The following is a 72,089-nucleotide window of genomic DNA, read 5'->3' as shown; positions in this document are numbered from 1 at the left end:
TCCGGTTCAACTTGCTTCGTTCTCTTCTATATTTTATTATTTTAAATAAAAACAGGTAAATGTCCATTCGACCTTTCTTTCTAATATTTTCCTTGTTTTGGCCTTTTTTTTGTATTATTTTGGCTTTAAAACCTTTTTATAGTCTGGCAACTCTGTTTCAAATAGCAACATGAAAGTCATAGTGGCTGGGCTACCAAAGACTGGTACAAAAAGTGCAAATGCCGCTCTGAAACGACTTGGCTACAATGTGTATGACCTCATTGAAAGTTACACGTTTTTGAAAAAGGACTGGGAGAATATATGTTTGGAAGGTGGAAACACTGAAGATTTTTGTCGAATGTTTGAAAATGTTGATGCTGTCACCGATCTTCCATCGTGTAATTTCTGGGAAGAAATTCATGAAGCGTTTCCCGATGCAAAGGTTAACAATAGCCTAAAGTTATTATGCTTATAGTAGCAGATCACAAGCTGACTTGTCCAAAAAATGTAGATATATTTTAGCGCAAACCAGAGCTTGTGCAATGAAATCTAGCTTACCACTAAAAAATTCACAAACTCTCATTTAACAAACTCACTGCCGTTTGCAACCAAAGAATTCTTGGCGATGAAAACTAAGATTACAGTAGAATTCGCCTTTATTGACTGGACACACTCTTACGGTCTTACCATATCAGTAACCAGAGCTGGTGTAGGCTACAAGTCTTCGCCCTGGCAAAAATACCATGACGCTATAGACAGGAATCGACCAAACACAAAGGGTGAAACTACTTTACCTTTGCTTTACTGTTCACACACTTCAATCCATGTGTTTTGGTCGATTCCTGTCTATGACGTCATGGTATTTTTTACCAGCACAGGTGAAGACTTATATACCAGCTTCCAGTAGGCTACTTTTATTTATTTTATTTAAGACACAGTACTTTTATTGCAAATTTTGTCATTTAAATACATATAGCCTACGTATAATAAATAAAAGCAACATAACGAAATACCAGGGATTTAAGATGTAAGCCCCCGCGATGCAAAACCACCTGCTGAAAGAAGAGTAGGCTACGACTACGGTACCTAAAGTATGAGTGTTGCCAGATGTCTTTAAAGTTCCAATTCAAATCATTATCGGCACGAGAAAGCATTAAAGGATGTAGGCCTATATTTTTTCTCAAATACCGTCTTTTTTTCTCACAAACTAAACTGACGTTTCAGCTTCCTAACGTAATGCTTTCAGATAATACTCACAGTAAGAAGGAGCGAGGAAGAATGGATTCGTAGTAAGGAAAAGCAAGTGGTTGCAGGAAATTTGCTTTCACTTAAAATAATGCAACTAATTTCTCCAACTTATCGATCGCTAATTCGGTTTACTTCTATGATAGGTAAGATAGGAATTCTACTTAACTTATACTAAGTAAGTGTTCTCTAGATTAGAAGATAGTGACTGATGAGAGGTTAAAAAGCAACTTGCATCCATGGGTTTTCATAGCGCTAGTTTTTTTAGTTTTTTTTGACGGTTTCGTTCAGGGAGTTTAGGTATCCCTGATTTCGTTTTTAAACTTTTATCCTCGGACTGACAAAGCCTTGATAGGTTATTCCTGGTAGTTTCGCATACTTGTAGAGGCTCTTGACGCATGGCCGCGAGATCGACAGAGTGAAGTTTTCGATTGTTGAAGTGTTCTTGTCTATGAAGTGTTCCATTTACAAAATGAACGGAGACTAGTCCTGAAATGCGTTGCTCAAGCGCACATCTCGAGTGCCGGATCAGCGCTGCTTGATCTTGAGTCGGGTGGTAAACCGGGTGTATGACGACAACTAATTTGCAATGTATAGCCTACGATAATTGTTTTACTTTTTGAGTAGCACAGCAGCAATTTTGAAAACTGCATTCAGTTTTACCAAAAGTTGCATTAAATATCTAACCACAATACCTTAGTCACGCTTGACCCAGTGACGTAGCTGGAAAGGAAATTTTACGAAGGAGAAAAGCAAATGTTGAGGGGTCAAACGTCATTCAATATGAATTATAATGATACTAAAACTTTTTTTTGGAGGGGGCAAGATAAACATTTAAAATGTGCGATACCCCCGTGGCTACGTTCTTGGCATAGGCTAACCTTATATTATTTCCACACAATGTGAAATAATAAAACGCAACCGACAGGTTGAAAACCAGGCAAATGCAGACGTCTGCAGCACCGCTTGTGTTGACATCAACTCAGCAGTGGTCATGGGGAAACACTTGACTTGGTCACGTGCCTAACCCAAAATCGAGAGACAACATGTAAATTTTCTATATTGCCATTACGTGACCATTTTATCTTACAAACTTTGTTTTGTTGAAGACTCTGGTATTTCAAAACCCTTTTTTTTCTAGATTTGCTGCTGCATGAGTTTATTATAAATAAATAGCCGATAAAGTTGCATTACAGTAATACTTCATCAAGATTACAAATCCCACCTATTGTGAAATGATTATCGCATGTCGTTACAGTAACAACCACATTTGGAACCGACGTAGTGTTCCCCTGGTTTGGTGAGCCTCGTCTCAACAAACTATTAATGCTCATGGCTTACAGGAGACACAACACTTATGTCATGCAGGTAATGATTAGCAATAATCGAAATCAGAAATAACAAAAAAAGTTAAAAACGGATGTGGTTCTGTTTTAGTCTATTGCTAAAATGTTGAAAAATCCAAACCATTATTTGGTCTAAGGGAAATTTTATATTTTGTTTAAATTTGGCTTGGAGTGTTAATCATTTCTTGTACCAAGGCGAATTTTCAATCATAGAGGGGGAAAATTATTCAGAGGAAGTTTACTTCACCCATCTTACTTTTCAGAGCGCACCAAAAGAAAAACTTCTTGTTTACAACGTAAAGGAAGGATGGGAGCCATTGTGTAAATTCTTGGAAGTTGAAATTCCAGATGAACCATTTCCAAGAAAAGATATTCGTGACAGTTTTGTGGCTGAATGGATGGCAAAACAACCAACTTTAATCCGAGTAAAAAGAGAAATTTATTTTTTTAGTTTTGTTTCAGTTAGTGCGTTGGCGTTTGGGGTTTACAAACTGATGAAAATTACTGTCTGGCAGTAAGTTAGATGTCTTTTTTTCTTCTGTTCAAAACAGCCAACCAAAGTTTGGCTCTGTTTTTTGCTTTGGTAATTTTCGCATGTGATTTTTGCTGTCTGCATTGTAGACATGCCAATGAAACTTTTAAATCATCATCATTCGTTCAGTCGCTTTCGACTCGCGGTCACTATCTCGACTCGCGATCTGACCGCGAGTCGCTTTCGACTCGCGGTCAGATCTTCCTCCACAGCTCTCGAATCCTCACAACCTCCTTCGGCTCTTCCATGCCCGTGTCTTCCAAAGGCTATGTAGAGTATGGCCGCTCCACTCTGCTTTACATAAGACTACCCTTTTTTGTCTCAATTGATGCCGCATCAGCTTTACTTGCAGTTAAAGAGAAACACAACTTAAGAAACAACCTTAAGACCTTGAGGTCGGTAGTATAAAAATAGAGAAATTTTTAACAACATTAAGCACCATACCAGAACTTCAAGTCTTAAATCCTCAATCTTATACAAATGGAAAAAACAACGCAGATTTTGGCTAAAAAATAACTGCACGTTACATCTCAAAAGTAGGGCTTTTGGAATGTTCTGTTACGTAGCATCTGGACTGCTGACACGACACTTTGCTATGACGTCATAACACGATGCGGTAGAAATAGAAAAGGAAAAAATTGGAAATATTGAACACAACATAGCCGCACCAAAAGTAGCTAATCATCTGGGTATTTGTATGAAGTGATGAAATTGTAAATTTGCTTTCATCATGAGACGCGATAACCAAAACACGAGCTCAACAAAGCAGCCTACTGTGAAATCAGACGTTTCCACAAGCGGCAGAAGTTTCCATCCTGCAGTAGATGTTTCACCGCACAGATAGGCCTCATCAGCCATCTCCGCACTCATGTAGCCTACACTGACCAAAGCCCACACTAAAAAAAGTTTGATCTCAGTCTCATTGGCCATCTTCGGAAACGAAGGGCGAACATCAGTATGCACTTGAACAACACAAATCCAACAGTATTTTTTGAAAAATCAGGAGCTACGAAAAAATACAATCATTGATAAACTCAAAAGTAATAAAAACCCAGTTATAAGCTTTTAAAGCAGTGGTTCTCAACGGGGAGTCCGTGGACCCCCAAGTGGCCTGCGAAGCGATTTCAGCTGATCCGTAAAAGTTTCCGAGTGTGCAGCATGATTGATATACGACGAAGTTTAATAAAAATCTGTGCTGTAGCCTATATTATTAACAGTTATTCTTAAACTGTAGGTCGCAACGAACTGGTGCGTCGTTTGAAATTTCAAAGGACATCGCACAATTAAGCTTTGGTTTTTCCCAAAACACGGATTTTTTGACATTATGTTGTCTAAAAATGTTAGATAGGCCTACGGTTTGGGTTTTCATAGTAGGCTAGGCCTAACGACTATGAATTGTGATGGCTTAAAATGTCTGCTTGCTCTGTAACATTGTTTGTCAACATTGATTTATTTAGAGACGACAAAGCAAAGCATGAACTCATAACCATCGGAATTGTTTGCTTGGGTGGTAAGAAAATATTAACTTATCCATTTAAACTTTAGGAACATAGTCTTTGTTAGGGAAAGCGTTTATGTTCAAGGCAAAGTGCTCAAAATTCTAAATAAGACAAAGAGGTAAAAATTTGATTAAAATTTAAAGAAAGCTAAATGAAACTCAGTGTTAAAACTACAGGCAGTTGGTATTAGCAAAGTAGGTAGTAGGACGAAAATAAAGAAAGTAAACTAGTTATCTATATAAACGATAGCACTCTAGCTTCCCCAAATAATTTTCCATATAAGCTTAATCGTAGTAAATTATTGCATACTGATCAGTTGTTGCAGCCAGGAAGGAGGCGGTCGACCCCCCTAAAACACAAAAATGAAATTTTAATGCCCTTGCAAGTTCAGGTCAATGTACACTTCATTGTATTTTGTTGAAAGCGCCCCTCTCTCCCCTAAGGTTACTTGCTAAATCCGCCCCTGGTTGTAGCAATCTGTAGGCTACACCAGAAACTTGAGTTGAGCTAAACGCAGTGATATACAAGCAATCTACATACAGCTCTATTAGGCTATAGAGCCGCAACTAGATGTAAGATGACGTAGTCGAAATAGCTCAGCCAATTTTTGTCAAAAAAAACGTTTGTTCGTTCCGCAGTTTTTAACAGGAAAAAGCCAGTTATTCTCACAAGGACATTTTCTTTGTATAAGGCAACGTCGTTTCTCCTTGAACCACTGATCAAAGAAAAAGACATTGTAAACATTATAGATTCACATATTTTTAATCCATACTTCGCTTTTATTTTCGGTCTGGCAACTTGATCGCACCCGTTCATTTTATTGTTGAAAAGTTAGATAGGGAGACAGAAGGTAAACACTAGAACATGACCATAGAATCGACAAGGAAGAAACTATGCCTAAACCATGAGCGGTAAGGGAAAAAATGTGGGTTTTGAAAAGGTAAATTAAAATTTCTTTTTTATCGATTCTATGGTCATGTTCTAGTGTTGACCACGGCGGAAAGACAAGGATGCCAATGGTTGTGTCCACCTTCAGACATTTCATCAAGTGTTTTGCCAAACACAGCCGTATGCTCTTGAGCGATGTTAAACTAACGTCATTTCGAGAGTTTTGCTAGGACTCCCAGACAGGAAATCAACCTATTTTTACATTGATTGAACATCTGCCGACGTAAATTGAAAAAAAGCGGTTGATATGTAGTCTGGACTTTCACAACTTGACAACTGATCCAACAATTGACATTTCACCGTTGCTTACAATTCCAGAAGCTTCTCATCTATTACAATAAACACCAAACAACAACATGAAAGTCATAGTGGCTGGGTTACCAAAGACTGGTACAAAAAGCATTAATGCCGCTCTGCAACGACTTGGCTACAATGTGTATGATTTTATGGAAAGTTACACGTTTTTGAAAAAGGACTGGGAGAAGATATGTTTGGAAGGTGGAAACACTGAAGATTTTCGTCGAATGTATGAAGATGTTGATGCTGTCACTGACCTTCCATCGTGTAATTTCTGGGAAGAAATTCATGAGGCATTTCCCGATGCAAAGGTGACCAAAGGCTTATAATAATTATGATATGGAGCAGGCTGAATGGTTCCGGTAATGTTCTAGTTCAGACCAAACACAAATTTGCCCATCTGTTTTGCACTCGAATTCTGTTCTCAATTTCTTCGTTTGCAATGTGTTTTTTCGGAGCTTTCAAATTTTTTAAATCGTTTTAACCATTTGCTTTGGAAAGCCCAGAAGGATTCACATTTTCTTTATTATCATTGCGGTCATTATTTTTTCTTTTACTTACAAACCAACAGAGCTGACGTCATAACTTTCTATTGCAACATTTCCAGATAATTCTCACCGTGAGAAGTAGCGAGGAGGAATGGACTCGCAGCACAGAGAAACAATTTAATGCCGGAAACAAATTTTCTCTGAAAGTCATGGGACTGGTTTCTCCGACGTTACGTTCTTTATCGCGATTTACTAAAATGATCGGTGAGAAATGAATTTTGTTTAGTTTGCAGAAAAAGTCCTTAGAATAGAAATGAAAGAGATAAAGCCAAATCAATGAATTTTAAACATGCAAGCTTGCTTTTACTTTTTTGCCAGTGCAAATTTGCTTTTGATGTGATAAATTAATTGTTCTTGCAACAGTTTGGCGCAGTAAAAAGTGCACAAAATGCGTTTTAAGTTTCGCAAAGCTTGCAGTAAAAATGTATTTTTCACGCAAAAGCAATTGGAATATTTCTTTACATTTGTTAATTGTTCACACACAAACAGTTGAAAGTAAAAATACATTTTTGAGAAGAACATTTCTTCTGCCCAAAAAAAAAATAAGCTAGGCCATGGGCTACCGAGAGATGAGGTAGCCTACAGCAGAATAGCTTATATTGGTGCGAAAACATTATTTCAACGGTGTAAGATCACTTGCCTCCTGGTCATTTAGCTAGACCTGGGCTAGAATTCAGGTAGGCCTTTGGGGTTTCATTGTGATACAACCAATAATTTGTGCCACGGAGAGGTGAAGTTGACCTTAGTTGCATTTTCAATGCAACTGCAGAAATTTAAAAAGAGAAGTTTAGGCATTTATCTTATTGTCCCGCTATTTCGTCAAGGGCGTCATTTCTCTTTCAGTAAGTTAATTATACAAAAAGGTGCAGTTGGCAGGGCACACCTAGGCTACTGTACGGAGTCTACAACACTGTCAGCCATAATCGCATCACAAAAAAAAAACATTTAAAGCAACTGTTTTGTTACAATTCACCATGTTGTTTTCTATCGTATCGTTACAGTAAGAGCCACGTTTGGAACAGACACAGTCATAGTCGCACCATGGTTTGGTAAGCCACACCTCAACAAGCTTTTGATGCTGATGACCTACCGACGTCATAATACTTACGTCATGCAGGTAATTACAAAACGTCAATATATAATTTTTGCGTTGTTTAAGCGCATGAAAATATTCATTTACATCAGTGAAGTGACTTAGTTTAGAGAGAAAGAAGTTTAGAGAGGAAAATTTTTTAGCAATTGTTGAGAGGGGCAACATTCTAAATATTAAAATAAAGAGTTTGTTTCAAAATATTGATACTGAATGCAGCTAAACATTTTTTTGTTTGTCGTATCCAGGCTATCACTGGTGGTTGAAGATTAAGATTAGTGGACGGGAAGGAAGCCAATCTTCGTGTCCACCTTCAGGCATGCCTTTAAGTGTCCTGCCAAAGACACAGCTGCATGCTCATGAGCGGTGTCGAACCGGCGCCCTTTCGATTGCCGTTCCAGCGCTCTCACCACTCGGCTATGCAGCCGACAGCTAAACATTCATGAAACGTGATTCTGCATACGTCACAATGTCAATAAAATGTAGCCTAATATCATTAAAACCTATTTCAGAGAGGTAAAAGATTAAATTTTGCAGGATAATTGCTCCATCCACCTCTTTCCGTAGCTAGTCGTCGATTGGTAACGAGCGTACAAAATCAATTTTAATCATGAAAGACTCATGAACTAGTAAAAAATAAAACTGCGACCCATTTTACCTTATAAGTTAGGCTATATGTTACATTTCAGCGCGCACCAAAAGACAAACTCCTTGTTTACAACGCAAAAGAAGGATGGGGACCTTTGTGTAAATTCTTGGAAGTTGAAATTCCAGATGAACCCTTTCCAAGAAAGAATGTTGGTGGAAGTATTGTGGCTGAGTATATGGCAAAACAGCCGGCCTTCATCCGAGCAAAAAGAGAAATGAAACTTTTTGGTTTTGTCTTAGTTGGTGCGTTGGCGTTTGGGACTTATAAACTGATAAAAACGATGTTCTAGAAGTGAATCAATTTTCGTTTCTGTTCAATGCAATTAATAAAAACGATTATTGTTTGTTTGGCAATTTTCAAAAGTGGTTTAGTGAGCATTTTTGGAAGGCTGCAAGGTAATTCTAATGTGAACCACAGAGAGTAGTCTACAAGTGGACTAGCTAGATAGCCTACTGTGAAAAAAACGGATAAAATGGAAGACCTATAGCCTAAGCCTATAAGGCTTAAGCATTGCAAAAAAACATCCAGCTAAATCCTACAATCTAAACTGACAATATTCCCTAAGTCTAAAAGTTAGAAATTTACTTGCAGTCGTCTTGGTTGTAGATAGAAGCTCGTAAGCTATGAAAACAAAATTTTTTTCAGTTCAGTTTGTTTTTGTTTCTGACAATCACAAAGACAAAACAAACGTAGCAGAAATCCACAAAAGGGTAGAAACGACGAAATGCGGACGTCACAATAAAGTGCACAAGGGCGGCTCGCTAGTGGGTGCTGCAGCACTCCCACAAAAGTTTTCACAAAAAGTTTCTCAAATGAACTGTGAATTCTAATTTGTTGAATTGTTTACTTTTATGCGCACGATATGTTGTTTATCGATGCAAATATGCCGAAGCTAACCCGACAATTTCCCAGTTTATTCAAACGGTTAAAGAAACTCAGCAATCAGAGCGAGTAATCGCCGTAAAGTCTAAGAATTTGAAAAAACACCAATTGAAATGGAACTACATGACATAGATAGATTGTGAACTAGAACTTGCATGCATCTTGCTGATGAGTACAATATCTTTGTGTTTGTTATCTGTGTTGTTATTGTTGTGTAATAAAAAAATAAAAAAAAAGTTTCTCAAATATCTTAGCGTTTCTTCTGCCGAAAATGTAAGTTATTTTAGCCTATGTTTTCTATTCGCAAAATTGCTGACTGTTATCAGTGTAAATTATATTTGGAAGCCCTGCGTGTGCAAAAACATTTTGCACAAGGTTACAATAAAAGAAACACTCGATTGTGACGTCTAAGAGCCGCAAGTTTTCTTGAATTGCCAATACGAACGAATATAGCACAACGTTGTGCTGTGTTCAGTCAGCACAATTGAACCGGATGTAGTGTTGGGCGATATTGAAAAAATCAAAACGATACGATATTTGAAAAAATACTCGATATTTCGATACTTTTCGATATTTTTGTACTAATTAAGAAAAGAGTTTCTCAGTCTTCGAAATTAGTGTCGGCAATTGCCGACGCAGATACATGAATGGCGCATTAGCGTCGGCAATAAAAATGCCGAGGCCACAAGAGCGCTTGTAAGGTTAGGGTTAGTCATTCCTCCTAGTCGTTATGCCACAGCCATAGATTTGCTCCTTAGTCAACACCCTGATGGAGCTCTGCGAAAGAGGCGTGTGGATGGGTATCAATGCACGAAAGCGGCAAAACGTGGACGCTTCATTGCGAACGGCGAAGACAGTGTAGATTTACAGCCAAGCGATGAGCCTCTTGATGTGTGCGATTCCAGTGATAACACGACAACCTCATCCTCCGATACAGCATCTGATGATTCCGATTCTGACATCTAGTTCTTCATCAAACAGACTTTGTGTTGCTCGCAGTATCCCAACTATGCCGAAATTATGTTAGTGCATACCTAAATCGAGGCAATCTTCTCGCAGGGAGCGATTAATAGGTTACCGGGTACTTGGTTGAGCAATTAACGTTATTTTATGATAATTCAACGTCGCTAGATGTCGAATTAATGTAAAACATACATAAATTTCTTTTTGGGCATTGTTCGCAATATAACCCGCCGGGAAAATTAAATCGATTTGTGCTGACTCGAACGTTGAATCAACGCAAATTTAGCGTACTTTTCCTCCCCGTGAGTTATTCAACGTGAATCACCGCAACAGCGTGCGTATCGCGTTGCTCGCTTTATCGCTACTTTTGGTATTATTACATCACAACAAATCAAACAGTGCGGTCGTGATAGACTACTCTAGCATATTCTTCGCTTCTCGTTTTCCATGTTTGGTGCAATTTTTTTCGTAATAAACGTTCACAGCAATTGCGGAGGCAATTTCAACTTTTGCCGTTTGGCTTCGGCAACGTTTTTGTTGGGGTTTGCAGTTACGAATTATCGAACGATATTGAAATAAATATCGATATTGAAAAGATATCGTATCGTAAATTCGATATATCGCCCAACACTAACCGGATGATATCACAAGTGGAACGCGAGCGGCGAGTGTTACGTTGTGAAATTTAAGTGTTACGAAATAAACCAATTAGTAGTTTACATTTTCGCTGATTTGTATTACGGTAGTCTGGGTAACAGAAGAATGCAAATAAAGAGGCACAAGAAAAACTGATAGGCTACTTTCTAGGATAAGTCTGCTTCCCATCTTTGAGGAAATCTTCTTGAATTTAGTAGGCCTATGTCATGCAATAAGCAACGTATCTACATTCAACATGTAAAGTGACATAGACCACAACATTTTTTTGTGGAGTGGCTAATGAAGAAAAACAATCGTTTTTTTTTTACCATTTAGAATTTTTTACCATCACATTTGTTTGTTGATTGTCCCTTTCAAAATATTAAACGTTTGAAAAATTCTCTAAATTAACCAACTTTATCACAATTTAGAGCTAAAAATACGCTCAGAATGCACCAAATCAAATATGATTTTTTAAAAATTTTTGGGGGATTTTCAATTTTAAAAAGAACTGCATATTTAACCAGGGGCGCCGGAAAGATTTTTGACTGGGGGAGCAAGATTACGAAAAAAGGGCACTTTTGTTTACTAAAAGGCCAGTTTTTTTTCAAGTTTTAAGATTAGATAGGTATACAGCGATAATGCTAACCTATCAGCTCACTATGTATTGAGTAATGATAGCCTACAAGCGTCCGGTATACAAAGAAGGGCATCATGCTATGTTATAAATTTATAATGATGTAAATTGTAAACTACTGTCAAGCCTTAAAGCAGCCGGCGGCCATGGCCGCTAAGTAGTGCTTGAATGACCGCCGGTGCTACCTCCTCAATCGGCCACGTTTGGCCGCCGGTCTCTTCTAGCCAATTATTTAATTTCGCAATAGAATGATCGTGGATTAACTGTCGAAAATATGTACAGTAGAATTCGCCTATAGTGACTTTGGCTATAGTGACACTTCGCCTATAGTGACACCTGTTACAAAGTCCCGTTTGCATACGCAACAGTTGAGGAGAATTCGGCTATAGTGACACTTCGGTTATGGTGAGACTTTTTCCGCGGTCCCTTCAAGTGCGGAATGGCCCGTTTCGGTGAGTCCGATTCGGTGAGTCCGATTCGGTTAGTCCGATTCGGTGAGTCCGATCCCTTAACGGGGGATTTTTTCAATTTTTTTTTTAAATTATCGGGTACCATAGCCTAACTATCATTGCCGTTTTAGGGTTAGGGGTTAGGGGTTTGGGTTAGGGTTAAGAAGTTAGTAACTCACCGAATCAGACTCACCGAATCGGACTCACCGAATCGGACTCACCGAATAGTAGCAGACCCCTTCAAGTGTCACTATAGGCGAATTCTACTGTAGTATCAAAGAGTGATGCAAAATTAGGTCAACGCGTCATAATCGCCACTGTTGCATTCTGCGGGAATGTTTGTTATTGATGAAATATATCCATCTGCGATCACCAGCTCTGTAAGTCTTGTTTGTAATTCCCGAAGTTTATTTTAACAAAGTCTTAATCCGAAGTGCTAATTTACATCGGCTGGCAATATTGTCGTTTTTATGTCGATTTGATGTTGTCGGATATTGAATCGTTGTTAAAAAGGAGAACTAGGTTAGACTGGTTAGTTGACATCCGAGGGGAAAACATTTTTGATCATTGCAAAAATCATGCTACTTTTAGTAATGTCCTTCACATCGTTGAAATACTTATTTTATTACCTTGCCTTCATCGTCAACACATGTCGAAAGTTGTTTTTCGTTGCTAAAAAGAATTCTAGGTGAGTGGCGAACTTCTTTAAAATCAGCCACATTGAAGACACTCGTGCGAGTGTCCTCAGATGGTCCCGCAGTACTGAATTACATTCCGATAAAACAGTTATTGCGTGGTGCAACGATTCTATTGCAGGACGTCGCCCAGGTCCAGACTTCAACAACGCTAAGTGATCATTTTAGCATTGTTGCAAGTTTAATTCTATTTACTTGTGCTATCGTTACTTTTATTTTGTATTTTGTCCTCCAACCACGCAGATTTGGCCGCCGAGAAGGAGCTCCCTGTAGGCCACGATGGCCGCCGAAAAAAAAAACGAGTTTTAAGGCCTGTACTGTGTTGCAAAATTTTGTGCCATAAATATTATTTTGAGGCAAAAATGAAAGATTATAATTAGGCTAAAAGCGAATAGCAGAAATTGTTATATTGCAGAATGTGCAGTAGCTCACATGGCTTTAAAAGGGCACCATTGCCCCCCTGCCCCTCCATCTGCAGCATAATTGAGGGCAGGGGGAATTCGCCCCCCTGCCCCCCGCTTCCGGCGCCCCTGTATTTAACGTTCTACAAACTATACCGCCCTGATAGTGTCGTAAGAATAGGCAATCGCTGAGAGGTGAGAGCCTTCGTATATCCCCTTCTTTACATATTTCTGGCTTTCAAGAAGACATGCAAGTAGCCTAGGTAGTCTAATATCCAAATTAGCAAACGTGTAGACCCAAGTTCGGTTGTTAAAATCGCGTTAATCCAAATCCGCTAACATTAAAGTAGGCAGAATTTAACTCCAAATCCTGGTAGGCTATATCCCTTGCCAATTTCACGTTCGAGAAGGAATTTTAGCAGTTGCGAGTGTGATATGGTTGATTCGTTTGGTTTAGTTTTATTTTGAACCAAATTTTATAAATGAATTTGATATGGATCACGGATATATCAGGGATATCTAGAGAAGGGGATACGAAGGCTTTTATTACGTCTGACAATAGAAGGGCTTCTATTTATATTAAATAATCTCTGTTTATGGTAAAATGACAATTGGCACATATAGGCCTAGCATGGCCACCTAAAGATACGGCCTGATTTGTCACATTTTGTAGAAATTTCCAGGTTTTTCTAACTTTGGGCGAACGTTTAAATGAATTTTTCTAAAAATTAGATTTTTACGCTTTCTTTATTCTTTTCCCCAGATGACACAATAGGTTTTAACATTCTCACATGTTGAAAAACAAAGAAAATTCGATTTCGAAGATTTTAGTCAGACTGTTAATTTTCAATAACAGTCTGATTTTGCGTTTTTCAACTTACATTTTCTCATTTGCTACTGCTTCCCCAAGGCAACAAAAATGTTTTATGTCATTAGGAAATCGCAAAAAGTAAAGACATCTCAAAAAATGTCAGTTAAGCACTAGCAGTAGCTATAATCAAAATCTGCGAAATGTGACAAATCAGGCCGCATCTCCAGGTGGCCATGGGCCTAGTAATTTAATAAACTTTGTTATGACAACCTGCATTGCACTATTACAACCAGATATGGATATTCAATGAATGCTCATAATCACTTGTTAATTCAACTACCCGTATACTTGCTTTACACCTAGCCAACTGCAAAGGTTTTGTCAAAAAAACAGCTAAACTGGTAACCTTTCAACTGTCTTTTCAAACAAGTATTCTTTAAATATGTTCTACAGTACATAACACTTGCTAACTGTCTTGTGTAGCTGAGTGTACCAGCTGAACTACAAAACTTTCTGCAATTTAAAAAAGGATCGCATGTTTAACGCGGTCCCAACTATCGCCCTTCTAGTGTCATGAGAATCAGCAATCCCTTTGAGCCTTCGTATATCCTTCTTTAGATATCCTTGGGTTAGCCTACATTTACTCAGAGTGTTGAGTAGGCCTACCATATTTTCATCGCTTAAAAAGAGGACACGTTTCGCCAGCAAGTAGAATTTTACTCCTGAAGAATCTTTTACATGTTTTTAGATCATTACAGTAGGCTATAGGCCTACGCAGCAAAAGTTACCAAAATGAAAAAAAAAAAGAAAACAGATTGACTGAACGCTTAACTTATTCTTTTTTCATTTCTAGTGCTTCCTAAAGACAACAAATGACTTTAAATTTTAAGAGTCAACAAAAAGTGAAAAAAAGACAAAAAGACCTAATTTTTAGACAGTTTTAGTCAGACAGCCATGTAGAACCCTGTGTTCTACGTAGCAAGCGATTTCACCTATTGAGATCTCTCGCCAAACCCGAACAGCTAAGATAAGACGATGCGGCTTTCTTAGGCAATTGGGTCGCTAATCTCCTCGTCTGCAGGTGCCAAACGAAATGCTCTCAAGTGATTTCTATTAAAATATCCAACGTCTCCACTCAAATAGACAATGCACTTCCAATAGACAAATTCGAGACAAACAACGTATCAAATTATGATTGAAAGATAATTAAAAAGAAATATAAAGAGATTTCGAATAGTTGTGGCAAACACCTACAACGAGCTTGAATCTGAAAGATAGTACAAAGCTATTACTGTTTATATTCATGCCATAAATGAAACTGCACTAAAAGTACGAATACACGCTAGACTCACATCAAGCTACTAATCTGGTCAAAGTAAATTGGACGATGGATGGACAGCGTTCGACTGGACAATTGTGCGCTTCGAAAGCAATGACCCATATCTGTACTAAATACATAGAATCTACGTTGAACAACAAAACACCTACATCATTATAGCGAGCGAGAAAGAAAGCCGCTGTCGAATGATTCCACGATGATTCGTATCGAGAGAGTTTGAAACGCCGCCACACTGGCGACAAATGTAGAAGACCTACACGTGACGTTGCCAAGACGAATATTTACGCAATATCTATGTAACGTCAAAAATCAGAGAGAAAGCATTGCAACCGGCTCGAAACGACGATGTGTTTGTAACATACTGGCCCCAAAATGATGATGAGAATTCTCATTTTCTTATAACAATACAAACATACACAGTTTATACAAATACACACATACACAAAATAAATTGCAACTTTGATCTCAAGAGTTGCCAGGAAAGTTCACATAATTATGATGTAACGTGATGTCACGATTGCAGTTCGGAGTTTGCACTTGACGCGCCTTCCAAAAGACACAATTTGCGAATGTCCCGCATTAAAGTCGAATCAATCGTGCGCACACGGGCTGGTCGAACGAAACCGTCCTTGTCAAGAAATACCTTTTCAATTATGCCTTTGGGCGAAAGGCCACGTTGATAACTGCTGTCGACCACAAGGATCAAGTCTTCTACCGAGATATTCCTGATTGGTTGAATCCATTTCTGCCGCTTTGTATTGCTGCTTGGAGACGTTTGCTATGAACTTCTCAATGAAGTCACAAGCCATGCTGGCTTGTTCCTGGACAAAGTATGTTAAATCTCCAAACGTTACCTCTTGATTCGTCACCAGTTTGGCTCTAGATGCCCGGTAGAAGCTGTGTTGCATTCGCTTGGGCAAATGCGTCAAGACCGTTAGGATAAGATCTTGTGGATTCAAGCTGGAGTGATAATTCCAAGTCTGCAAAGTCAGTTGGAAACTCAGCATAGCGTTTGCGAGAGAGCGCAAGCTAGCTCGGTCCTCTTTGACTTCCGGCCTTTTTAATTTCCTCAAATTAGCATCAACAATGACATGCCTCTGGCCATACCTTTCACATAAAAGACGCTTGGCATTATTCAAACCTTTCTGGCCGGACATAGCAGTACATGGAAGAATTAAATCGTGGGGCTCTCCTTTACAATAACCAAGCAAAAATCCTAATTGTTGGGATGGATCAGGAATCCGCTGGCCAACTACCTCTTCAAATGCATTTACAAACTCTAAAAAATGCAAAGCATCTCCATGAAAGGATGGCATGCTTCTCTTGGGTGCATCAAAACCATCGCGAATGGTAGTTGCCACGAGATGCATGGCTTGCATCAAACAATTCTCAGTGTTCTGCCCTCGAGGTTGATACTCTGTCGCCGGCCCCATGACGTCACACGGACTTGATTGTAGTACCTCAGCAACTGGAGCACTCTGACTTGACCTTTCCAACATAGGAGGTACAAAACACTTAGCCAAAAATTGCTCGCAATCTAGCGAAAACTGAGAAGGGTGCGAAAACCCCGGGGGTGGTACAGTAGATACTTCGCACTCAGCCGGGCTGATAGGCATCGACAGGTTGAGTGCACTACCATTATCCTTCAACTCAGCAAGGCGGATGGAAGGAGTTGGCTGAGGTTGTGGACGTTTTTCCAGTCCCGAATTCAGGGATACCTAAACATTCAGGGATGCGAAACTACAAATACGAGGCGCCAACTGAAGGTACGACGTTGTCGCAATAAAAGCCATTGCTTTTCTAAGCTATTTGCAAAGCCTGCAGTTACCATATAAGCACAATGATGATTAACGTTTTGCAATATACAAGTGACTGACATCTTCTCTGTTTTATTTCCAACGTTTCGCATGTGTAAACGACTTGCATCTTCAGTTACGTTGTTAAAAAACAATTGTAAAATCAAGAAATATGTAAAGTTCTATGATAAAATAACGCCAGCACATTAAATACAACGCATATCGACCAAATAAATTAGTTATTTCTAACGTTATGCAAATTCAAACGATTTCTATCTTTTCAAGTACTTTGTCAAAATTAATTGCAAACAACAAGGAATAAGTAGGAGCTTGCTAGTGTAATGTTACACAGACTTCGACAACTACAACATGACTCCGACACTAAGTCGATTGAACTTATAATTATAATAACGTAATAAATGTCAGAATGTAAAAAGAATGATGCAACACTGTCAAGGAAGCCTAAAGGCGACCAATTATGACGTCATGAAAAGCGCGCAAAGTAAAATGCGAGACACTGGTAAGGGCGAATTCCCACACACAATTATGAGTGCAACGGTGCGGTTCCAATACATTACATTCCCCTTTGTCTGAAGAAACAAAGGAACTATCTATCGATACACAAACAGATTAAAATTATGGAGTGGAGTACACTATTAACTGCAGATGCAATAACGATGTCACGTTTACTACACAATTTTCCAGTGACTCAAAGTGAACAGCAAGCATTAAACTTATAGTTCGTATACTCTCGTTGTGCAAACTCCGATAACAGCACAAGTCTACATTGTATGCATGATGCACAACACGAAATCTCCACGTATCACTATACATACAAAACGATTCAAGTTACACAAGCACCATATCTATCAGGCGGCTTCACTATCCGGCCAGAACGGGTAGTACACGGTGCTGGCATATTATTTTTACATGGCACATTGGGCTCGTCGTTAAAATCATCTACAGCAACGTTTTCATCAGCATTCAGCAATAACGTTTTCATCAGCAGCAACGCTTTTATCAGCAATAACATTTTTATCAGCAGCAACGCTTTCATCAGCAATAGCGTTTTCATCAGCAGCAACAAGTAGCTGCATTCTTCTAGATTTGACTGCGGGTATAATGGCCTAGACGTTCGGTGATTAGTTTTCCTACTATCACAAAAATTCGCAAATTTGAACGTTAACTCGACCATCTGCCTCCACTTTTTAAAATTATCTGCAACATTTCCTTGTTGGAAATTCATCTCTGACTTTGTTGCTTGCATCGAATCCATCTCTGACACCATGTAATGTTGCACAGACTTCGACAACTACAACATGACTCCGACACTAAGTCGATTGAACTTATAATTGTAATAATGTAATAAATGTCAGAATGTAAGAAGAAATAGCACAACACTGTCAAGAAAGCCTAAAGGCGACCAATTATGACGTCATGAAAAGGGGTCCACGTCTTTTAGGCGCAGACAGTTAGGCGTCTGGATATTTAGGTGCGGAGCACTGTGGCGCCCGTTCATTTAGGTGCTATTTCTAGTAAAGTTTGCAGATTGTATCAGCTTGGCATGTAGGGCAATGCTTTTCACATATAATGTTACATTGGTTAGAAACATATGTTGTTTTGTTAATGCGCGTGTGGAGATGAGGTGCCAGACAACGCTCTACTACTCTTGGTGTTAGCACATCTCCACAGGACATTTGCAATGCATCCTGAACACAGGTTGCAGCCAGATGGAACTTTACTTAATCTGTTATCTTTCGCAATTACTTTTACTCGGGATGGATTGGTCGACTGGTCGTATTGCGAGTAGGCTACGTATGAGACAACGCTTTACAACATGAATAATAATACATTTCCATAGAGCATTATGAACCCTGCCTACAAGTTGCAAGCATAATGGTGCGACTTTGCTCGTTATTAAACCTAGTCGGGGTTTTGATGGAAAACTAAGTTAGGCTACTCTTCACTCAAGCCTACCACCCGCTTGAATATAGACTACGGTATATTTTTTACTGATGTTTAGTGTACCGGTAGTTATTATTTGACTCACTAAAAGTGAACTCAGTTATGTTCGCAAACTTGAATAATTTATTGATAAAGCTTTCGCCGCCGCAAACCTGGACTAACAACAAATAAGTGCCGAACACGCGCATTAAAAAACATTATGTTTTTCTGTTCAATACAACATTTTGTGTGAAAAGCATTGCCCTACATGCCAAGCTGATACAATCTGCAGACTTTACTAGGAATAGCACCTAAATGAACGGGCGCCACAGTGCTCCGCACCTAAATATCCAGACGCCACAGACCACAGTGTGCGCGCCTATTTGACTGGCGCCTAACTGTCTGCGCCTAAAAGACTTGCTCTCATGAAAAGCGCGTAAAGCAAAACGCGGGACACTGGCAAGGGCGAATTCCCACACAAAATTAAGAGTGCAACGGTGCGGTTCCAATACATTACAACTAGTACCGGTAAAATAACCATAGACGTAGCAGGGGGGCTAAAGGGTCCGTGGCTTTCCTAAATTTCTAATTAATGTAAGTCATGATGCAGTTTTTGTACCACTGCCACTGGTAAGTTTTCGTACTTTCCGGGCCGTTTTCTCTGGTTCCTCACGTCCAGGTGCATTAAAACGTTTCAACTCATTTTTAGCAAAACAATTAAATGCTGTTTGAAGAATAAGTTCGAAATTTGAGTGGCCTGCAGAACACATCTGTTTGAATGCACCTCTGTAAACGTTCGACGCCTCCACTATATTTTTCAGGGCTCGTATAAACACGGAGCGCTGGTTTGGTGCAGTCCACAACTTCTCTTTTGCATTATAATCAGATATCACTGCACTGTAATAGTGAACAGCCAATGTTGTTGCAGAAAAACAAAATTCTGTTGGGACAGACAGACCACCTCGATTGGCAATTTCAAACAATTTCACATGCTCTTCAGATTCACATGTTGGGGCTGGGCAGTCATCACTTTTTACCAACAGAACTTTACAGGGCGAACACCGTCGTCTTCGGGATATATTTCTTGCAATGTAGCCACTCACAAAATATGCCACATTTGCATCTGTCTCCGACAAATCATCAAGTGTTACCTCTGAGAAAAACCTTTCGAGCCAAGAAACAATGGAGCTGTCTGCATTAATAAGCTTTCCGCTTCCCAGAGAAATAGAGTCAAGCGAACATAATTTGGATGCAGCCAGTATGCCATGTTGTTGAAGCAAACTCAACTTGCGTATTTTCTTTTCTGCCTCAAGCAGTTGCTTTATGGACATAAAAAAGTTTCCTCCACTAACCTGGCGGTACCACCCGAAACGGCCTTCGATTGGATCAGAGGTAAATTTTCCCGGTAACACATACTTCAATCCAATCTTGTCGTGCAAGTATTGAGCAAGTTCAGGCATTGCAGACATGGTTTGAATGCATGCTAGGAATGTTTGGTCTGTAAGCCCAGAAGTGCCGGATTGCTGCCATTTCACTAAAATATCCTTTGCTGACTTAAGAAAGCGTAAATTTGCAGGTTTTTCTTCTTCCGTTGAAGTGAACTTCATTGGCATGCACATCTCATCATTTTTTGCCATGCCTGAAATATCGGAATGGCCCGTTTCGGTGAGTCCGATTCGGTGAGTCCGATTCGGTTAGTCCGATTCGGTGAGTCCGATCCCTTAACGGAGAATTTTTTCAATTTTTTTTTTAAATTATTGGGTACCGTAGCCTAATTATCATTGCCGTTTTAGGGTTAGGGGTTAGGAGTTAAGGTTAGGGGTTAGAAGTTAGGAACTCACCGAATCAGACTCACCGAATCGGACTCACCGAATCGGACTCACCGAATAGTAGCAGAGCCCTGAAATATATATATAAAAGTTGTTAAAAATAGTGAAGGCTGGTTAGAGTTCTAAAGTAAAGGTTACCTGTATACCAAGTGCAAGGCCGTGTGCATTTTTGCATCTTTTAGTCTCAAAATTCAAAACATAATCAGATTGATTTTTCAATGAGCTTCTAAACTTACTCTGTAAGTAACAACTAGGTCATTTGTACAAAAAAGTAATAAAATTCTAGGAAAAAATCCAAATGTTTTACTTCAATTGCAAAAAATCTTTGTGCAGCTTTCTAAAAAGTTGTGCATAAACTGTACAGAAAATATGCCCAGAGAAAACTAGTAACCTGTGCCGACGTGCCGTAACGACTGGCTATATTTAAAAATATTAATCACACTTGGAAAATACACCTTTGAATGGTGTTTTGACAGACATCACCTTCCAAACATTGCAGATGAATTGGAGAAATTTGGCAGTTTCCTTAAAGCCCGGATTGGTGTCAGCATACATAAGAAGTCCATTTACGGTGGATTCACTAAACACACCTGCAAGTGAAAAACCAAAATTATATATATATATGAATTGCAACTGCTGCAATCAATTTCTGGATTATATATATATGATACAATAAATCAAATATAGTTATTATTATTTGAAGCCTTTACAAATTGTTTCACCTATCGGATCATCAGAAGGTCTTATTCAAATAGAATCTATTTGAATAAGACCTTCTGATGATCCGATAGGTGAAACAATTTGTAAAGGCTTCAAATAATAATAACTATATTTGATTTAATTCGCTCTGCTTTGCCTTTTTGCTTGGCATTGAGCACTTTTTGTAGTATTAATAGTTTTCATTGTTTTATGATACAATAAATATATAATGTAATTTTCTTATACAAACTAAAACAAGTTAGATGACTAAATAATGTGAAAATGTAGCCTGCATAGGGTTGAAGGATCAACTGAAGATCTCGTGACCATTTTCTGGGGGAGAGGGAAGTTAAGTTTGAGTCAACCTTTGTAGGGGCGATCATCATCACTCCAAAGGACCGGGGAGGATCTTCATTTGAGCCCTGCTTACAAAAGCTACTGTACTTACTTAAAGCGTGTAGAGGTGAGGTGCGGGCAATATTGCTTGGGTTAAGTGATGCCTTCTTCAGTGCAAATGCTACTTTCAGAGGTTTATGCTCTTCAAGAGTGTACAAGCGCTTTATATGTGCAAATTCAGCTGTGCATTGCTCTCCCAAAATATGTTCAGCACCAGAAATATGAGGAATGTGGAATCGCTTCTTATTCACAAAATTGTTAAAAATGTTTTTAAAGTTGTGGGTGAAGTCAAACAAGAGAAATAAACGCTCTCCATTCCTTGAAGGGTGTGCAATGCTGTTTGAGAGCTTATTGCTTCCACATAAATCCATGAACAACTTCCTGAAAATGCATAACCCATTATAAATCACACATAAATTTTAGCATGTAATATTAAACCAGTTTCATTCAATAGACAAGATGTTTCAAAAAACGTGACACCACTTCTTTCAATCGAGGTTGTTTCAGTTTTGTCAGCCAAAAAAAAAAACTGGCGAAAAACAGTTTGCAATAAACTTGTAACTTTTCTCCATATTGGGACTTTAGTGCAGAAATTGTTTGTATAAAAACTATTACATTTTAACCATTTGCAGTCCAATTTTTTTGCAAAAAATTTTCAGATATCATAAAACCGGTTGGACTTTGATTGAATGTGAAAACAATAGCCTAATGCTTTAGCATGTTATTATAAAATGATAATCAAGGTTTAACAACAATTCTGAACAGCATTTCTTCTATTTTCACATTTTTAAAAATTCTGTTTTATGGACGGGTTGTGAAAAACAATATTGAAATAGGATTAAAATATAATACGTGACAGGGTGTTTAAAAAAATCTGACACCATTTACCTTTGAAATGTATTGAAATCATTGTTGTAAAAAAACCCATAAACATAGGATTTTTCACAACCTTGATTTTAATACATATTAAAGGTTAATGGTGTTAAATTTTTGAAACACCCTGTAATCCTATTAAATTTGCTATAGATAGTTGTCATCAAGCATATTATAAGCTTACCTATTGCACACATGATTGTCAACAGATATAGCAACAACAAAGAAAATTTCATCTAGAGATTGCATCACTTTGTTAAAGAAGGTTCGAAGCAGCTGTGTACTTATCTTTTCAATTGGCACCAGGCACACAACATCTTTATATTTTTTACATACTGATTGCACCATAAATGTCAACACGGTTTTCGCTCGTTGGCCTTCCTCTGTTAATCCAATGAAAGCGCCATTGCAATATTCAACCCTTTGTGCAGTGTATACCTCATCAATAAGCAAGGTTACCATTTTTTCTCCTTCAGATAAGTCGACAGTTCGTTGCTTCAGGTATTGCAAATCTATAGATTTAGTCTCTACATTACAATCACTCGAAACTTGCTGAAGTCTTCTGACTGATGGCAGTATAAAAAACTCACTAAGCTTTTTGTATAGTGAGTTGCTAGTGAGCTGCCACAGAAACGACATGGTTAGTAACCTGGGTGAATACCGTCGGCCATTTTTATCTATGTACAACAACTGAAGTTGCTCGGACACAAATTGAATTAGGGGTAAACCTTCATCTTGGCTTTCGTTTTCTTCCAGGTTTGCTTTGCATTGCTCAAGGGCTGCAACAGCCGACTTGGCAAAAGTCTTACTATTGTTACCACTTGGTGATTCTATAAGGTTTTTGCAGAATGCCAGAATATTGCAAAGCTCTGATACTTTGCTTAATGAATCGGAGCTCATCAGATGCTGAAATGTTTCTTGTGGCACAGAAATAGAACATACAAATGCATGCACATCTAAAGTTTCCCCTACCACCAAAGATGCCATTAACTGAGGAGAAATGTGGCTGCCATTGTTATATGTTATAAAGTGGAATTCCAAAGAAGATTCTTTTAACAATTTGATATATCCAGAAGGAATAACCACTTCATTGAGTTTATCTTTTAAAGAACCCAAATCACAACAAGAGTCTTGCAACAGAAATTCTTCATTTTGATCTTGAAGTTTAGCTTTGTCTTTTTTCAGTCTTTCTGTGGCAGTTGCAGCAGAAGTTGAGCGCTTTACTGGAGCCGGTTTTGTCAGATAGTGAGGCAGGCCAGCAAAAATGCGAGGCACAGCTGATGGCTTCAACCGTGGCTGATTAAGTTTCGCAGACTCTCTGCGTTGTTGGCGATCTAAGTGGCTACCGGTATCGATTGATGTTGTTTCAAAATCATCTCCGTAGAAATGCTTACCACAAATTCTTGTGTGTGGTGTCACAGTTAAATTTTCCCTGGATATAGCTCTAATCCAAGCCTTACGCAATTCAGGATCTGCTGGAAATCGAAACATTGAAACTTTTTCCCCAGTTCTTTTAAACGCACGATTACCAACTTTGCACCCTGGAGCACAACAATAGTATCCCATATTGCATAAAAAATCTTATAATACTGGAGCAGAATTTCACCTTGAACTGTAATATTGTACAAGTAGAAAAGCTATAAATAAACAGAATTACTGTTTTAGGGAGTTACCGTACCGTACAATAGGGTAAGCAAAATTGTAATGTTGCAAAATTGTATGTTTTGGTTAATAAATAGCATTAATAATTTCTATTCTACAGCACATAATATAAATGTGTTTTGCAAAGAATGCAACCTATTTCGTCCCTGAACAATTCGTACTCTGATTTCGTCCTCTGAAATCGGGGTACGAAGTGTTCAAGGGACGAAATAGGTTGCACCCTTTTGCAAAGCTCTATATTTGGTTAGTTAGGCTATAGTATATAGGCCTACAGTATTACATAATGATTAAAATACAGTAGGCAATCATTTTTTAATACCAGATTAACCTCAATGTCTCTTTGCAAAATTGGACAGTTAGGCCTGACACCACTACACATCTGTTTTCATGTGCCACTTATCAGTAACTTTTAGAAAGGGTTAGGCTTCATGCATAAAATAGTCAGTTAGAGTCAGGTAATCTACTCCTTCTTGAATAATACTGATTTTAACACTAACCACACAGTGAACACCCTTAGTTATAAACCAATTGTAACATTAAAATATATTTCTACTCACGGGCTGCAATGTCTCTGTAAATTGGCCTTACAATTTAACTAAAATATACAGTAGCCCACAGATCAGGTTAATCACCGATAACCGTAGACTATTGATTTCCTGTGGTCACTGACTGCTAGTGCTGAGTGCTGAGTACTGTGCAAATGTGCCATCACTGATCACTCATCACTGCCATGTGTGAGTGTACCGTCAGTTGGCGTCAAAAATGATCACTAGGGGCGTAGTTGCGCATCCCGTACTGTTTTGGTATCCCTGCCCGAATTTCCATAAGAAACAGACTGAGTTGAGTCTGGATGGAAAACATCCTCAAAAACTGGGTCATCAGATTGTTCTTCAACATTAATGGGAGAATTTGATTTCAGAGACTTCAGTTCCTCTTCGATCTTGCTTGTCTCGATGTCATACTCTAAGGCTTCTTTCTTGGCGGCAAGCCTTTGTTCTTCTTCTTCTATTGCTCGCAACGCTTTCTTTCTTTGCATGAGCAGTTCTAGAGCCTTTTTCTTCTGGAGAAGTTCGACCTCTTTGGCGGCTTTTCTGCTGCTGCTTGCATTGGACGAGCTCGATGATGTTCTGGACATCATAAATTTTTAAAGGAATATCACGACGTCTTATTCAAATAGAATGTGAACGAACTTGAGTCCTGCACTCACGTTGTTGAAATAATGTGATAGACTCTTGAAAACAATTCAACCTCTATTCGAAATAATGTAGAACCCTGTGTTCTACGTAGCAAGCGATTTCACCTATTGAGATCTCTCGCCAAACCCGAACAGCTAAGATAAGACGATGCGGCTTTCTTAGGCAATTGGGTCGCTAATCTCCTCGTCTGCAGGTGCCAAACGAAATGCTCTCAAGTGATTTCTATTAAAATATCCAACGTCTCCACTCAAATAGACAATGCACTTCCAATAGACAAATTCGAGACAAACAACGTATCAAATTATGATTGAAAGATAATTAAAAAGAAATATAAAGAGATTTCGAATAGTTGTGGCAAACACCTACAACGAGCTTGAATCTGAAAGATAGTACAAAGCTATTACTGTTTATATTCATGCCATAAATGAAACTGCACTAAAAGTACGAATACACGCTAGACCAGGGGTAGGGAACCTTTTTAGTATTGCGGGCCACATAAAATGAGAAATAACAAAGGCGGGCCACTAAAAATTTCGAAATTTTAGCTAGTAGCTTGACAACGGTGACAATGCATTCTTTCACGAATTCTCCATCTGCATGTGGTTTCAGCTTATTTGTTATCAGTTCAGTATGGTAACTTCATAACTCGTTCTGACAATATCTTCACCCTGTTTGCAGTAGCCTACCTTGACAAAGTGCTTTGCTGCGCTTGTAACTCTCTTCTAAGGACACTAATCTTATCCTGCCTCGCCTGCCCTGTTAGCTGTTTCAAATAGCAGGAGTCATAATGACGCTCTAAATGTGATTTTTTCTTTGCTGCTACAGATTTACCACAAACAATGCACACAGGTTTGCCACTTAGGCTACTTCAACAAAGTACAAGTTTGTCCAATCTTTCTGGAACATTCTGCCTTCATCACTAATCTTTCTTTTCTTTGCAGAAGCCATTATACAACGTAAAATTTTGCTAATTTGAGAAGTAGGCTACTCTGCAAAACACTTTTCACGAATGGCATAACTGACCGATTAACAATAACTGGTCACATTGTTGTTACAAATTGCCTTCTATGATGGATTAACTAGTCATAGAAAGCCATTCGCAATATACCGAGAATGCAGAGCCTAGCCTACTCTTTTTTGAGCTGTTGTTTCAATATATTTTGGGTAAAGAAATATTGACGCGGGCCACATGGAACAGTCACGCTGGCCGCATTTGGCCCGCGGGTTCCCCACCCCTGCGCTAGACTCACATCAAGCTACTAATCTGGTCAAAGTAAATTGGACGATGGATGGACAGCGTTCGACTGGACAATTGTGCGCTTCGAAAGCAATGACCCATATCTGTACTAAATACATAGAATCTACGTTGAACAACAAAACACCTACATCATTATAGCGAGCGAGAAAGAAAGCCGCTGTCGAATGATTCCACGATGATTCGTATCGAGAGAGTTTGAAACGCCGCCACACTGGCGACAAATGTAGAAGACCTACACGTGACGTTGCCAAGACGAATATTTACGCAATATCTATGTAACGTCAAAAATCAGAGAGAAAGCATTGCAACCGGCTCGAAACGACGATGTGTTTGTAACAGCCATGATCGCAAAAGTCTGCAAAATGTGACAAATCAGGTCACATTTTGCTGATTTCCAGGTCAAGCCTTAACTTTTTTCAACAAGGAATGGTCAGCCTTAACGAAATTGATAAATTATTTACAAGAAACATGACTAAAACAGTAGCCTAGGCTGCACAAAGTGCACGTTACAGCTAAGATGCTAAAAACGGTGTGAACTAAAAAGCTGTTCAGCTGTAGGCCTAGCCTACAGCTGTAGGCCTGTAAGTTTGTACAGCTGTAGGCCTATCCATGCCACGATTTCTTTTGCTGTAGGTTAGGTGTTATACACATTGCACTTTTAGACATTCGTTTCGATTTGTTTCGAGTAGCCTAACAAACGAACCAAACTGAGTTGGTAATCAACAACGTCTGCAAGCGTTGTATCAACATGAACATAAAACGTATGAAGGTAAAAATAGTTTTTTTGTTAAAGTGTGAGCATGGCCTTTAAAATGTCGTTTATTATCTTACAGTGAACCAAGCAATGAACGTTCAACACCAGCTCCATAAAATTCGCCAATTTCTTGTTAATCAGCATGTTTCGTTGGTACCGTATACAAAATGTTTAGAAAACAAATAGCCTGCAAGCCGTCGCTGAAACGCCATCAAGCAATATAATCCCATTGAAAAATATATAAGCATGAAAACCCAAACTGTCAAAAAAGAGGACATTTGAGCATTTTTTAGTGTCCTTGGAGGACAATTCATTTTTCTTGAAAAAAGAGGACAAATTCTCTTAAAAGAGGACGTAGGCCTATGGTAGCCCTAGTGTTGAGATATTTTTTGAACTTTGTGAAGAAAACTGTGTTGTGTTTTCAGCGCAAAAGATTGCTTCGCCCTTTATGCTCGCAGTTAACAGTTGTTGTTTTTGCGTAGGCCTAGGAGTTTTTTTTCTTCTTTTCTTTGTTTTGTTTTTCTCATACGACTTTTGCAGGGCATGACATTTTTTGATACCGTATTTGAATAAAACCACAGGACTTCACTTGAATATCGCAGCAGTAAACAACGTTTTGCTTTAATTTTTACTGAACAAGCCTATCTTGTTTCAACGTAATGCCTTTGCTTGACATTTGTCACATTAAAATCACGGGAAGCATCTGACTTGATGACTAATATAGTAGGCTAGGTCTATAGTCTTTCCTTGCTTCCTGTCTCTGTGGAATCTAGATTGTTATGGTGCCATATTATTCGGATTGTTTATAATTGTATCGTATACTATTCTCGCAACAGACGAAGTCATAGGTTTCTCCCTCTCTAACTTCCTTATCTTCCTTCCTCTCCCTCTCTCTCTAGCAGAGAAGAACAAGATTTACTGCCGGAAGCCAGAGTTAAACTTAGAGTTTTCCAGACGTTTTTAATCATTAAAATTTTACTTCACACGTGTTTATAAAGGTTAAAGTAAAAAGTAAAAATGGAGTTAGTGGAAGTTTGTTTTCTTCAATTCAAGATTTGATTTTGATGACTTTTCTTGGTTCAAACTTTCCGTTTTTTGGCTTGTTTTTTTTGTAGCAGTTATTTTTCCTATAATAACTGGCAACGCTAAATATGATTAATGCAGCAACCGAACCAGCAAGCAGCAACTGCAAGAAAAACCAGGGTGGCCAATTTGGCTTTTTTGAAGCCAGATTTTGAGAATCTGGCTGTTTTTCAACTCCCTTGGCTTATTTTTTTTAAATAAAAAAAGCCAGAAAAATTAGGCTTTTTCTGGCTTTTTTTCATGTTTCATCGATTTTTTGTCAACTTAATAAAAAGCCAACATAATTTTGGCTTTTTTTTGGCTTAATTTTACCTTTCCCGTTTTTTTTAGAAAAAAATTCAGTCCGCGTCAATCGGAGCAGTGATTTCTAACTTATATTTGGTTGCAGTGTCCGACCGAATGTCGTTTTGAAGCCGAAACTAGAAAATTTTCTAGTTGCTTGTCTTTTCATTAACTATGTTTCTGCGTTGTCGCTGAAATCAAAGTTCGGTGGGACACTATTTGGTTGTGCACTTTTTATATGTGTATGTTTAATGAATACTAATTGGCTTTTTCTTGGTTGTTTCAGCTATTTTATACTGGCTTTTTCAGCTATTTTCTTCTGGCTTTTTTTAGGCTTTTTTTGTGACTAGGTCTGGCTTTTTTTGGTGAAGACAGGTTGGCAACCCTGAGAAAAACTCTGAAAACTGAGCGTCTGGACTAGACTGGATAAGTAAGGGTAACGGTAATATAGCCTTAGATCAGGAGTTTTGTCCCGTTGTACACCAGTGTGAATATTTTGAAAAGTCTGTTTGGTCATTTTCAGTAACAACTTTTGCTTTTTTATTTTGGTAGCCTACAACGCTTTAGTTGCACCAACTGTCTATTGTGGGATACCATGTGCTTTTAGAATGTCAAACATTTTTTCACTCTTAACTGAATCAAATGCTCTTTTTAAAATCTGCAAATTTGAGAACAGCACCCAGTTCCTGGCTTTGATTTCTTCAATGATTCTTCTTATTGTTAGAAGTTGGCTTACAGTTGATCTAGTAGCCTAGATTGTGAGTGTTTAGTGATTTTCATCTATTTTAGGTAAAGGTGCAAGAAATGGTTGCTGATTTTAAAGTGGTGCTAACATGGGAAGATGTTAAAAACCACTGGTCTATTTAAGCATCAAAAACAATTTTAAAACATATGATGCTATAGCCTACAAGCTCCTGAAAATCTAGTAACTTACTGTACCGTAACATAAAACCTGATAAATTAGACAAATTTGTTAAAAGTGCCACAACGGCACAAAACAGTTCGCTCCTACTCTTGCACAGTTGTTTAGTGGGATAGTTGCTGATATTGGCAGCAAGCCTGATTCTTGAAATACAATGGTCACAACATCTAATTGCTGATCTGTGTTTCAGTTGATTGTAGATAGTCTGCATCATGTCTGTTGATTGGAACTCCATTGGACTTGGCTGTGCGATGACTGCATTGGCACATCCATTTACTTACACTAAAGTTTTGATTCAAGTGAGTGCTTTCTTATCACAGTCACCCAAGTAATCAGTATTGGTAACCTGCAATTTTGCTAGTAGAGAAAATTTTTCCTTAAGTAATGAAAGGTATAAATCACTTTCGCATTGTATATATTTGGTGTTCTTAATTACGCTTTGAGTGAGATTGCTAGATACACAACACACGGAGCTGGTATACAAGTCCCCCCCCCTGGTAACTCATTACAAAGAGGAATTGACCAAAACATGTGGATTGAAGTGTGTGAGCAGTAAAGCAAAGGTAAAGTAGTTTCACCCTATATGTTTGGTGGAGTCCTGTCTTTGTCATGAGTTACCAAGGGGGGGGACTTGTATACCAGCTCCCAACACACCTATAGTCCTATATAGACATAATTTATAAATATATTAATTCCAGATGAACCTATTTTAAGCTGTAACTGTTTTCATTCAGAGCCAAAAATGTAAACCAATACACTTTACATACACAATTATTGCCATCTAACAATGTAGAATTTGGTTAAAGTTATTTTTTGTTGGCCACTATTTGTAAGGTTAGCCTATTATCAACTCAAATATTTTTGAAATAAAAAACTCATTATATACAAGCAATTCCTTTGATTGTTTGTTAGCTTATAAGTTCATCTGCAAAGCATGAAGTGGTGAGAAGAATAGTATTATAACAATAACTTTTTGTTGCATGAGTGACACTAGCAATATCCTGACCATGTGGCCTTGTCAAATTTGTGTTTAGTCATCCAGTCTCATGATTTTTCTTTTATACTTTTTATAAATGCAAGTTCAGAAAATTACCTAATGCTATATTTTTGTCTTGATCTAATTCTCTAGCTTGGCCATGAACCTTTAGCACCTGTACTTGGACGAAACTTGTTCTTTCGCAAGCAGTACCAGTATCCAAGCGTATTTCAATATAGTAAGTTGTTGAAGATGGTATCTTTAAATTTAATACATTATTGTGCTATGTACGTATGCATTGTTCTATTTATTGGTGCCATGTTCATTTCACAGTTATATGAGATGTTTTAGCATAGTGTGCAAAGGTAGTATAACTAAGCTAACCCAACTAAGCTAACCAGGCTTCTTCCCAACAACCTTTTATTGATATCGTTTTTTTGCATTCACTGAGGTAAGAACAACTCAAACAAGGCCCTGAAACATATTTGCAGTTGTATTTACTGTAAATACACTGCTTCCCAAATGGGTGTAGTTAGAGGGGTTTTGCAAAACTTTTATCAGCAATATTGCTTGTCGGCATGTGAGAGACATTGTCTTGTTTGTGAAAAAAGTTACAATTGCAAGTGAAGAAAAAAAGATTCAAGTATCAATGGTTGGCTATGGAAGGCGATGACCAAACATGGCCTAGTGGCATGGTAATTTCAGAGGCCATTTGACAACTTCTCGGCAGCCATGACCGTCAGAAGCTTTCTATTTTATTAAAGCCTTTGCAAGGTTGTTGTACAAGTGAATTAAGTTTACTTCAATTTAATAAAATAGTAGCTATGCATAAGTTCATGCAACCCCAAGTGTTTGGGGTCGACACAAACTCCCCGGAAGCCTCAAGAAAGTGGCAACATTGGAAGCGGACATTTCGAAACTACATCGCAAGGATTGAGGGTGCAGATGCGCAAGTGAAGCTCGATATCCTAGTAAATTTACTAGAGTCACATGTGTATGCGCACATCAGTGAAAGTGACACTTACGATAACGCCATTGCTCAGTTAGACATCCTCTACAATAAACCAATCAACGAAATTTTTGCGCGACACTGACTTAACACATGCAGGCAAAAGTGGACGAACCCCTGGAAAGTTTTCTTCAAAGACTAAAACAGCTCAGTGCTGACTGCAACTTTAGTGCAGTTTCTGCAGCTCAAAACAAAAAGCAACTACATCTTGACTACAAATAGTTGAACCAGATCCTGAAAGAATAAAACCAGTTATCGAAATGCCTGTTCTTAACACTGCTAAAGAACTTCAGCGCGTGGTAGGCATGTTTGCTTACTATGCGCAGTGGATCCCTCAGTACTCGGAAAAAATTAAACCTCTGGTTTTGTCAAAAACTTTTCCACTTGATAAGCAAGCAATACAAGCTCTCTCCACGTTGAAAAAAGATTTGAGCATTGCTACTCTTGGGACAGTAAATGAACAACTCCCGTTTGTGCTTGAAACCGACGCATCCGACAATGCAGTATCAGCAACGCTGAATCAGCAAGGACGCCCTGTATCTTTGTTTTCGAGGATGCTAAACAAGAGTGAAATTCGATATTCCAGCATAGAAAAGGAAGCTTTAGCGATCGTCGAAGCAATACGAAAATGGAAGCATTTTCTAAGTGGTCGTCATTTCACGGTTGTGACGGATCAAAGGTCAGTTTCATTTATGTACTCAAGCACAAATCATAACAAAATTAAAAACAATAAAGTGCAACGATGGTGTATGGAACTAAGTGAGTTCAATTTTGACATTGTTTACCGCTCTGGGAAATATAACTCCGCTCCCGATGCACTGTCCAGAGCATACATTGCTACGATGCATAATAATGTGCTACACGATATTCATGTATCTTTATGCCATCCTGGTATAACTCGTTTGCTTCATTTTGTTCGAACTAAAAATCTACCTTATTCTGTCGACGACGTTCGGAAAACGGTGCAAAACTGCAGCGTATGTGCAGAAATCAAACCTAACTTTTATAAACCACCTAATGCGCATCTTGTTAAAGCTACCCAGCCGTTTGAGCGACTGAGTTTAGATTTCAAAGGCCCTATGCCGTCTGTGTCCAAGAACAAATACATGTTAACAGTTGTGGACGAATTTTCTCGTTTTCCTTTCGCGTTTCCTTGTGCAAGTACTGATGCGCGAACTGTTATTTCTTGTTTAAACCAATTGTTTGCGTTATTTGGTATGCCTGCGTATGTACACTCCGATAGGGGCTCGGCTTTCATGTCCAAAGAACTATCATCGTATCTTAATAGTCATGGTGTTGCATGCAGTAGGACGTCTGTCTATAATGCTCCTGGAAACGGACAATGTAAAAGGTATAATGGAATAATTTGGTCTGCAGTGAAATCAGCATTAAAGTCTCGTAAACTTGACATGTCGCGCTGGGAAAGCGTGCTATCCGACGCTTTGCATTCTATCCGCTCTTTGCTTTGCACCGCTACAAATGAAACGCCTCACGAAAGGTTATTTGTGTATAAACGTCGATCGTCATTTGGAGTTTCTATGCCGACATGGTTATCAACACCAAATAAAGTGTTTTTACGGCGTCATGTTCGTTTATCAAAGTATGATCCTGTTGTTGACGAAGTAGAGCTCATGCATGCCACCCCTAACTATGCTCGTGTTCGTTTTCCTTCTGGCAGAGAAACAACGGTTTCTCTCAAAGATATTGCACCATTGGGACAATCGGATGAACCTGTTTTACCGGTTGACCAGGATGTTCCAGTCGAAGCAAACTTGATACGTTTGCCTCCTCCAGTGGCGAATGGTGAGGCTATTGCTCTACCCAATGGATTTGTAAATAATGACGTGACTTCAACATCCCCGGATGTAAATTTAAGTGTGCGTAGTGACGATGGCAACATTGTACAACGTGAAACTACTGATCACTCTATGTCATCGTCTTCGCCCACCACTGATACAACACACTTACGCAGATCTACTCGTATTCGTCGTTCGGTTGATCGTTATGGTGCTGTGCCATATGTTTAGCAGTCTGCTTTGATTTCATGTAAAATCACGCCTGCTGTCCAAGTTACGCTTATGAACTATTTTGCGTGGTTGTGCTATATATAATGCAATTTTGAGAGGGGGAGAATGTCGTGTGTTTCTGAGCACGGCGCTCTGTCCCTCAAGCTTATTACTCAGTTAATTATTGCCTTGTTTTCTACACGCCTTGGTTCTACGTTTTCTTTATTCGTTTATTCATTCAGTTCTGTTGTTGTAGCATTATGTACGTTCGGAAGCAGTTATTTATGTATTCTTTTATTTGCAGATGTAGTTGCTTTCTATTTTATTAAAGCCTTTGCAAGGTTGTTGTACAAGTGAATTAAGTTTACTTCATGTTCTCATTTACTATTGTGTCCCATTATTTTTTGATTTGATTGACCAGGCGTCCCAAATGGTTTCAACCATTTTGCTCCTAACCTGGTTCTGTTTTTCAAATGTTGAACATAAATTTGATTCTATTAAGTGATATAGAATCATAGTTTTATATATATATATAGTTTTTCTACTATATTTTGCTTAAATAAAAGTGTCAGTTATTTGTGGTTGTGTTGTCCAAATAGAGTTACCAAACCAATTTAAGTTTGTTGGTTGCTTTCAGATTGTTACATAACTAATTACAAGTATTGATACTAAATTGTTCTTTTTAAAAACAGTTTGTGATGCTATGTATGCATGTTGTTTATTTAAGAATTTTATTTCAGTTAAACACATACAACAAACAGATGGATACCTAGGCCTGTATCGTGGGTTAATTCCAAGAATATGCGCTAACGCTGCCTCATCAATAACGTATTCAGTAGTTTCAACTGTAAGTTACAAACTTTTTATTGATATGTGTATATAGGTTGTTTAGCTGCTGCCTTCACAACAAGATAGGTTTTTTAATCTTCCTGAATTCAATGGCTGGGATTTGATTTCTTTTAAAATACTTTGAGATTCTTATAGCTACTAAAAGAAGCACAATGTTGTGATTAACTCTTTAAAAATCATTTTACATGGCAACTATCTTCTCTTATTAATAGCCTGTGCTTGTTAAGTTTTTCTGGTTTTATAATTATCATTGTTTTGTCTTTTTTAGAATATTGGAATCAATAAAGAAAAAGTAAGTGTGCCAGAGGAAAACAAAATAACTTATGTGAACAGTTGTAGCGTACAAGTACATTTTTATTTAATGACTTCGTATCATGCTTCATATGTATATTGTGCTTAATTCTTTGGTAGTAGAGAAATACTTTGATATCGTCAGTTTGTCACATCTGTGGTATTCATTATGGCATAAGACCATCTTGGGTGTTGGTTCATTTTGTCACATGGCCATTTTGGTGTCCGACATAGACTGAATGTTAGAGTAAAAGTGCATTTTATAGAAGGGATAGTTGATTCTGGCAACGTTGTATAATTTTTTAATGAACAAGTAGCCATCACATGTGATATTGATAGCTAGGTTCAATAACCAATCATGCAATAAGGTAAAAATATTAAAAAATTACTGAAGAAGCGAGCTTATTTTATTTGATTGTATCATTTGGGAATGTATGATTTTGGACTATCACATTGCCACAGAAACATTTCTCAAGCACATTTTAAGCCAACTAGGTTTTTCCACATTCCTGGCACATGGGCTTGTTATTACAATAATGTGCTTGGGTCTGCTACTATTCGGTGAGTCCGATTCGGTGAGTCCGATTCGATGAGTCCGATTCGGTGAGTTCCTAACCTCTAACCCCTAACTCCTAACCCCTAACCCTAAAACGGCAATGATAATTAGACTACGGTACCCGATAACTTAAAAAAAAATTGAAAAAATCCCCGTTAAGGGATCGGACTCACCGAATCGGGCCATTCCGAATGTGCTTGGTGCGTTCTTTTCGTCTCACTATTGAAAAAATATAATTTACTTTAAGATAACACATTAGTAAGTAATATGTATTGCTGGTTTGTACGTGCAGGATGAAAGCACCGTTAATGCTGAAGGTCATACAGAGTTATCAGTGGCATGTAGACAGGTGCGTGCATTGGTTGCTGTATTGTATACTTTTGTTTTATTGTTTTTGTAAATATCATCTGTTTTATGTTGCGAAATGGGTGCGACGCATGTTGAGTGGGGCAAAAACTTTTGATTGATGCATTTTTTAAAAGGTTTGATTCTAAAATTTGGTGACACAGTGTCACGATTTCTTTCTATCTCTTACCAGGAAAAAGACTTGGAAAGATTCAATGACGTAGTTTAATGGGTCAAACCGAAAAGCAGTCAATTAAATTCACGGATAGTTCTACTGGTGAAATGATATATAAAAACGCTTGAAGGACTCCAACGAATGGTTCACCACTTCCAACAATTAATCAAAGTAATAGTAAACAGCAATAGATTCCAATGCTTGCGACTATTGATCGAGTTTAACGTGATCCACTCACAGCTTCTCATACGATTCTAATTTCAATCAGAAATTATATTAGCATCAACTTTGCTTTACAGTACTCGTATTCAATACTTCCACTCTCGATCAACAATAATCTTTGCGTCTATTAACAACTGCTACTACTACAATAATGAACTCTCATCACCAACTCATCATAATACAACTCCCATAATAATAATCTCAGAATCTCAGAATAAACATTACACAAACTACACCACTATTTATAGTTGGCTGTTCAGTCCAATAACTTCGAGAAGGTTACATCATAAAGAACCATCGTTCGGTCACGTAGCATTTAAATGTAAACAACCGAAGTCTATAGAAGGTCACGTAGGGAAAATGATTCCAGAAAACACGTTACATAATACAGATTTCGTCATCAGAGGTTACTTCAGGTCATAACCGACAATAACACAACGCACCAGAATTCCATAATGAAAACAACACGCTTGTTGAAGATACAAAGCAAGCCATCGCGAGGCATTTGCACCTTGATTGTGACATACGCCCCCCCTTAGAATATTGTTGCAAACAATATAACAACACAATCAATACAAAACACACCATAAAACAATTAATTACTCAATAATCAGTTCTCATAAGTCTATCGTTGCATGATCTACCAACGATAGCTTTTCTTAAAACAATAGTCACGTTTTCTGCGAAAGTCTCCAACGTCCTCAACATCTTCAGTGCATCGGCGAGCGAGATGACCCATCTTCCTACATCGGAAACATCTCCTCTCCGGACAGTCCTTGGCGAGATGACCTTCTTTACGACAATTGTAGCAAGCCTTTTCATCAAAAGGGCAGCTCCTGGCTATGTGTCCAATCTCCCCACATCGGTAGCAGTGGTTGTCACGGCAACGTCTATTTTCCGAATGTCCGCCGTCAGCAACGCACTCCCTGGCGAAGTGTCCGCGTCTACCGCATCTATAGCAAACTCCAAATGGTCGCCGCCTGCCTCTTCTCCTCGGTTCTTCGCGCTCGTAATATCCGTCATCGTGAGATCGTTGCTGATTATCTGCAGAACAATCTCGAGCAAAGTGACCATTCTTGCCACAAGAATAACAAGTAACTTCAGAATTTCCCTCAAAAACATTTCCGATTATCAGATCAACTAAAGAGTTTTGTAAACATAACGCTTTCACAGTCCCACTACAATACGGAGTTTCGATAGATATCATCGCTAACGGTCCTTGGATTGAAGTGGTATCTATTTTTGTCACATGGCCAGTTTTTCCCGTTAATTGACTGTCTTTAACCAAATCTCTCCTCACTATTATACCAGTAGAACCAGAATCACGTAAAACTTTTACCTTTTTGTCTCCGACTTTTCCATCCACTACTGGCAGGTGATCTTCAGGTATTATTTTTCCGCAAACATCTTCATCCGGATTCTCCTCGTCAAGCGTGGGTTCAGGAATCATTAACGCACAACCGCATCGATAAACGTCCGTGTCTTTATCTTTTCCAGACTGATTAGGTAAGGAAAACGACTTGTCCTTGCATTCCTTCGCTTCGTGTCCTTGCCTATTGCAACGATTGCACCACTTCCTCGATTCCTGATGATTTCTGTTAGTCTTCCTCCGGCAGTTAACAGATTTATGACCTAAGCCATTACAATTAAAACAACGTACTTCTCTTGGAACAGCACCTCCTTTAAAATTATTTGTTTGCTCTTCGTCATTATCGCATGACAACGTTTCTTCAGTCGACAACTTCTCATCATGAGCAACTAAGTACTGTTCTGCCACACTGGCTATTTCTTCTAGATTCTTCGGACTTCTCTTCATTAAATAAACAGACAGATCTTTTGAACATGAATCTGTGAATTGTTCCTGAACTATAAGGTTTGCCAATCCGTCCAATGATTGATCGGCCCCCGAAAGCTCAAACCACTTTAACAAAAGGTTTCTTAAACGTTCAATAAATTGACCTGGGCTTTCGTGTTTTTCAGGCTTTGCCTCACGGAATCTTTGACGGTATCCATGCTCGGTAAAATTGTATCGCTTTAACAGAGCTAACTTCAATCTGTCGTAGTTCATGGCTTCTTCTTGCGAAAGTCTTGAATATACATCAAGAGCTTGTCCCGATAATAACATGCTTAGCTGGGTAGCCCACGTCGACTTCTCCAATTTGGCTATTGTAGCATATCTTTCAAATCTTAACAAATAACTATCCAACTCATCTTTTTCTTCAACAAATGATGGCAAATCTGGACGTCTAACTTGCGCCACAATAACATCTCGAGCATTATCATTAGTAGAATTAGATCGCTTACCAATGTCCAGCTTTTGTCTTTCTAATTCAAGTTTTAACTTTTCCAATTCATATTGCGCTCTTCTTTCTTCTGCTTCGCGCTGCGCTTGTTTCTCTTCAGCTTCTCGTTGAGCTTGTTTTTCTTCAGCTTCAGCTTCTCGTTGAGCTTGTTTTTCTTCAGCTTCGCGCTGCGCCCGCTTCTCCTCTGCTTCAGCTTCAAATTGTGCTCGCTTTTCTTCAGCTTCAACTTCTGCTTTCCTTATTTCACGAGCAGCTCTTCTATCTTCTCTTTCGTCAGCTTCTCGCTGAGCTTTTTGGTCCATTATCTTGTGATACTCTTCCATCACAAACTGAGACTTTTCATTACCAGTCAGCCCCATTCGTTCAGCCATGCTCCCTAAGTCTTCAATCATCTCATGTTTGACAGTATCCGCCATCTTGACATTAATTTATTATTCTTTCAATAAATCTTTGGTATTCTTCGGTTTTTCGGTTAAATCTTTTCGGTAAATTCCCGGACGAGCCCCCAGAATGTCACGATTTCTTTCTATCTCTTACCAGGAAAAAGACTTGGAAAGATTCAATGACGTAGTTTAATGGGTCAAACCGAAAAGCAGTCAATTAAATTCACGGATAGTTCTACTGGTGAAATGATATATAAAAACGCTTGAAGGACTCCAACGAATGGTTCACCACTTCCAACAATTAATCAAAGTAATAGTAAACAGCAATAGATTCCAATGCTTGCGACTATTGATCGAGTTTAACGTGATCCACTCACAGCTTCTCATACGATTCTAATTTCAATCAGAAATTATATTAGCATCAACTTTGCTTTACAGTACTCGTATTCAATACTTCCACTCTCGATCAACAATAATCTTTGCGTCTATTAACAACTGCTACTACTACAATAATGAACTCTCATCACCAACTCATCATAATACAACTCCCATAATAATAATCTCAGAATCTCAGAATAAACATTACACAAACTACACCACTATTTATAGTTGGCTGTTCAGTCCAATAACTTCGAGAAGGTTACATCATAAAGAACCATCGTTCGGTCACGTAGCATTTAAATGTAAACAACCGAAGTCTATAGAAGGTCACGTAGGGAAAATGATTCCAGAAAACACGTTACATAATACAGATTTCGTCATCAGAGGTTACTTCAGGTCATAACCGACAATAACACAACGCACCAGAATTCCATAATGAAAACAACACGCTTGTTGAAGATACAAAGCAAGCCATCGCGAGGCATTTGCACCTTGATTGTGACACACAGTGACTAGAATATTTAACCATTTCCCCGAAATTTTAAACGATTTAGGACAAACAACAAATGAACGACGTAATTAATGCCGAATTTTTTTTAAGTCCAATGAACGTTTAATTTGAAAAGGTGATCGATATGACATCCGAGTTTGCGACAAACTGCTCGCAAACGTCTTCGTGTTTTGATCGTCAACTGAGCTGTTTTCATCTTCTGTCTGATTGTGTCTTTTCGTTCTCCTTTGAAAGCAGTAATCCTTCCTCTGTTATCTTTCTCTGAAAGTGGATCAATAATCCCATCGGATTGCAATCCAAAGATTGAAGTGATCAATTTTGTATTTTGGTGAAACTTGTGGTAGTCCCCCGAGATGCAGTCCAAGTCTGAGGAACAACAGACGTGTCATAACTAACCTTCATGTGACACAGATACTAGTTTCCATGACAGAGGCATGATTGTCACGTGATCGTTTTGTCTTGGGCCACTACATGCAAATCGTTTTCTACACTGCATTTTTTAATATAAATTTTATCAGTAATGGGCTAATGGCATGTGTATATTTTACCACTTACCATGAGTTGTTGAAATGTTGAGACGAAGTGTTAAATTGCCAAGTTCTGATTTGAATCAGAGTTTAAATCTGACCAGCAGCTGTGTCGTACTTTTCAGACTTGCCTTGACGTATCCGCAAGATTTGCTGCTGCTGTTGTTTCACAACCTTTTCATGGTATGTCGGAATGCTTGTTAGTGACGAAATGACTTGATAGTTTACAAGTTGACATATTCTTCTGCAACGGAGTTGTAGCTTACACTGGAAGGTCCTACTTTACTACAGATTTGTTTGGTAGTAAAGTGGGTTCCCATAAAAACCAGGTCCATTGTTTTGAGCTCACCACCTCTGGACTCTCAGGAGCATATCATTATTCCCTGTAAGCTCCACCTGACCATTGTTAAGTTGGTATGACAACCGGTTGGAAATGGTCAATTGTGTTTTGTTGCAGTGATCGCGATCCGCACAATGGCTCAGTTTGTCGGCCACGAGACCGTCTACAACAACATCTACACCTCGGTCGTCGAGATCTACAACGAGGAAGGTTTTCTAGGATTCTATGCGTGAGTTTCTTCCTAGTGTCTATCTCGTTGTAAGTTTTTCCACCCGTGATTGCTCAATTAGACCGATGGCTGACTTTGCAAACAAAGAAACGCCTCGATCAAGGAAGGGTGAGTTCGACTCTCGGTGTGTTCGCTTGCGCAACAAATTCCAAGGGCTGCTCTCCGTTCAGCGGTATTTAATTGAAAGAATAATTTGCAAGCAACAACACTTCAGCAACAAACGAAAACTTCACTCTATCAATCTTGGTGACCAGGTCTGCAATTCATCGCTACAACAACAAAAAATGATATTTTGGGTTTTGTCGCGTTATCAACAACATACTTGTACGTGTACCTTACTACGTTTCCAAGCCTGTACCACGTTTTGGCGTGCTGGTGTTGCATGTTGTAGCAATGTAGCTGTTATGTCGAAACTATTGTCAATACTTTTTTTCGATTTGTTTTATTGACACGAATATTTTTATTATTCAAACTCAAACATTACATCCACTTACCTGTTGAAGATTTAATGGAGTGACCGGGAAGGCAATATTTGTATCCTTCTTCCAATGTGTACGTGTTGTTTAAGGCTAGGGTTGAAGGTGTTTATTCAAGTTCTAAGTTGATAGTTCATGGGTGTAACATATTCCTTTGTTTTCGCTCTCGACGTTGCCATACCGATAGCGTTTCTACCGCACACTTACTATTAACTTACACTTACTTACACTGCTTACACACTTATATTGCTTTTTTTTCAAAATCTTCTAATTTATTAAACTCGATCCTGAACGATGTTTTCGAGTTTGTCGGAAAACGAATTCGCAGTGTTGCCAGTCTCAAATTACAACTTTTCAACATTACATTTCAGAGGCTTCATACCACGTGTCACAGTAGAAGTACTAAGCATCGTTCTATGCAATGCACTCGCCTATGCAGTCAACACATACCTGCTGCAACATTCGGTAGGTAATAATAATCATGCTTTTATTTTCGCCCATTGCGATAACATGCAGCACACTGCGATCACAGATGCGATACAACAGGCGACAGGAAGCAGCGAAGTGACATATAGTCTTCGAGTCAGCTGCTTCAGCTCCCCTTATTTTGACATGCCATTAAGTAACTTTGCCGAGACACAGCCGCGTGCTCTGGAGCGGTGTCGAACCCACGTCCTTTCGAATGTCGCGCAGACGTTCTCATCACTAGGCTACGCAGCCGACAAGGAGGTTGCAATATGGTGGCCCACTGACTTAATTACCGTTCGCAAAATGCTCTTATTGGTTCTACCAATAGTGTTTTTGTATTTTCAACTTTTTCCTAGGCTTGTAGCAGTTTTAGCAAAAGTTTAAAATATGGGCAAATGGGCATATATAATAAAACTGCACTAACTAAAAATTTTCAAAATTTGCTCTAATCTTGCCTGGAATTTGTTTAAATAACTTTTTACCTTCTGACAAATAAAACTTAACAACCACTCGGCATTTAACATAATCACATAAAAATAACTCAAAAATTACTAAAAATTAATTAAAAATGATTACTTTTGATTACTTGAAAAGGGCTAACTTGAGTATGGCCGAAAACGTTTGTAATTTTTAGTTTATTTTCATGTTATTTTGTTAAATGCCGTCTGGTTGTTATGTTTTATTTGTCTATGGTTAAAAAAAATCACCTCTCTACCAAATTTTTTATCCTTTGTTCTGCAGACGGAGCTCAAGGACTTACGGCAGTATACCCACATGGTGATGCGGTATGTCGTGCAAACGTTAACGTACCCACTTTCCCTCACTGGTACTATCATGGCTGCTAACGGGTCCGACATTAGAGCAAGCAGACCACCTGTTTGCCCCAAATACGACAATTGGATTGCTTGCCTTCAAGATCTTCACTCAAAGGTTGTTGACTGTTTGGAAGTTTGTTGAAAGGAGTTTTCTTCCTGGCAGCCAGCATAAGGCTGTACTCGCTAGAACAGCGAGTAAGGAAGAACACTCCTTTCTACATTGTTTACCCTTGGCACATGCTGGTTTGGTTGTTTTCTTTCATCACCGGTAACTTAACGATTGAAGAGGTAATAGAGCCTATTTTTCCTACCAGCTAATTTTCTTGCAGTCCGTCACAAGTTTTATTCTAAAAAGTTTACCGCCCTGTCTGTAAATTTACCGCTCAGTCAGATAGCGCGTGACTTCGTGAACGAAGAAGCTTCAAGATCAAGCGGCGCTGGTTGGACTTTCGAAGTGTGCACTTGAACAACGCATTCTAAGGACTTCGCTTTCCATTCAGCGGCACTAAGTAGACGGAATAGTGTAATTTCCCGGCAACAAGACTTCAACAATCGGAAGCTTCACTCTGTCAATCTCGGTGACCGGGCCGCAAGTTTCGAAAAGGTACCATTAAAAAATCCCCTTCGAACTTTGTTTGGTAATTACGGAAGAAAAATGAGAAGAGCAGTGGTGGGAATCAAACCCACGTCAAGCAATGACTACTACCGCCGTAACCCTCTGCGCCAAGTTAGACAGTGGCAAACCGATGAGTTAATTTAGCTATTATTTGCCTTTTCCTTTGTCGCTCAAAGGGGATTTTTAATGGTACCTTTTAGTAAGTTGCGACCGGGCCTGCGTCAGTGATTCAAAGCCTCTATAGCCTACGCGAAACTGCCAGGATTGAGCTTTCAAAGAAGCTTTCCCAGTCCGAGGATAGAGATTCAATCAAGTATTCCCAAAATGTATTCGTAAAATCTGTTGTATTTCCAAAAAGATTTATTAAACAGAACAATGGCTAGCTATAGATTTCCTGATGTGTTTTTTTTTATGTCCATCAGTCTTGTGAGTGTTTTCCTGAAACAATAAATTATTATTTTATTTTCACAGGGTCTTGCTAGCAGAGGTTCCAGCTTTTTTTTCCGAAAGGCCGTTCCCCATATCGTGGCCGCAGGGTCAGTCGCCCCCGTTCCTTTCCCGCCTATTTTGTAACAATCCCCTGCACAATGATCATCCATGCGTAACAATGGGAGCAAGCAAGCAGTCCCGATAGTTTCTCGCAAGATTTTGATTTCACATCATACTGTACAGTAGCTTAGCGTCTAAAGGGTACTGGGGGGGGGAGCAAGTGACCCCCCAATCATTTTGAAGTTATATTGTTATTATCATTTAAAAAAATGTTTTCATAAGGTTTAATTTGTTTAATTTTTTTTTGAAGTATCAAACCATCAGGGGAGGAGGGTAGGGGGTCCGGGTTGCAAAATTCTTTTTCCCACGAGATTTCTGTCTCATTGATTCTAGTCACTCTAAAAGTAAGATTTTCCGAAAGTGTTTTGAGAGATTGGTTGATTCAGATCGCGAAATAACTATTTGCCAATGAAATTTTGCAATGATAATAAAATATAATCTTTCCCTAACCCTACTATTTTTGAAAAGCACTTGTGTACCGCAAAAATTAATTTAAAGAAAGAGCTTGACTTGGTCGGGCGTCAAACCCACGTTCTCACGTTCACTAGGCAGAGGATGAAACCACTGAACCAACCGTGCCAACGAGAAAACGTTGCATTCACACGGTTTTAATACAAACTCTTACCAAAATATGCAAATGAGACAGAAACTACGTGGGAAAAAAAATTCACGTCCGGGTCACTGCGTAATTCATGCACTTCGAACTTTTCTGCTTTGACATTTTTGATGCAAGACAAGAAGTAGCAATGGCATTCCGCAGTAACAAACGTCACAAATAAAGTTTATTTAAAAGCATTGTTACCAACCAAGTATTTACAAACGTATTTGTGACATCACTGGGATATAGTTTTTCGGTTACTTCAAAGTTTCGATCTTTTTCTGTCTTTTGATTGTTTTCTGAAGTCAATTAATATCAGTGGAATAAAGGTTGATTTGGTTTCGTTCTGTGCATGTAAAAAGTATGAAATGCAGGAGAATGTTACAGCGCAGAAAACGTCATAAAGTGCAAAATGAGGGAGTTTGCATATAAAGTGCTTGGTCAAGCAAGATATATGGACTATAGTTTCGCGTTGGGGTGTTTCCAGCAAAATACGGTGTATTCCAAAATTTTGTAACATAATTCCTTTGTCTTCAATCTTTTGAGTTCAACTCACAAAGGAGTCCTCTGCCCGATTTCTTTCAAACACTTCTAGTTGATACGTTTTAGCTAAACCAATCAACTTTTTTTTTCAACAAAATAGGTCTCGCAAAATTGTACATCAGTAGCGTACGGTCCAACTTAATTTTGTCCGTAGTTATCTGAAGATTCGTTCGTGAGTCAATGACGATCCTCGCTCAAATCATTGATGCTAAGAGCATAATTGTTTAAAAAACTATTTTGTATTGCTATTTAATATGATATGTATGGATTGGTTGAAGCGCTGTATCAACATATATGTCAACAATATGGGTTATTATAAATTCGTTGTTTTGATAATGGGTAAAATTTCTAATGTTACTGACCAAACATTGCCTAAAAGCAAATTTTTATGTATCGAGTTAAATATTTAAAATTCCGGAGTGCCTCCCCCCCCCAATCAATTGAGTCACGCTACACCACTGGTACTTTACAACCTAATTTATTTATGAAGCAACATCAACCTCAGGTTAATTGACGTTCGTTCAACGCAAAGGTGGTTTCAACTTCCTCTATGGATGTATCGTGCCTTGTCAACCGGTAGTATAACTGTAACATTATGCCATTGAAGCTGTTGCTTTAATGCTTATTTCAACACACTTTCTTCATTTTATGTTTATTGATAATCAGCAACGATAAATGTCATAACGTATTTGAAAGTTCAGTTTGGTTTTAACTTGAAAAAAGGTTCACTTTTTGACGCTATAAAACTGGCTGGGTTTTAGACGAACAGAATTGTGCTTATTTTTATGTTTGAATTTTATTTGCGTCAAATCAATGTGGGATTTGTTGAAATGAAACGTTTTGCGTTTTGATGTACGTCTGTCTGAAATATAAAACGATTCTTCCACAAAATCCGAGTCTGTGTGAATAATTTGGCAGCAAAGTTGGTGGCGTGGTTTTGAATCTTTATCCTCGGACAAACAGAGCCTCTGATAGGTTATCCTTGGTAGTTTCGCATACTTGTAGAAGCTTTTTGGTGCATGGCCGGTTACCGAGTGTTGTTGCCGGGGAATTATTCCATCCACCAGGTGGAGAGCAGTCCTAAAATGTGTGCTCAAGAACCGAAGGAGCGCCGCGTGATCTGGAGTCGGCCGCTTTTAACCACTGAGCTAATGGGGCGGACTTTCAATGTTTTGAAAGGTTTGACGAAATCTTTCCAAACTCTGGTGACTTTAACTATAAAATGAACAGGATGACGCCATAAAGTTTGCCCTTGTTGAAGTCTTGCTGTCTGTGAATTATTCTATCTTCCTGTAAATGAAGGGGTTTCCTTGAAGTGCTCAAGCGCACACCTTGAGCAAACACCTTTTATGTTCTGGCAACTTTATTTTCGACAAAAACTGTTCTAAAAGTTGCCTACTTCATTTTTCTAGGATTTTGGAGCTACAATCTTCTTGTTGTAGCTTTGAGAAAAATAATTCTGCAATAGCGACATACATTAACTTATGTAATTGGATTGCATTATATTATTCAAAAACCAATACACCAAAGTAACATAATAAATTCAAACGTTTTCAGCAAATCTCGCTGCTCTAGTCAGGAAAACCCTGCTAGGTCTACATCTCAACAAATAACTGAAAAATAGGCTAATTACAACGAGCTAAGTACAGAACAAACTGAAGAAAACACAGCATAGGGGCTAACATTTTGTTGTAAAGGAGGCTAAGGTATGCTGGAGTATAATCACAAGACAGGATTGCGAGCGGTAACAATATTAAGAAAAACAAAGAAAATGACTGTAAAATATGCAACAAACATAATTTGATATAAATTCAGCTGGATTGATGTCTTGACAGCATAAAATTGCCAGTTGAGATTAGGGTTGCCTAGTTTTATTTGAATACCTCCTGAATTTCGGTTTCAAATTCTGATTGACAATTTCGAGTTATTTTAAACTACTCCAACGTAAACTTGACATTATAACGAACAGTCACATCATGATCATCCATTCGGGCGTGCCCGGACGCGTATTTTTTTTCCCCACGAGATTTCTGTCTCATAGATTCTAGTCACTCTAAAAGTAAAATTTTTCGAAAGTGTTTTGAGAGATTGGTTGATTCAGATTGCGGAATAACTATTTGCCAATGAAATTCTGCAATGATAATAAAATATAAGCTTTTCCTAACCCTGCTTTTTTTGAAAAGCTTTTGTGCACCGCAAAAATTAATTTAAAGAAAAAAAAAAGTTTGACTTCGACGGCGTCGAACCCTCCTTCTCACGATCACTAGGCAGAGGATGAAACCACTGAACCAACCGCGCCAACGAGAAAATGTTGCATTTACACGGTTTTAATACAAACTTTTACCAAAATATGTAATTGAGACAGAAATCTCGTGGGAAAAAAGTTTTTGCTGCCCGGACACTATCAACAAACATCATATAGTATGGTTTCGATTGCAATGTGCTCGTTAACCAGTTCAGTTTGTTTTTATTTTTGACCATCACAACGAAAAACAATGTATTCCAATATGCCAAACATAGCACAAGTCTACAAAAAGGTAGAAAGGTCTAGAAATATCTTCTATCTTAAAATGCTCTTTTGCTCTTGCAGCCAGGTGTCTTGTGGACATACCTATGTAGCCTAGCCTACGTCATATTCATGTCACACAAACAAGTGAATTGATTTATTTGACGTCATCTTTGATGTCGTCACCCAGGACAATAATCGTTGATTCGCTTTGTTGATGAAACGAGCTGTTTAATCGCTGTTGGAGTTTACAGTTCATCGGCAATGCCTAAATGAAGCGCGGCTGCCGTGATTCTCTACAACAGGGGTTCTTAACCTTTTTTCCCTTATTACCCATTTCTGTCCAGATCAAAGTCCCATTACCCAAAATCTAATTTTATCTATATTGCTATTTTGCCATAACTTATTAAAACAGCGTTATTCAACAAAAACAACATTTAATGTGAAGAACAACATCAACAGTGTCAGTGAGAAATTTGCTCTTGTTTTTTTTGTGTACAATTGATGCAATATTGGGTGCGATTTTGGATACTCCACAACGCAAATCTGACTTTAGATCTAACAGCTTGTTTCGAGATTTTGATTTCAAAGCAACAACACTTGAAAATGCTGATTCACAGAGATAAGTAGAAGGAAACATAGTCAACAATGTTAGTGGTTTTTACGCAACTTTTGGATATGCTTCAAAAAAAGCTTTGACAGATGATGTCTACGGTATCATGTCTATAAAAAACTCTTCTTGGATATCTTCATCTTCTTTACTTGGAAAATTTTTAACAGAAACTCTGAAAGGATTCCTTGTTAATGCCATCAAAGAAGTGTCTTGTTCAAAACCAGGAAAGTAGCGATGAAATTCCTCAATTAATCTGCTGAAGTGGTCAACAACCTCACTTTGAATAATGCAATTGACACCGTTTGTCTCAATCATTTTATTCATCATTGGAAATTTGCTACTCTATAACCAGATTGCATTTTTGTTTTTCAAAGGTTAAGCTTAGCAATAAAAGCTGCAACCTTGTCTCGTAGTAGGCCTACCAACATGTTTGCATGCACACCTTGCAAGTTGCGGTTCAATTCGTTCAAATGAGAAAACCCGTCTGCTAGGAACGCCACCCTGGTCTGAAACATTGTATTTGAAATATCCGTCTTCAATTCTTGTTTATGTTGCATCTCAAGAAATTCAGTAACCTCTGGTAATAAACACACAAGCCGAATCAACATGTTTCCTTTTGAGAGCCAGCGTACAGAAGTATGGAACAACAGAGAATCATACTCAGCTTACTTGTCTTGGCACAATTTTCGGAAGAGTCGTGTATTAAGGGCACTCGCTTTTATATAGTTCACAACTTTAATAGCACAATCAAGTGCTTACTGAAGTGGCTGTGACATAGTTCTTGATGCCAACGCTTCCCTATGTATGATGCAGTGCGTTCCAATAATGTTGAGATTTTTCTGTTGGATAATTTGCAAAAAAACAAATCGCACCCCAAGCATAGCAGATGCCTCATCCGTGCAAACACTTCCAAATTTGCTTCAATTTAAATTTTTCTGTCGTAAAAAAGTCTTCCACTAGCTTTAGCACATCGCTAGCTTTTGTCGTTGTTTGCAATTGGCGGCAAAAAAGAAAATCTTCAATAGTGTTGTTGTGAAGATACCGAACAAACACCATCAGTTGAGAAAGATTCACAACATCAACAGACTCATCAAGCTGTATTCCAAACACAGGAGAAGCTTTGATATTTGTGATGAGTTGTGATTTGTTTGTTATAGATCTATAATTCTAAATATTCTGGTTCAGCTGATTACCCACCTGCTATCCTGAAATTACCCACATGTGGGTAATTACCCATAGGTTAAGAACCACTGCTCTACAACGATCGGTCGTCCATTGTTGCTATTACTGTAGATGTAGGCTACAAAATCCTTATTTGTCTGACATGTTAAAAGTTTTTTTTTTTAATTTCCAGATGTGGATGCCTCCAGTGCCTCAAACCAGGAAGTCGCCCCATTATTACCGAACCTTTAATTCCGCGCTTCCGATAGACAATTGATATGCCCGATAAATGTCATTTGCCTTTTTATAGCAATATTTATCAGGACGCCAGAGGTACACCCAGAGCGTCTCCACACTTCTTGATTGGTGATCTTATCAGTCCAGTTTATTTTCATCATTCTCCGTATGAAATAACTTTAGTAGACCTTCAGTTAATCTAGTTTACAGTTAGCTACATCGACGAAATGTATTTTTTGGTAGATTGTGATTCTTGGGCTTCCACGGACCAAATCAGTAGAACATATTTCTACTGCCAACATTTTGAACTTGCAAGCAACTATTTTAAAGACACAGTAAGGTTCAGTGACTTTCAATCATTAAAGCCAAATATGTCAACGAATTACGTTTGTGTTTGATAGTATGCGTGATTAAATGTCTACTTCTTCTTTTTCTTGTTTACCACGTTGTAGACAGGCTCCGGTGACGTGGCATCATCTTTTATTTCTTCAACTGTTCCCTCAGACATCGCAACACGATCTTTGATCACCTGATCGGATGTTTTAAGTTGAGCCTTCGGTTTACGTTGAACCACGGCGTACGTGGCAGACTGGGCTGTAGCATCATCTAGTTGTGCTTTATCTTCGATCCCCATTGGATTGCTTGTGGCAACTTCTCTGTTTGTGGCATAGGGGGATACAGTGTCTTCAATTTGTGATCTAAGTTGAATATCATCAACAATGACAACACTTGTTGCACCGTCACTTTGTAGAAAAGGTGCATTTCCTAGCGAATTATGAAACGTTCCCATTTGAACCCCACCCTCGACAACTCCAGAGTCAGGTGATGTATTAGCCAATGCATCTGCAGCATTTCTGCTACCAACCACGTTTTGTGGTTTTGCTTCTGAAACTACTTTACTCTTAATGTCTGAAACCTTCTTCCGCTTTCTTTTATGTACAATCACAATTATTATAATGGCAAGCAGCAAAATCAACACTCCAGCTAAACCTCCGAATAATCCTAAATAGTAGGCCGGTACAGTTTGGTTAGCATTAACATCGGTGTTGTACAGGCTTGGCGAGGTGGTAACCTCGTGTCTCATCGCACTTAATCTTTGCGTCTTTGTTGATATTGTCATGGCTCTACTGCTCACTGCAATTTGAGATGTCTTTGTACTGATTGTGGTGAATGGCAGACGGTTATTTATCTCACACAGGAATGGCACAGATGTATTACAAGATACAGCCTTAAAAGTAGATTTTGATACAAACAATGCTACGCCATTGCAGCTTCCAGCCAAGCTTCCGTGTTTAATTGCTTTCCAATTGCTATCAAAGGCACTTCCATCAACCCACAAGTAAGGTTCGCCTGTGTGGTTACTTCGCAATCCCAGCAAGTAATAGTCAGATTTTAGTTCTTTCATATTCGGGGCATTGTCTACTATCGCTTGTAATGTGTCATCGTCTTTTATGATAGCAAGATTTCCCGAATGTTCTTGTTGGCAAATGTCTTGAGCTTCATTAGTCTGAGCGTAAAACGTATTGACCTGGAATAAATTGCGACCTTAACAAATTAGGTATCGTTGGAAAGCTTAACTTCTCTAGATTAAGATTTTTACTCTCCTCCAACCAGAGACCCTTGGCAAAAAAAGTTATGGCCGTTTTTTAAGCAGCACCTTGCGCCGCTAGTGGGGAAAGTGCATTTTTCCTTTTGCGCAAGTTTCTAGTCCCATTTTTAACTTTTTTCCCAACGTGTATCAGAAAGAGACAACTCACATTTGACAAAATATTTTTTATATTTAAATGACGTCACTCTGACGTCATCAAATTAAAATTGCTTACCTATTACCTCCAGCCCATTGATATAATTGCAGATCCAATGCATTTGTTCTAAAAGATCGTTTTTAGACAGAACGGAGCTTCATATAATGAGTCAAGGGGGCATTTTGACCCCAGGTCCGGTTTAATGACGAAAATAAGCGCTACAAGTGGCGAGAGTATATTATGGGCATTATACAAAAAGTGCGAAATTTTTGAAACTTTACTTCAATAATTATGCCTTCGAGGAAATGGTTGTCAGTCGAGTGCCCAAGACGTGGCACTATTGTTCTTGTCGACGGTGAAAATTCGACTCACACTGCTAGTGGATATGCCATGTCTGAAGAGTAGCCTACAGCTCAACTATCCATTGGAATCTTTCGGGTAGCCCAAATTTGGGCAATACACAAATATCCACCAAAGAAAAATTGGCAAATCGTGCGTGGGTCTGGGCAACCACCCTATGTATTAACGCAGCAGTCGTCTTCCTGCCACAGGAGAATAAAGATAGCCATGAACTATGTGGTACCGTACCGTACAATTGTTTTCATTTGATATTGTTTTATATTTTATTATCATAAGCAAACTTAAGAAAAAAATTTCAAACGTTTTCTAGGCTCAGTCCAGCCTTTGCAGTAACGTTCCTATGTCACTCTGATGTGAGCTTCTATGCTCGGTCGCTCATAAAATCAAAAGGGCAAAACGTTCCACTTTTTTATGAAATCATTTATTGAAACATGATCAAAATGTCGCAATCCTCAGGGCAGTCTTCTTGTACATAACTGAGATTGCAACAAGTTTCCCCACGACACTCTCCACATGCTGTTACGCACTTTGAGCCATGTTTTCTGCAGCTGCAAGACATTGTACTACATTGATTTTTTGTTCCTTCTTTGCATTTGCATCGTACAACGTTCAATAGCCATTCTGGTGCCGGATCTAAATTGGTCTTTATTGACATAACTGCCCCTGTGTCAGCTTTCCATCCCCACTGTGCGAGATCCAAGATTTCAGTGTCAAGATGCTTCCACTGACATACCTGAAACAACAGTTTTATATCAACTCAGATAAACCAAGTCTTGCTGCCATAAATTTTTTGATTTGTAGTACACCACATGTTTATGCTAGTCATGTTATAACGCAAGCTGTTTTGCTATAACTTGCATTTTTTCCTTACAGCAGTTTAATAGCGCAATTTGCTGTAATATTTTGAAGTTACCGACAATAAACAATTCTTGAAAAATATCTTCAAGTGCTATAATAATCTATAGAGCAAAGACGCTTTTATACTAAATGATTACCGGTATTGTGTTACAATACCATTAGGCTACGCATTTACGCACTGTTATTTCACCTGCAAATGTACTCTGAAGGAATAAAAACGAATTGCAGCTTCGGTGGGTGGCAATCTTTCAAGATGAACAGTGGAAGCTGTTGCAACCATCTGCATATAGACTACTTGACGTACCGTAGTTGGCCAAGTGAATCTGCAGGTCTTGCACTAAAGCTTGATAGATCAACAAAATATTGCATTATTATTGGTGAATCTCATTCAGACTGGTACTCAGCAATAGTGGTGGCCTTAAGGTTTTGTGGGCCCTGGGTAAGAAGTAATATGAGGGCCCCTACAACCCGGTATCGAAAAATTAAATGACCATAAATCATAATAACACAAAAAGGAATTAACATGATACAGCAACAAACAGCGATGGTAAGCGAGAAAGGTGTATTTCATGCTGTGACATCTTCACATCACTCTGATGCTATGTTGTACCACCATACCCAGTGCCTTCCGAGTCATACACCACCCGTCTGCAGCACTTACACAAAATGCACCTTTCTAGCTTTTATTGGGGCAAACTCTTTAATAAGAAAAGCATTGTCCAATGTTTTGCCCATGCTGTGCTCAATTGAAACAACAGCTACTCCAACCAAGCGTTCTTGGCTCATTGTAGAGCGAAGGTAATTTTTTATCAACTTAAGTTTAGAAAAATGATCTTTCTCCTGAAGCTACAGTAACTGGCACAGTAAGTAATAGTCTTAGTAACAAACACAAGTTAGGGTACCGTTCACAAATTCAGTTTGTTTTGATACTGTAGAACAGAGAGCACTGTGGTTTCTGCTAGTGCTTGTAAATTTCATTTGTACATATTTTGGATAAGCGCGGGCCCCATAAATTTGCGGGCCCTGGACGGTTGCCCAGTTCGCCCACCCCAAAGGCCACCACTGCTCAGCAACATTTTCATTTTTTCTTATTTAATTAACTGTGCACCAATACAGTCCCAGTAACCAACCTTTTCAATAACAAATCTCTTCCAGCATTAGCTATTTGCTCACGTGTAGAATCTAATCTACCAAATACCGTACATCAGCAGATTGCTGAAATTCTTCCTTCTTCAGGTAGGCTAATTGAACATCTTTAGCTTTCCTAAGCAACAAGACAGATGAAATAATTAATCATTGTCACCAAATAATGTGTGCATACACTCCATACATTGGCATTACAAATAACAGTATTACAATTATACTGTTGTTGCCAATATCTAATACTGTAGTGTACTATTTATTGTTGTGATTGTGTAGCCTACTGTTATTACTGTACCAACACTAGACTGTTAGCACTACACTGTTAGCATTAGGCATTCCAGTAGTCACTGCCTAATTGATGCATACCAATATTGCTTTAGTTTTAGTACAATAACAAAAATGTTGGTATTGTTTTTGTGTGTCTTTTTATCTTATATAGCTGTTTACTTTTGCGTGTGTATCACTGTTGATACCTCTGTTAATCTTAATATTGTTATTATCTTTATTAGTTGTTTACTGTACGTGATTGAAAGATGAATAAGCACTCTGCTTTACAACATCTCATATATTATTATTATTATTATTAATATTAGAATAATATTTAGTGGATTTGGTAATGACTATTGATTGCCATCTGAATTCTTGCATATCGTTTAAAAGCTGATCAGAAAATGGTAAAAATGTACTTTCAGACAAGTATGGTAAGCAGTTCTGGAATGAAGAGTGGGGAAAATCCAGAAAATACTGAAAGCAAGACTAAAATGTACTGCTACCACAGCTGATTAATTATATTGGTACCTTGTTGATATATTGAAGAAGTTGTACCACATCCACTCCAAGCATGAGCAAACAGCAAGTAATTTGGCACTTCTAGTGAGTGGACAATGTCTGAAATCTTCCAGTACGGTACTTCAGCTCTCTTTGACTAGACTCACTATTCCGATCAGTACATACTGAAGTAAATTGTGTTTTGTTTGTCACTCCAATGATGACATAAAAGAACTAAGATGTCTGTATCATCAGCAGCCACAACCACGGTGTTGATTGTAGATAATTGTAACACCCTATTCACAATCAGAGTATCAGCATCATTTTGAGCTTGATATACAAAACAACCATGAGCTTTCAAATGCTCAAATAACAGTTTAATTAATTGCTCTTTGTTGTTTGTATTGCGAAGAAACATTCCACGACTCATTGTTACCAAAGCATCTTGTGAAATTGTTACATTTGCTGATAAATTGCTTCCACGCCTGCCTTGTTCGTAAGTCTTTGTTGACTTGTGGGATGAGTATCCATCAAACACAATGCTAATGATGGGGTATTTTCCGTCTTTGTAACAATTGTACCGTCTTTGTACAAATGCACAGTACTCTTTTAAATACAACTTAGAAATCATTATTTCATAAAAATCTTTGTAAAGCTGTGGAGAGAAAACTAACCTCAGACCTGGAGAAAAAAATGGCCACACAGCACAATTGCTCTTTCAAACTTAATCTATATCTGAATAGGGGAAGGTCGGGGCCTATGAGCATATAGGGTCCTATGATCCACCCCTTTATTTTTTTAAATAAAAAGTTTTTCCACTCTGTTTTAGTCGAGATCTTTTCTTCATGCTTAAATGCATTTCTTACAATTCCCAGGACAATCTCCTGTGAGAATTCGAGGCGAAAAGAGAGTTTCTTTGTTTTTATGTTGAAAAAGTAAATTTTGAGGGGTTCTTAAATTTTACTATAACTTCCTAGTTTTTCAACAGATTTTCAAATGGTTTAATTTGGTGAGAAGTAGTGTCCTTTTTAAAGGAATAATGAAAGAAGTGCACTATTAAAGTTAATAGTTTAGAGTCAATAAACGTGAACTTGTCAATGTGGAGAGTTGGAACCTATGAGCCACCTTGTCTGCTGATCCTATGAGGCCGGCTCATAGGATCCTACTTAGTGGAAATTCAGATCACAATTAGTTATTGTTAGAAAGTTGTTTATTAATTTTTTATATTTAAGCTAATTAAGATTATAGTAAATTGTTTATGTGTATTTTTCAATTTTTGTCTAACAGTTTAAGATACGTTTGTACGCTATAACTGTAGGCTACATAAGAAATTTCAAAAATTAGTCCACAAAACTGACCATAATGCCTCGAACAACTGCTAAAAAAAATCAATGTGGTAAATCACTGTTCCAGTTTCCTCTGTAGTCCACCCATCACTACTGGGTCAACAAAAAAAGTGAAAAGAATTAGAAAAATTTCGATTGACTTTTCTGCTTTTGACCTTGTGTAAATAGCCTGTTAGTAGCCTATGTTCGATTGATCGGTTTTGTAAGCTTGTGATCATAAAAATGATGGCACGGTTGTGGCATGCTTAATTTGTTTCATATTTTCTAGCCTTCTAGGCCTATATGATCTGTCACTTATAAAAAGATGTAGGCCTAATGTGATTATTATAAACTATTACCTTTTTATTTAAAAATTGTGGAAATATTCCAGTTTCATGATCACTTAAGCCTCTATTTTCAACCTATCACGTCCCATTATCTTGTAAATGTGTTGTTGTGTATTCACGTAAATGTATTCATCAATGTATTCATGTAAATACGTTTATTCTTTTGATTGTACTGGTGGCTCATAGGACCCCACGCGTTGGATCCTATGAGCCACTTCAACAAATTTACATTTTTTGCTCCACATTAAAAATCTGAAAAGACACGAATTTTCTCTTTGGTGATTCAACAGGTTATATCACAAGTTATGCTAGCATAAAATATGAGGTGAAAATATTCAGAAATAAAAAAGTTATGGGGCTAAATCAAAAAGGGGGATCATAGGCCCCGACCTTCCCCTATGTTATAGCCTATACAGGTGGTCTCAGAAGTAACAAGAACCATACAGTAGCTCATACTGGTAGGCTGGCCTCCTTATTTAACTGATAGAGTGTGCAATTACCAGAATACGCATTGTTGCATGGATATCACTAGAAGCTACCAGGTCTCAATAAACACCCTTCCTTTGTCAGTTTGTGTACCAATGCACTGGTAGCCTATAACAGTGGCCTACTACTACCATACTGCATTACAAATACTTCACACCTGCATGCAATGCCATCTAAAATCCAAGATGTTGAATGAAAGAGAACTCAACTAAAAGAACAACAGAAAACTCAAAAATTTAATATAAGCTAGACGATTAGACATGCTGCATGTAAAGAACATTTAGACCTGTTTCCTTTAACTTTCATCATAACCTAGCATACACTGTTATAGGCCTAGTGCACCTGTGTATCGCCTGCTGCCCGGTACCGTACCCAACGTTTTGACTTCTGTTGCAAACCAAATTAAATGAATAACCTGACATAACTTACCGATAATGATGTTCTTGCAAACAGTTCCCAAAACAAATTAAACTAGACTATAGGCTTGCCTGGTACTCAGTTCTGTGATATTTAGGCTAGTGCTGTACTGAAGCCAGTGCAGAGTGGTAGATCAAGAATCTTTGCCGTCCCAAACCTACTCAGTACTGCCTAGTTACTTACAAACCTCATGGCTAATAAGCTGGTCAGTGGTCATCGGAGCAACTTCGACTGCCAGAATTTTACACGGCTTGCTGACCCTTAGCCTAATCATTCTGCTACAATTTCAACCATGTTTCTGCTGAAAGCATAGCTAGAATAGTTGCGCCACTAGCGGCGCAAGGTGCTACTTAAAAAACGGTCATAACTTTTTTTGCCAATGGTCCCTGGTTGGAGGAGAGTGAAAATCCTAATCTAGAGGAATTAAGCTTTCCAACGATACCAAATTTGTTAAGGTCGCAATTTATTCCAGGCGGCCTTATATTTTCGCATTTTACGCTTAGACTACATCGTAAGGTTCATTGTCTCGATGATAAAAATAAGTTTTTGACTTTGTTTCATACCTTGACCACCTGGTCATGTTGCAGTATTTTTTACAACCCACGTTACTCTGTAAAACTCTGCGTAAAGTAAAAGTAACATGATTAGTATTTTTGCAAACGAACAATTAGATTTAAGATCAAAGTACAATTAATTACAGTTATAGCTTTTTAAAGCAATGTCCAAATCATGCGGTGTGTTGACTGTTGTGTTAAAAATATTTTGGAGAACTAAATGAAAAACACAACTCGGAAAATTAAGGCAAACACAAAAATCCAAAATGACAGATGCAAGAATCAAATTTCGGTTGGCATCAAGACAGGGTCATTTTGCCACAAGGCCAGAAAGTCCAAGAATGAAGACAGGAAACACAATGAATGTATAGGGGAGACTCAGGTAAGTTGGCCCAATGGGCAAGTTGGCCCACTCTAAATAATTTTTTAAGTACCGTACAATAGGTATTGTGCCGTATCGTACGCATACCGAGAAAATGCTGTTGAAACCACCTTATCACCAGGTTGGGAGGCTCTAGCAAGCAGTATAAACATGTGAGCACGATTTTTGTATGAAAAATTATGATTTTTAACATTTTTGGATTTTAGAATCTTTTAGATGTCGTGTGAGTTTTTTCTTACTATATAAGAAAGGTTATTATTTAGTGGGTGCAACGCTTCTTCTACTTCTTCTTCTTCTTCTTCTTCTTCTTCTTCTTCTTCTTCTTCTTCTTCTTCTTCTTCTTCTTCTTCTTCTTCTTCTTCTTCTTCTTCTTCTTCAATTGCCTTGCCTGAACCAGGCATCAACGGGCTCAGATGAATAATTAGACCAAATGTTCCTATTATATGTTGCATGGATGATTGTTTCTGTTTTGTCGTTAAATTGTTTCAGATGTGTTTGTCTTTGTCTGCCAGGTGCCCGCTTGCCAAAAATTTTACCAGTTAAAGAGAGATACTCCAGTTTTTGCTTTCTTACTACATGGCCGAGAAATTTATATTGTCTGGTTTTCATACTTTTTAACAGAGTTCTGGTTTGGTTCACTTGGTGTAAAATTTCTTTATTTGTTTTTTTTGCCAGCCATGAAATGCGTTGCATTCTACGGAAGCACCACATTTCAAAAGCATTAATCTTTTTTGCCATTTTTGTTGAAATATTCCAGGTTTCAGAGTTGTAATGAAAAACAGGATAGATATAGCATTTTAAAACTCTAGACCAGTGGTTCTTAACCTTTTTTCTATCAAGCCCCCCTTCAATCATGGTCATGAGCCTCGCGCCCCCCTAGACTTTAAATAAGTATCATACCAAAAAAATTGCATTTTTGTCTGTTTATTGTACACATCAGCAAAATACTTGACACTGCTTCTTAGCAACTAGATTTTTGATGCGAGGTTTAACTCCAAAGAATGAATAACGTAAGTCTCCTTCAACTCTCAACCTGTTTCTGTACTTGGTCTTGATAGCAACGAGAGCAGAAAATGCAGCTTCACAAAGATACGTGGATCCAAACATTGTTAGAATTCGAAAAGCCCGAGTTGCGATAATAGGGTAAACAGGAAGGTAATTGGCCCAATGGCCCAGAACGTCTCAAGTTCCAGTTCTTTGAAGTCTTCTTTAGCTGTGAAGTTGAACTTCATCTCAAGAAACTCCTCTTGTCCTTCTTCGAAAATATCAACTACTTCGCATTGAAACGGGTTTCTGATGAACTTCCAGGCTTCACGCTTCTCATCCAGATCTGGAAAGTATTTGATGAACTCCGCTTTCAATTCATTAAGGTGGATTTCTATTTGTTTCTTCAACTCAGACTCAAAGTTACCATCTTTGAGAGCAGAATCCAAGTTACTGAAGCTCGCTGGATTTCCTTGTTCAATTCGACTCTTCCAGAGGTCAAGTTTAGCTATAAAAGTTCAAATGATGTCATGATGCTTAATGATGTTGATGTTTTTCCCTTGAAGCTAAGGTTGAGAGTATTCAATGCTTCGCAGATAAATACAGATAAATACAATAAAATACAAAATATGACAAACAGCATAGGTCCTAGGACATTAAAGTAATTAAAAAAAATTGAAATTGTTGTAGAGCTCGCGCCCCCCCTGAGAGAGGCTTCACGCCCCCCTGGGGGGGCGCGCCCCCCCGGTTAAGAACCACTGCTCTAGACCTTGTCTTAAAGAGCTATTTTTATTGCAAAGAATTGGTTTCATTTGTTGGAAGCTTGCTTTTGCTTGGGCTGTTCTTATGTTGAGCTCTGTTTTGTCTCTTGCATCCCAATTCACCATAGTACCGAGATATTTGAATTTTTGGACCTGTTTAAGAATTGTTCCATTAACTGATAAATTACAAATAAGAATTTCGGCTGTTTTTTTCTTTGTTATGAGCATTGTTTTTGTTTTCTTTTTATTTAATTTCATGCCAAATATCTTGCTTTTTGTACACACAATATCTAATGTGTTCTGCAGTTTTACGTCCGAATCGGCTATCAAAACGGTGTCGTCAGCATATCGTATGTGGTTAATGTTGTTTCCTCAAATACTAATACCTCTTTCATCTTCAATATGTCTTAAAATAATTTTGCTGTATAATGAGAAAAGGTCGGGTGATAGCACACAACTTTGTCTTACTCCATTCTGAATGGCTGTGTAGTCACTGCAGTCATCATTAATTCTGATAGTAGCTGATTGTTCGTAATATAAATTTTTAATAATTCCTAGATCTTTGTCGTCTATTCCAATTCTGTCGACGCTAGGGTAGTTATTAAGGCTCACTTTGACGGTGAAGCCGTTGTTAGAAGCTCGATAGTTTGATATAAATTTTAGTTTTTACAATATGGCTGCTATGCAGGGAAGTTGGCCCATTTCGTTGGTGGGTGCGTTGGCCACCATGGCCAACTTGCCTTCATGAGGTATTACATAAAATGAAGATTTATCTTTAAGTGGAAAAATAATAGTAGGAAAACGGTCAAGAGGAGCTCAAAGATTCACATTTTTGCACAATTTTCAACCACAAATCAAAAACCCTACTAAAATTTGGCAAGACGCACGAGATCGATCAAACTGGAACATCATTGTATAATGTACATCGAGGGCTGTATCAGCCATGATACCTACAAAGAGAGATGATATAGAATGATACTGGACTAATTAATACGATGACTTATTTTTTCAAGATTGAAGTATCAAGTATCCAAAATAAGTAAATCGCGGCTTTACATCGGCATAAAGCGATCAATAACAATAATTTACTTCTTAACATCGTTTTTAAGCCACAGATTGCGACAACTTATTCCTAACCCACATTGTAATAATAGAATAATTGTAGCCTAAGTAATTAGATGAAAAAAAACAATCGTGGAAATGTGTCTTAGCTGGTGTATGAAGAGGGCTGAAGATGTTGAGGAATGGTGTGAGTCGAAGAAAAATATGCAACCACTTCTCAAGCGACGGTCTAAAACGCGTACCCCACTTCGGAGAATTCTTTTCGGGTAGTAGGGAAATGGTGCCAATGAGTGAGAAAACAATCATGAGAAATCAATCAAAATTTTCATTTTGCTGAAAATTTCGCATTTTTGTTTGTGGTTACATAACTACAAACTTCGTCAGTGACGTAAATTCAAATAAAAGACGTCACTTTTTCCTACTAAATTAAACCAATTTTATTAAAAAATGACGCAACAGCTCAGGGCAGGTCTATAAAGAGAAATACAATGACGTTTTATAGCTGGTAAAATGTTTAACGCAATTATGTATCATGTAACCACCCACAAAAATGCGAAATTTTCAGCAAAATGGAAATTTTCAGAAGCTGTGAGGAAGCTGAAGGAATAGTTCAAATGACTCCAATTTTTTTTCGTAGGCTAATTAGATATATCTAAACAATATTGCATCTACCCAAACTAAAAATATTTTTGAAAAAAAATGCGTTTTTGATCCCATTTTTCGATTTTTGGGCCCCTAGAGGAGGCTGAAGACAATTTTTTACGAATCTCAAATTTTGTCATGATTGTTTTCTCACTCATTGGCACCATTTCCCCACTACCCCGAGAGAATTTAAAAAAAAAGTTCAAAAACGAGCCACCCTAAATTGCATAGGCCTACAATGCATATGCCTGTATAAAACGAAGCAATAATTAGAAAGCCAGTAAAATTGAGGAGAAAGAGAGCTTTTACACCGTTTATTATACCGAGTGATGGACATGTTGGCCACGTGGCCAACTTACTTTTCATGGTGGGCCAAATTACCTGCACAGGACGGCAAGATGGTCCATTTTAATTTTTTCGGAAAACTTGGAAATTTACATACCTAAGAATGTTGGTTTGATGCAAGAATATGTCCACTTCTAGAGTAATGAATTCTCTACTCTTCAATAGCATTCGCTTTAACATAATTATGTTTTGTTATTAGCTCACAAATTCAATTTTACATTTTGCTGGGCCAACTTACACGAGTCTCCCCTATCGGGTGTATTTTTCGTACAAACAAAATTTGAGGTGTGCTTTTAAGCACAAACTTTCCAAAATTATAGAGAGAAAAAAATCATAACTCGCGCTTCGTAAAAAAAAAACTTAGACAAGGGGGCCTGCCAAACTTACTCAAGGGAACTTTCAATTTGTTGGCACTAAAACGTTTGAAGATTTGTTGTATTGAAGTTTCTTTTTTGCATCTCGCTTTCTTGAAGCTTGATAATGTCAACCAAGTAGGCTACAGTAGACTGTTTATATCTGCTGTTGCAGTATCATAAGCAAATTGTTGACGTATCCATGCTGGATATTGCGTCTGTTCAGGAAAGCAGTAGGCTACTGCGTTCCATCAATCAATCATTTGATTTTTCGTCATTAACGCGTCCGTGACGAAAACGATACTAGACTATAACTACAAAACAGTAGGCTAGTAGTCGATATCGACCTACCAACACGTTAAGAAAGGGGAAAAGGTGGCAAAACCTTGAAAGTTAGCAAAGCCGTACTGCACATAATTCTCTGACCACTTTCTTTTTTTAGCAGGCATGTTAGGCTAAAGTTAAGCAACAGATGAACATATTATGCCTGGCGCATGAAATAAACACTGTTAGAAGTGTGCTGACTTCGTGCTTACTTTTATCATTCTTTCTTTGTTATTAAGTATGTTACATTAAAAAGGTTACATTTAAAAAGGTGTGGAAATCATGAGCCTTTCTTTTTTGTTGCATAAATATCTGTGTCTTAATACAGTGAAGAAAAAAATGTAAGCCTACCGGTCCAATACTGACTGATGGCTCATGGCTGACTACTGAACACTACCGCCGGTCAATACAAAGCCTTGAGCAAACCTGCCTACAAAAAAGTACAAATACAGTAGTGTGAGCGTAGGCTAAAAAATTTATTCGATTTCCTTACAAAAAAAGAATTTCCTTAAAAATTAAAAATAGAACTAACATGCAAAAAGCAAGTTCATGAGGAAGTTCATGTTTTGAGAAAATTAAGTTTTTCTTATAGATCGTTTTTACAATGTTACGTAATAATATATATTTTTGCATACTGTCGTGGACGTCGCTATAATAGCATCTGGACTGGAAGCCAAACGCTAGGCCTCATCTTGGGCAGCAAACAGGTTTGCCATATTGTTGGTTCTGACGCCCAAATTTTAGAAACTTGACATTTTTTTAATACATTTTCAGATTAAAATATGGCACGGTCGCAGCACTTTAGGCTATGGTAGTAATCAATCACACTGTTGACAAAATCAGCCCAAAATGCAATATTATGAAAAGCATCATCAAGATTCGGGAAAAGTTGCCCATTTCAAACCTAATGTTTTGTAAATAGGCTACTGCAGATTGATAAAACAGAGTTGTTTAAATTATTTACAATGCTGAAATATTTTTAAAAAACGCCAAAAATATATCAAAATGCCAAAGTCAAAGTAGTCTGCTAAACGCATTAAAAAACTCTCAAATTTTTAACACTTGGCGTTAAAATCGCCAATATGGCAATCCTGTTTGCTGCCCAAGACGAGGCCTAGCGTTTGGCTTCCAGTCCAGATGCTATTATAGCGACGTCCACGATACTGTGTTACATACAGATGGTACCATTACATCACGCGTCAAACACACAGATGTTTATTTACCATCACTTAAGCCGCAATCAAGTTTCGGCTGGACAATATTTTCCAAAATATTCGCTGATATACCATTCAGTAGGACGTGTGTTAATGTTTCAGAGGACGTTCGCGCCGAACCCCTGAAACAGCTTCGTCGAACCCCAGGGGTTCGATCGAACTCTGGTTAAGAACCACTGCTCTAGACCTTGTCTTAAAGGAGATATTTTATTGCAAAGAATTGGTTTCATTTGTTGGAAGCTTGCTTTTGCTTGGGCTGTTCTTATGTTGAGCTGTGTTTTATTTTCTCAGGGTCTTGCTAGCGTAGTGTCTAAAGGGGGTTGGGGGGGGGCAAATGCCCCCCCCTTTCATTTTGAGGTTATATTGTTATTATTATTTAAAAGAAATGCTTTCATACGGTTGGTTTAATTTTTTTTTTAATTTTGACGTATCAAACCATCAGGAGAGGAGGGTCCAGATCACTGCGTAGGCTAATTCATTCGCTTCAAACTTTTCTGTTTTGACATTTTGGATGCAAAATAAGAAGTAGCAGCGACATTCCGCAGTAACGGTGACAATACGTCACTCATAAAGTTTATTTAAAAGCATTGCTACCAACCAAGGTTTTGCAAACGTCCATTACAAACGTCACCCGTAAAGTCCCCAACGGCAATTATTGGCGGAAGAGGGCAGTGTCTGACGGGCAGGCATCCTGTAAGGCGGGCCTCGATGAACAGAGCACCAGACAGCCCGTTGCAACCAGTTCCCCTGAAGCTGCACGTTTCAATATAATTGGACCGCGACCGCAGTGGACATGAAGCTGGCCAACAGTGTGTGCGTAGCCTTCGCGTAGTCACGACCACCTTAAACAACCAAACAAGCGAATGGCCTCTGTCGACGATTTTTGACTGGGGGGGCAAGATTACGAAGAAAGGGCACTTTTTTTTACAAAATGGCAAATTTTTTGTCAAGTTTTAAGATAAGATATAGCGATAATGCTAATCTATCAGCTCACTATGTATTGTACAATTTGGGTAGAGAGGTAACTCACTATGTATTGAGTAATGATAGCCTACAAGTGTCCAGTATACAAAGAAGGGCATCATGCTATGTTATAATGATGCAACCTACTGTCAAGCCTTAAAGCAGCCTGCGGCCATGGCTGCTAAGTAGTGCTTGAATGACCGCCGGTGCTACCTCCTCAATCGGCCAAGTTTGGCCGCCGGTCTCTTCTAGCCAATTATTTAATTTTGCAATAGAATGATCGTGGATTAACTGTCGAAAATATGTAGTATCAAAGAGTGACGCAAAATTAGGTCAGCGAGTCATAATCGCCACTGTTGCATTGTGCGGGGATATTTGTTATTGATGGAATATATCCATCTGCGATCGCCAGCGCTGTAAGTCTTGTTTGTAATTCTCGACGTTTATTTTAACAAAGTCTTAATCCGAAGTGCTAATTTACATCGGCTGGCAATATTGTCGTTTTTATGTCGATTCGATGTTGTCGGACATTGAATCGTTGTTAAAAAGGAGAACTAGGTTAGACTGGTTAGTTGACATCCATGGGGAAAACATTTTTTGATCATATTTTGCAAAAATTATGCTTCTTTTAGTAATGTCCTTCACATCATTGAAATACTTATTTTATTACCTTGACGTCATCGTCAACACAATCATGTCGAGCGTTGTTTTTCGTTGCTAAAAAGAATTCTAGGGGAGTGGCGAACTTCTTTAAAATCAGCCACATTGGAGACGCTCGTGCGAGTGTCGTTAGATGGTCCCGCAGTAGGCTACTGGATTACAATTCCGATAAAGCAGTTATTGCGTGGTGCAACGATTCTATTGTAGAACGTCGCCCAGGCCCAGACTTCAACAACACTAAGTGATCATTTTGGCATTGTTGCATGTTTAATTCTATTTACTTGTGCTATCGTTATTTTTATTTTGTATTTTGGCCTCCAAGCACACAGATTTGGCCGCCGAGAAGGAGCTCCTGAAAAAAAAACGAGTTTTAAGGCCTGTAGGCTACTGTGTTGCAAAATTTTCTGCCGTAAATATTATTTTGAGGCAAAAATGAAAGATTATTATTAGGCTAAAAGCGAATAGCAGAAATTGTTATATTGCAAAATGTGCAGTTGCTTACATGACTGTAAAAGGGCACCATTGCCCCCCCTGCCCCTCCATCTGCAGAAAAATTGAGGGCAGGGGGGCATCCGCCCCCCCCTGCCCCCCCCCCCCGCTTCCGGCGCCCCTGGGCCTCTGTCTCAAATTTGGACCTGCACCAAACAAAGCCCAATGGCTATGATATTTTCTCAATTCAGTTCAATTTATTTTTTTTTGTCGGAAAACAGCAGCAATGATAAAGTTACAAATAATGAATGGGAACAAAACCAACAAAAGGAAAAGGTGGCAAAACTACAAAAGTTTAAAACGTGCATTCGATGCAAATTTAAAGGTTACGTACACGAAAGTAAATTAAGCACGGCCACCAAGCCTAACAGTTTAAAGTAGATGAACTACTTGGAAGAACCAGTTGACTCCACATACCTAAAGCAACTGGAGGTGTGCCAGTTGATGAAACTATGCGGGGAGGACTGAAGCTTACAACTAATATAAAAAAGAAAAATCAACAACACGAGCATTTAAAAATAAACAATAAACATACGGCATATTATTACATATTAAACAAAGGTTATTACATATTATAATATAAAATACTATGTACAGTGTGATCGTTTCATGTAAAATGAAGTGTTCGCAGCAACGACAGTGGTGTGATGTTGAATAGGAATTGATAACTGGTGGGTACAGGAATTTAGATTAATTAGGCTAACTTATTATTTGAGCATGATAAAAAACTGATGATCATGAATGATGAAAAATAAAGTGAAGATGATATGAAAATGATCTTGATGGCATGCGGGTGACTTCGGTATAGGAGAGGGATGGAGTTTCTTTGGAGTTTTTTGAAATGAAGTTCCAACCAAACTGTCTACCACGGGTCAGATATATCACGGGTAACGGGGCAGGCTTGGTAGTGTTGGAAGCCTCCAGCCCGGTTTCACACAGCTGGAGCCGACGACGATTTACAAACGTATTTGTGACAATACTGGGATATAGTTTTTCGGTCACTCCAAAGTTTTGATCGTTTTCCGTCTTTTAGTTGTGTCCTGAAGTCATCCAGTTTAATATCTGTGGAATGAACGTTGACTGTTTTACGACGTGCAGACTTAATTTAGTTTTAGGGATAAAAGAAATAAAGGTATTTTTATGAGTTACTACATTACTAAAATCTTTACCGACGTTAGTTTGGAGTTCAACTGTAGGCTATGCATTGAGCGGGATATCTGAACTATTTTCGTCTTGAGACAGAAAAATATTTTGTCTTTTGTTTCGAAATCGTAGCAATTTGGTTTCGTTCTGTGCATGTTAAAAGTATGAAATGCAGGAGAATGTTACAACGGAGAAAGCGTCATGAAGTGCAAATGAGGGAGCTTGCATATAAAGTGCTTGGTCTGGCAAGATATATGAACTATAGTTTCGCGTTGGGATGTTTCCAGCAAAATACGGTGTATTCCAAAATTTTGCTTTTATTTTATAACATAATTCCTTGTCTTGATCTTCTTTTTGAGTTCAACTCAAAACAAAAAGTCCTTTGCCCGATTTCTTTCAAACACGTCTAGTTTATAATGATTTTATCACGTTATAGCTCAACCAGTCCACTTTTTTTTTCAACAAAATTGCATATCAGTAGCGTACGGCCCAACTGAATTTTGTCCGTAGTTATCTGAAGATTCGTTCTTGAGTCAATGACGATCCTCGCTCAAATCATTGATGCTAAAAGCTTAATTGTTTAAAAAACTATTTTGTGTTGCTAGTAAATATGATCTATATGGACTAGCTAAAGCGCTGTATCTACAAGGGTTATTACAAATTCGTTGTTTTGATAAATGGGTAAAATTTCTAATGTTACAGACCAAAAATTGCCTAATTGCAAAATTTCCCATCGAATTAAATATTTGAGCTTCTGGAGTGTCCCCCCCCTCCCCAGTCAAATAAGTCACGCTACGCCACTGACACTTTACACCCTAATTTATTTACGAAGCAACATCAACCTCAGGTTAATTGACGTTCGTTCAACGCAAGGTGATTTCAACTTCCTCTATGGATGTAACTTGCCTTGTCAATCGGTGGTGTAACTGTAACATTATGCCATTGAAGCTGTTGCTTTAATACACACAACTTATTTCAACGTACTTTCTTGATTTGAAGTTCATCGACATCAGCAACGATAAATGCCATGAGGTGTTTGAAAGTTCAGTTTGTTTTCACTTGAAGAAAGTTTAGTTTTTGACGCTGTGAAACTGGGTGGGTTTTGGTAGTTTGATCGTTTTGCACCTGGACTCTTCAATTGTTAAAGTGAAAATTTTTTTGTAAAGAATAACAAATTGGACTGAAAGAGAGAGATAAAAAAAAAACAGAATGTAGCCTAATTTAAAATTTAAATGAATCCAAAACTCGCTTGAAAACGTTTTATTTTTTCTGAACATTATGACCGAAAGTATTAATTATTTATCACCACCGCTAAGTAGGCTACAGTGCCCAGAATCTACGTGATCGTTTGTACTATTTGACTTTGCTTAATGAATGTGTGTATTTATACTCGCAACAAAATAAACGCCAATATATCAACCTGTAGGCTAAAAGGAGGATTAAACCATAGAATTTTTCGACTCCTTATCCTAAATGTGCGCGAGTTATCAGCAGGGTTATAGCAAATGTTTTTTGCAGATTAAATTAAGGTTATAATATGTAATATCTTTTCATGTGTTACCGATTGATTGCTTTTGCATAATTTTCAGGAGAGGTTTTACGCAGTATAGTAACTGTATTTGATGTAATCCGCTCTGCTTGACATGATCACTATTGAGCCTTTCAAAACATTAAAAGTCCGCCCCATTAGCTCAGTGGTTAAAAGCGGCCGACTCCAGATCACGCGGCGCTGGTTCGGTTTGTGAGCAACGCATTTCAGGACTGCTTTCCATTTAGCGACACCTGGTGGATGGAATAATTCCCCTGCAAAAACACTCAGTAACCGGTCACGGCCTGCGCCAAAAGCCTCTACAAGTAGGCCTATGCGAAACTACGAAGGATAACCTAAAAGAGGCTTTGTCAGTCCGAGGATAAAGAATCAAAACCAAGTCCCCAACTTTGCTGCCAAATTATTCAAACAGACTCAGATTTTGGGACGGAATCGATTTATATTTCAGACAGACGTACATCAAAACGCAAACGTCTCATTTCAACAAATCCCACATAGATTTGACGCAATAAGATTCAAACAAAAAAATAAAGCACAATTCTGATCGTCTAAAACCTTGGAATGAAACGACCGATATAATTATTGTAGCAAGCATAAACTTTAAATAATAAATTTCCACCTCGGATTGACAATAGTTTCTGTGTACAAGAAAGCTATGGGGCCGAGAGAGCATCCGGTCTTTGGTGTCAATGCCATCATCCAAGACACGCAGACTCTCCGCTTGGTTGGGTAGGTTGAAGATGGTGCAATCGTTGTGATGTAATAGTCTGTTCTTCACCACCACCATCACAGAAAGGTAATTTCCTATTGGTGCATTGTTGAGCGGAAAAGGCCGGCAGTTTATGGTTAACAGAATAACCACTCTACCAAAATTGCACAATAGTAAAAGCTCTTCCCAACATTTTTGTAGCCTACATTTTTCAGTATAGGCATCCACATGTAGTGTGTTCCATATTTAGGCTACATATTGTGTTCTTTCAGGTGATAGCCAAGGCTTCGACTGATAAGCGACTAATGCCACCGACTCCGAGATGCTTCTTTCTTGTACATTATGTGATCGGCGTGAAATAATAAACAAATGTCAGAATTTATTGCGATTTGTCAAAGGGGCCTCATAATGCATAGACCTCCGCGACCAACGACTGATCCTCTCTAATGGACAGAAGCTCGTTATTGTAGTTGTGGTTCAGTTTAATTTTATTTTGATTTCGGACCATCACAATCAGTGGCGGCTCGCCCTAATAGACTGCAAGGCTGCAGCCTATCCTCGTAAAATTGGTGAATATCGTTATACGATATGACAACGTACATATGTTATTATAACGTCATATAACATAAGTGCGCAATCCAATTATCAATGATGCTAATGCTTGGTAGTCAGTTTTCAAGTTGTTTCAGTACAGCATTTTTGCAGCCTATCTATTAAAATAGCCACGAGCCGACTCTGATCACAATAAAAACAAAACATAACTTACCAAACATTGCTAAGATTTAAAAAAGATAGAAGCTAGAAAACGTGAACGAAATAGGTTAATCAGTTTAAAATTTTGCTAGATCCTAACACTTTAGGCTATAACAGTTTTGAATTTTTATCCTCCGACTGACAAAGCCTCCGATAGGTTATCCTTGGTAATTTCGCATACTTGTAGAAGCTTTTGGCGCAGGGCCAGTTACCGAGTGTTGTTGCCGGGGAGTTATTCCATCCACCAGGTGGAGAGCAGTCCTGAAATGCGTTGCTCAAGAACCGAACCAGCGCCGCGTGATCTGGAGTCGGCCGCTTTTAACCACTGAGCTAATGGGGCGGACTTTCAATGTTTTGAAAGGTTTGCCAAAGTCTCTACAAACTCTGGTGACTTTCCAACTATAAAATGAACAAGATGACGCCATAAAGTCTGTGCTTGTTGAAGTGTTGCTGTCTGTGAATTCTCTTCCTGTAAATGAAGGGGTGTCCATGAAGTGCTCAAGCGCACACCTTGCATTATGTTCCGGCAACCTTATTTTCGACAAAAACTGTGCTAAAAGTAACCTAGCCTACTTAATTTTTCCTGGCATTTTGAGCAGCCTACAAGAAGATTGTAGCCTTGAGAAAAATAATTCTACAATACCGACAGACAGCAACTTATGTAATTGGATTGCATACCGGTAATGTCATTCAAAAACCAATACCACAAAGTAACATATTAAATTCAAACGTTTTCAGCAAATATCGCTGCCCTAGTCAGGAAAACCCTAGTAGGTCTACATCTCAAGAAATAACTGAAAAATAATTACAACGAGCTAAGTACTGAAGAAAACACAGCATAGGTGTTAACATTTTGTTATAAAGTAGGCTATGCTATACTGGAGTATAATCACAAAACCGGATTGCGAGCGGTAACAATATTGAGAAAAACTAAGAAAACGACTATAAAACAAACGTAATTTGATATAAATTCAGTTGGATTGATGTCTTGACAGCATAAAATTGCCAGTTGAGATTAGGATGCTTTATTTGAATGCCTCCTGAATTTCGGTTTCAAATTCTGAATGATAATTTCGATTTAGTTTAAATTAATCCGATGTAAAATTGACATTATAACAAACAGTCATATCATGATCATCCATTCGCGCGTTCTCCGACACAATCAACATGGTTTCTCCAAACATCATATAGTACGGTTTCGATTGCAATGTGCTCGTTAATCTGTTCAATTTGTTTCTATTTTTGACCATCACAACGAAAAACAATGTATGGCAATCATAGCAGAAGTCTACAAAAAGGTAGAAAGGTCTAGAAATATCTTCTATTTTAAAATGCTTTTTTGCTCTTGCAGCCAGATGTCTTGTGGACATATCTATATGTAGCCTACGTCATATTCATGTCACACAAACAAATGAATTGATATATTTGACGTCATCTTTGGTGTCGTAATCCGGGACAGAATCGTTGTTTCGGTTTTGTGATGAAACGAGCTGTTTAAAGTCGCCCAATCAATACCGAACGTTTAATTCCGCGCTTGCAAGAGACATGCCCGATAAATGTCATTTGCCTTTTTATAACAGTTCTTACCAGGACGCTAGAGTTACACCCCAGAGCGTTGCCACACTTCTTCATTGGTGATTTTATCAATCCAGTTAATTTCCATCATCCTCCGTATGAATCAAACTTTAGTAGGCTTTCAGTTAATTTAGTTTACAGTTAGCTACATCGATGAAATGTTTTTTTTTTTTTGGAGTATGTGATTCTTGGGATTCTACGGACCAAATCAATTAAACTTATTTTTACTGCCAACGTTTTGAACTTGTAAGCAACCATCTTAAAGTACCAGTAAGGGTAGATGACTTTCAATCATCAAAGTCAAAATAAGTTCACGAAATATGTTTGTGTTTGATGGTCTACGTGATTAAATGTCTACTTCTTGTTTTTCTTGTTCACCACGTTGTAGACAGCTTCCGGTGACGTGGCATTATCTTTATTTCTTCAAATGTTCCCTCAGACATCACAACACGATCTTTGCTCACCTGATCGGATGTTTGAAGTTGAGTCTTGGGTTTCCGTTGAACAACGGCGTACGTGGCAGACTGCGCTGTGGCATCATCTAGTTGTGTTTTTTCTTCGATCGCCATTCGATTGTCGCTCGCAATTTCACTGTTTGTGGCATAGGGAGATATAGTGTCTTCAATTTGTGGTCTAAGTTGAATATTATCAGCAATGACAACACTTGCTGCAACGTCACTTTTGGGAAAATGTGCATTTCCTAGCGAATTATGAAACGTTGCTACTTGCACCCCACCCTCGACATCTCCAGAATTAGGTGATGTATTAGCCGATGTATCTGCTGTAACGTTTCTGCCACCAACCACGTTTTGTGGCTTTGCTTCTGAAACTACTTCACTCATATCTGAAGAGT

General features: G+C 38.3%; 4 protein-coding genes across 4 annotated transcripts; 2 read left to right on the top strand and 2 right to left on the bottom strand.

Moving 5' to 3' along the window:
* Positions 1–83: 83 nt before the first annotated feature.
* On the top strand, positions 84–8,480 carry LOC145786497 (uncharacterized). The gene is made up of 7 exons (XM_082598163.1): positions 84–421; positions 1,226–1,370; positions 2,483–2,592; positions 2,834–2,995; positions 6,454–6,598; positions 7,396–7,511; positions 8,174–8,480. The coding sequence occupies exons 1-7, from the start codon at positions 170–172 to the stop codon at positions 8,420–8,422; spliced, it is 1,179 nt and encodes a 392-aa protein (XP_082454289.1). The 5' UTR covers positions 84–169; the 3' UTR covers positions 8,423–8,480.
* Positions 8,481–18,269: 9,789 nt separating this feature from the next.
* Positions 18,270–24,049, bottom strand: LOC145786291 (uncharacterized). The gene is made up of 4 exons (XM_082597932.1): positions 22,668–24,049; positions 21,663–21,991; positions 20,971–21,105; positions 18,270–20,325 (listed from the first exon to the last, which is right to left on the bottom strand). Exons 1-4 carry the CDS (start codon positions 24,047–24,049, stop codon positions 19,286–19,288), a joined length of 2,886 nt encoding a protein of 961 aa, XP_082454058.1. The 3' UTR covers positions 18,270–19,285.
* A 5,669-nt stretch (positions 24,050–29,718) lies between these two features.
* Positions 29,719–44,133, top strand: LOC145786495 (mitochondrial carrier homolog 2-like). Its single transcript, XM_082598161.1, has 10 exons — positions 29,719–29,939; positions 30,770–30,854; positions 34,372–34,478; positions 34,749–34,772; positions 35,620–35,676; positions 40,300–40,357; positions 40,632–40,743; positions 41,591–41,684; positions 42,429–42,617; positions 43,590–44,133. The coding sequence occupies exons 1-10, from the start codon at positions 29,853–29,855 to the stop codon at positions 43,689–43,691; spliced, it is 915 nt and encodes a 304-aa protein (XP_082454287.1). The 5' UTR covers positions 29,719–29,852; the 3' UTR covers positions 43,692–44,133.
* A 14,686-nt stretch (positions 44,134–58,819) lies between these two features.
* Positions 58,820–61,525, bottom strand: LOC145786290 (protein FAM200B-like). Its single transcript, XM_082597931.1, has 2 exons — positions 61,519–61,525; positions 58,820–59,202 (listed from the first exon to the last, which is right to left on the bottom strand). Exons 1-2 carry the CDS (start codon positions 61,523–61,525, stop codon positions 58,820–58,822), a joined length of 390 nt encoding a protein of 129 aa, XP_082454057.1.
* Positions 61,526–72,089: the final 10,564 nt, after the last annotated feature.

This window comes from Aplidium turbinatum, chromosome 17 (assembly GCF_918807975.1).
Source record: "Aplidium turbinatum chromosome 17, kaAplTurb1.1, whole genome shotgun sequence".
NCBI classification, from domain to species: domain Eukaryota; kingdom Metazoa; phylum Chordata; class Ascidiacea; order Aplousobranchia; family Polyclinidae; genus Aplidium; species Aplidium turbinatum.
This window is presented reverse-complemented; position numbering and strand designations above follow the sequence as displayed.

Bases quoted from the DNA above. Each gene is read 5' to 3' on its own strand.
- LOC145786497 (XM_082598163.1), top strand. From the start codon at position 170: ATGAAAGTCATAGTGGCTGGGCTACCAAAGACTGGTACAAAAAGTGCA. The intron at 422-1,225 runs GTTAACAATAGC...TAATGCTTTCAG, and splicing joins AAGCGTTTCCCGATGCAAAG to ATAATACTCACAGTAAGAAG. The intron at 2,996-6,453 runs GTAAAAAGAGAA...CAACATTTCCAG, and splicing joins AACAACCAACTTTAATCCGA to ATAATTCTCACCGTGAGAAG.
- LOC145786291 (XM_082597932.1), bottom strand. From the start codon at position 24,049: ATGGGATACTATTGTTGTGCTCCAGGGTGCAAAGTTGGTAATCGTGCG. The intron at 21,992-22,667 runs GTAAGCTTATAA...ATGCATTTTCAG, and splicing joins GACAATCATGTGTGCAATAG to GAAGTTGTTCATGGATTTAT. The intron at 21,106-21,662 runs GTAAGTACAGTA...TTTCACTTGCAG, and splicing joins CTCACCTCTACACGCTTTAA to GTGTGTTTAGTGAATCCACC.
- LOC145786495 (XM_082598161.1), top strand. From the start codon at position 29,853: ATGTCTGTTGATTGGAACTCCATTGGACTTGGCTGTGCGATGACTGCA. The intron at 40,744-41,590 runs GTGAGTTTCTTC...ATTACATTTCAG, and splicing joins GGTTTTCTAGGATTCTATGC to AGGCTTCATACCACGTGTCA. The intron at 41,685-42,428 runs GTAGGTAATAAT...TTTGTTCTGCAG, and splicing joins CATACCTGCTGCAACATTCG to ACGGAGCTCAAGGACTTACG.